Source organism: Enhydra lutris, unplaced genomic scaffold, assembly GCF_002288905.1.
Source record: "Enhydra lutris kenyoni isolate GAN:26980312 unplaced genomic scaffold, ASM228890v2 scaffoldscaffold15, whole genome shotgun sequence".
Classification (NCBI taxonomy): domain Eukaryota; kingdom Metazoa; phylum Chordata; class Mammalia; order Carnivora; family Mustelidae; genus Enhydra; species Enhydra lutris.
The window spans coordinates 12,003,973-12,076,061 of record NW_019154099.1 but is presented as its reverse complement, the minus strand read 5'-3'; positions in this window follow the sequence as shown (position 1 = coordinate 12,076,061).

Here is a 72,089-nt window from a genome sequence, read left to right as displayed (position 1 = left end):
AGAAGAAATGGAAATATATCATGGAAACCAAAGGCAAAAGCACTTCAGGAAATAGAGTTGGCTCAATGACACCAAATACTTCCAAATGTTTGAGTAAGATAAGGACATTCCAGTGCTCAATGAATTTTGTAACCAAGAGATACTGTCATCTTCCATGTACAGTTTAATACTAGTGACAGGAAAAGAATCTAGACTACAGTGGGTTGTAGAGGAAATAGAAGGTAAGCAAATGGAGAAATCAATTGAAACAAATGTCTTCAATAAAATTTGCTTGAGAGGAAGCAGCTGGAAGCTGTATGAGAATGCATGTTCAAGGAAGGGGTTTGAGGCTTTTCAAGAATAGGAGGCTCAAACCGAATAACTGTTTTATAAATGCAAAATAAAAACTAAATGCAAAAGATTGCAACACAAGGGAGGGAGGATAAGATGAGCAATACGGGGGAACTAGAAGTCCCCAAGAAAATGGGAGGAAAAGAAAAACAGATCTCACTGGAGAATTGACCAAAGGAATTTCACCTGTTCCTCCATTACCTTTGCTCTTTCTTTCCTTTCCTATAGATCCCAAAGACTGGGATATAGAGACAAATAGTCATAAAAGTATAAAGCTATCCTGATATTTTTTCATGAGGTAGAAGTCATCTTGGGAGCATTTTGAATGATTGTTTTTAAAGCATTTTTTGTAGCTTATTGTAGTTTCTTATTTTTCCTAAATGTATTTCTTTCATTCACTAAGATCTTTTCACAAATCCATGTCTACAAATGACCTCATCACACTAAATTTCATGTTGGCAACCTTGCTACTACTTTTGTCAGTTTCTCTCTGTCCCAGTACCATGTGGAGCCCCCAGATTCTATAATCAAACTTAGGTAGCTCATGCCCTCAAAATCTCTCTTTTCATATTTAGTTTACTTAGTCATAGTTTCAAAATAATTCATTTAGAAATATTTAGAAAATATAATGCTTTAATTAGTCTTTTAGAAAATGAATGATATGAAAAGTAGCCATTATGCTTTTTAGTTACTAATCGTGATAACAAATCAATTCATGATAACAAAAGATCTCTATTGGGTTTGTTGAAGTTTTTTTCTTTTACTCCAAAAAATTCTTAATCATTTTAGTTTTCACTTATATGTATGTCAAAAGAACAACAACAAAATAATAATTATGTGTTACAACTAGTAGAGTTGAATTGAAGTAAATGACCTCTAGTGTTATTCTGCTAATTCATGATTTTGAAGTATATCTGTCAGTCTAACTAGGAAAACAAAAATCATTTTGTTTACAACATAGAGAATTCAACTGAAGAATTAATATCACAGGTGAAAGAGTATCTGTGAGTCAAACAGGATAGAGTAACAACAGCAGGAAACCACTACTATCTTAGGCTCAAGGGCAATAAAAGGGGGCCAAGTTTCCAAAGTCACCCAAGGTAAGCTAATTGCATGAAAAGTACATAGAGGGGGCTACAACCAAGAGGAGACACAGGGGCAGGATCTGCTGAAGAAACCATCTAGGTCCAAGAGGGAGAAAGGATTTCCCTAGTTTCTTTCCCCTCCCACATAAATTCCCACCAGTGGTTCCCATTGGCTGAACTAAGCCAAAGGAACATGACATGAGTATACAAGGGCATCAGCCCTCCTGTAATATAGTCAGAATGTAGAAGAGGGTTTGAGGAGACAAGATTGACTCAGATATAACATACTTTTTTTTTTTTAAGAAATTAGAGAATTACAAAATCCCTGAAAGTTGAATACGCAGCTCATTATCATTATTATTATATTATTCTTGAAACAATTGTCAACTTATGTACTTCATTTCCCTATTTATTCTGCACCAAACTGTGTTGTCTACAAATGTCTTTCCAGTCACTCAGTTAATGGGTAATGCTTTGGAGTTATAGTGGAGTCTTCAGCTTGTTAGACTTTGGCTCATTCAGTTCCTTCTGAGAAACAAGAAATCAAATCTTCTCTTTTTGTTTTGGTGTTTAATGGAAGGCAAATAACTAAGCTCCATTCCGAAAATATTAGGATATCTTTTATAGCATCTACAGAGAGAGATTTCTAGTTTTCAAACATAATCTCACCCTCTAAATTTAGACTATGCAATGACTTTAAAATTAATGCCTCCACCATTCTATGTTTCATAACATAATGTACCTGTAATTTATTTTATTGACCATTTTCCTCTCTTTCTGTTGTTCTTTCTTTTTTTCCTGGTGCTTTAAGATTATCTCATCATTTTATCATTTCCTTTCTGTGGAAATAACAAACTTTTTTATAGGGTAGGTATACTAATAATAATTTCTTTTTCTCTTCTGAAAATTTTTTATTTTCATCTTTATTTCATCCTTATTTCTCATAATGCCAGAATATATTTCCCAAATATAGAATTGCGCAAATATAACATTCCCAAATATAGAATTAACTGTTCATAGTTCTTTAAGCACTTGAAAATTATTATGACACAAACTTATGGTCTCCATGTTTTTTGTTTGTTTTGTTTTCTCTTAATTCCATTATAATTAATATACAGTGTTCTATTAGTTTTGGGTGTACAATATAGTGATTCAACAGTTCTATATATTACTCAGAGGTCATCATGATAAATGACTTTATTTCCTTAACTTGTTTCACTCATGCCCCCACCCATCTTTCCTCTGGTAACCACAGTTCTCTATAATATTTAAGAATCTGTTTTTTAATTCTTCTCTGTTTGTTTTGTTTCTTAAATTCCACATATGAATGAAATCATATGCTATTTGTCTTTCTCTGACTTATTTCACTTAGCATTATACCCTCTAGATCCACTCCTGTGATTGAAAAATGGCAGTATTTCATTATCTTCTTTATCCCTTCATCTACAGATGGACACCTGAATTGCTTCCATTCTAGTTATTCTAGTTATTGTAAATAATGCTATAATAAACACAGGGGTGTATATATCCTTTCCAATTAGTGTTTTCGTGTTCCAGCAACCCTCAGTTTGTTTTGTGAGATTAAGAGTCTCTTATGATTTGTCTCCCTCCCTTCCTACTCCCAAAACCCCCCACGTTGCATCTCCACTTCCTCATATCAGGGAGATCATATGATAGTTGTCTTTCTTCAATTGACTTATTTTGCTAAGCATAATACTGGTATTGCATTTTTTTAAGATTTTATTTATTTATTCATTTGACACAGAGAGAGAGCTGCAGAGAGAGGGAAAAGCAGGCTCCCCACTGAGAAAGGATCCCAATGCAGGGCTTGATGTGGGCTCAATCCCAGGACCCTGGGATCATGATCTAACTGACTGAGCCACCTAGGTGCCCCTGTATTTTTAATTTTTTGAGGAAATTCCATACTGTCTTCCACAGTGGCTACACCAGTTTGCATCCCCAACAACAGTGCTCATGGGCTCTTCTTTCTCCACGTTCTCTCCAACATTTGTTGTTTTTTTGTGTTTTTTACTTTAGCCATTCTGACAGGTGTGAGGTGACCTCTTATTGTGGTTTCGATTTACATTTCCCTGATGATGATGTGACGTATCTCTTCATGTGTCTGTTGACCATCTGTATGTCTTCTTTGGAGAAATGTCTCTTCATGTCTTCTTCCCATTTTTAATTGGATTATTTTGGGGAGTTTGGGTATTGAATGGAGTATATTCTTTATATGTTTTGGATACTAACTACTAACTATACAATTTGCAAATTTCAAATATCATCATCCATTCAGTAGCTTGTCTTTTTGTTTTTCTGATTGTTTCCTTTGCTGTTCAGAAGCATTCTATTTGAATGTGGTCCCAGCAGTTTATATTTGCTTTTATTTCCCTCGCCTCGGGAGACCTATCCAGAAAAATTTTGCTTTGGCTTATGTCAGAGAAATTCATGGCAGTGCTCTCCGAGGATTTTCATGAGTTCAGATCTCACATTTACATCTTGAACCTATTTTGAGTATATTTTTGTGTGTGGTCTAAGAAAGTGGTCCAGTTTCATTATTTTGCATGTAACTATCCAGTTTATCCAACACCACTTATTGAAGATATTTTTTTCCTATTGTATATTTTTGCCTCCTTCATCGTAGATTACTTGACTATATACTTGAGGATTTATTTCTGGTTCAATATTCTGTTCCATTGATCTATGTGTCTATTTTTGTGCCAGTACCATACTGTTTTGATTACTATAGTTCTGTAACATGTCCTGAAATCTGGAAATGTGATGCCTTCTGTTTTTGTCTTTTTCAAGACTGCTTTGGTTGTTCAGGGTCTTTGGTGGTTCCATACAAATTTTAGGATTATTTTCCTTGGGTTGATTTTGTTGAGGGCTCCCTGTGCCGCCTCTATCTGGACTTCTGTTTCCCTCCCCAGACTTGGGAAGTTTTCTGCTACTATTTCTTCAAATAGACTTTTCTTGCCCCCTTTTTTTTTTCTCTTCTCCTCCTGGGATGTCTATGATGATAATGTTATTATGCTTGATAGTCACTAGTTCCCTGAATGTATCCTCATTTTTTATTATTCTTTTTTTTCCTCTATATATATATTCTGTTCAGCTTGATTGCTTTCCATTACTCTGCCTTACAGGTCACTAATCCATTTTTTCTGTTTCTTCTAGCTTACTATGTATTCCTTCTAGTGTATATTTAATTACAGTTATTGAGTTCTTTATTTCTGATTGGTTCTTTTATATATTTTCTCCCTCTTTGTTGAGAGTCTCACTGAGATCTTCCACTTCTTTTCCCAAGTCCACTGCTTATCTTTATGACCATTATTTTTAAATTCTCTATCAGGCATATTATTTATCTCCATTTCATTTACCTATCTTTCATGATTTTTTTCTTATTCTTTCATATGCAGCATATCCCTCCATCTCCTCATTTTTGTCTAACTCTCTGTTTCTGTGTGTCTCCTGCTCTTGGAAGTAGCGGTCTTAAGAAGAAGTGGTTCTGTGGTGTCCTGCAGTGCAATGTCCCCTGTTCATCTGCACTTGGCACTTCAGGGGTATCTTGTGTGTATGTTATATGTGCCCTACTGTTGTGGCTGAGCTGCATTTGCTTTAGTCCATTTGTTCACAATAGCTCTCATTGCCAATTGTGGACAGGGTTTGGTCCATGTATTGTTAATGAGGTCGTCTAGGTCCACACTGGATCTGAGTTGGGTCAGACCACGCTTTTTCCAGAGCTGTAGTAGCACTGAACTGCATGTCACTCTCTGTGTGTTATCCCCTGAGATGCTTTTGTTGTCAGCTAGGACCTGCAGTCAGACCAGATGTCTACCCTCAGCCAGCTGCTATAGTCATAGTCAAACTGGTAAGGGTAATTATCTTCCCCTCTTCCTGGAACAAGATACACTGTGAAGCAGTACTGGTCCTGTTGGGGCTGCTTACACAATGCCATGCTTGTAGCACTACTTTGAATGGGCTCTGACTGAAGCCAAACTGGATAGGGCGGGTCCACAGGACAGCTTGGAGGCAGGGTATGTGGTGTTAGTAAGCTAGGTGGAGAGTGTCTATGTATCTATTCTGGGGGGTGGAGGGGGACAGGATAGAGAAAGCCTGGCTGCCAACTTTTTGTTCTTTGAATAGTTTCCTAAAGATCCCTGCTCCTCCAGCACACATTCTGAAATTAGTAAACAAATCTCCTTCTTGCATCCTCCAAGTGTTTCTCAAACTGCTGCCTCTATGCTGTATCTCAGTGGACTGGGACTGAGTTACCACTGGGACTCAGTGGTTTCCTTTCTGTCTGTTTAAGGGTGGGCATTCAGTTTGCCAGAGCTAAGCCTGAAGATTCTTAAAGTTACAGGTGTTAAGCCTTACTAATTATAAGAACGTGCAAAGTTAATCCCTCTGGTTTTTAAAGCCAAATGTTATAGGAATTCATCTTTCCAGTATGTTCTCCTATGCCTGGAGTATCTAGTGTGCCTTGTATGTGATCTGCCCTTCTCCCCTCTCTAAGCTTGTGTTGGGCCCTCTTCCCATGAACAGTCTTGAGGGGCTGTTTGGTTCCCAATGGCATTTCTGCCTTTCCTACCCCCTTTGATGTGGATTCTTCCCTATGGTTAGCTATGGGGATCCTGCTCTGCAGGACTTTGGGTCATTTTCTGGTTTATTTACACTGATGTAGATATTATCTAAGTGTATCTATAGGATGAGTTAAGCTTAAGATCCTCCTATTCTGCCCCCTTCCCCAGAAGTCTAGTCTGTTTTTATTTTGTTTTGTTTTGTTTTTGAGGTTTATATATTTATTTGAGAGAGAAGAGAGTGCCAGGGGAGGGCAGAGGGAGAAGATCTCAAGCAGACTCCATGCTGAACACAGAGTCTGATTTAGGGCTCTATTTCAGGACCTTGAGATCATGATCTGAGCCAAAATCAAGAGTCAGATACTTAACCAATTGAGCCACCCAGCACCATGGTCTTTTTGGTGTTCAATGAGAAGTATTTTATTATTTTAATACAATTCCATATAAGTAATGTATTATTTTATCTGGCTTCTTTCAAGATTTTATTGTTGTTGTCTTTAGCTTTTCCAAGTTTAATTATGATGTATCTTGGTGTAGATTTCTTTGACCTTACCCTGTTGGAGTTTGCTCAGTTTCTTGAATATATGGATTTATGTCTTTCAACAAATCTAGGAAGTTTCAGCCATAATTTATTTGAATACTTTTTCAGCTTCATACTTTTTCTCCTCTTATTCTGGACTCCCAGTGATACTCATGTTGCATCTTTTTTGTTTTGTTTTGTTTTGTTTTTTGTTTTTTTAAGATTTATTTATTTTGAATTATTTTTTAAGATGGAGAGGGACAGAGAAGGACAGAGAGTTCACACAGGGGGGAGGGGCAGAGGGAGACGGAGATGGAGAGGGAGAGAGACTCCTAAGCAGTCTCCACACTGAGCATGGAACCCTATATGGGCCTCAATCTCACAACCCTAAGATCAGGACCTGAGCCAAAACCAAAAGTCAGACACTTAATCAACTACATGACCCAGGCACCCCTCATGTTGCATCTTTTGATATTCTTCCACTGATGCTTGAGGCTCTATTTTGTTTGCTTGTTTGTTTGTTTTTAGAGTTTTTTCAGTCTATTTTTCTCTCTGTTTTTAAGATTGGGCAAATTTCATTCCTCTGCCCTTAAATTCACAGATTATATTTGCTATCCTCTCCATTCTAATAATGAGCAAGGACGTTGTTAGGAACCAGCCAGTGGTGTCCTGCTGTCCCCTTGCCATGTAGTGTCACTAAGTAAGTGGGATGAGGGGAGCCTCAAGCCTAATACAGATGAGGCTGTTTCCCTGCTGTCTTATTTTCAGTATGGCAAATGAAGGAATCAGTGATCCTCCTTGCCAGTTATATAGGAATAGCCTTGTGTTGATGGTCTGACCCTCACTGGATCCTGTCAAGAATGAGTTTACATTACCTATCTTCAGTTCTTTGGTCAGGGGGTGAAAAGCATGGACTTGGATTGTTTTCTTCTGTTGGATGAAATTTTATGTGTCATATTGCTATGTTGTTCCTCCAGTCCTGGGATCCCTAAACAGTTTCCCTTCCTTTTATTAGATTTCCTACTTCTCCTCCAGTCACCTGTTCTTTTTTAAAAAGTTTATAGTTGTACTTAGAGGGCAGAAGCAGGCAGAGACAATTCTGCACCATCTTATACAGCAGACTACAAGTCCTTTGTCTCTAACTGAAACCAGTAGTTCTTAAGCAAATTTCCCCAGGTGACATTTTGAAATGTCTAGAGACATTCTTCATTGTCAAATGAGAGTAAGTACTACTAGTATTTAGTGAGAAGGTTCCGGGGATGCTGCTAAACATCTTCCAGAGCACAGGACCATTTCCCACAACAAACTGTCCAGTCCAAATGTCAATAGTGACATAGTTGAGATATTTTGATTTACACATTCTCCTTTATTAAGAAGAATAACATTGACTACTTTTCAAATCTGTTTTAGGATTAGACATTGTTATCACTTCTTTCCTTCTTCATCATAACAATTAGTCCTGATGTAGAATTGCACCTCTCTAATATACAAAGAGCCTTTCCAAATATATACTTGAGGATTTGTAATTTTTAATTTTGAAAAATGTCATTAAAAAATTGGACCCATAAATGAGAGAGGCCATTTATCACATGGCCTCAAAACTGTCTACATTACATTCTGTCAAGGAAATTTTTAAAAAGCTAACATTTGTCCCTCCCATTAGATTTCACACATTTATATGCACAAAAGTGGTCTGGGACTCTGGGCTTTATTAATATTTATCTTTCCTTTTGTATGCTAAATATAATTTGGCATACTCTTTAACATTTGTTAATCTAGTATCATTTGATGTTCTAATTTACTCTCTATGTCAGCATCTAATTTCCTACTAATCTTTTCAAGAGTTGAATTAAGATCCTGGAAACCTTGCTTCTTTAAACACTGCTACCGATTTGGGAACTCCCAGAATCAAAGGAGTTGGTATGGCAGCTCATTACCGAACTGTAAGCTCTAGATCTATTGAGTTACTGCCAGAAAACATTTGCACTCTATAGTCATAGACTTTATCCTTTTGTCAGTGAGATCTAAAGTAGACTACCTGAATATGGTTAGTGCTTCCTGATGATCTTTCTTGGAACTAAGGAATCCTTGTCAATCTCACCACAGCTCTACCCTTTAAAAGTGGTGTGCTGGGGCCAATAAAGCAGGCAGGTATTGCTCCTGAATAAACAGCTCATCAAAAGTCTGAGAACAGAAGGTTTCAAATGTATCAAAGCAATTGGCACAGTTGTTCACTAGTTAATTAGGAACACAAAGTCACTTTCCTCAAGCTGCCCAGACCAGGGGGCCATCTGCATGACAGCATTGCCACTCTGATGATATGTACAAATAGAGCTTAGCTGGTGCTCTCAAGGGAAGTCTCATTGACCTTCCTGCTTTAAAATATATATAAAGCATATGGAAGAGATGAAAAATTCAATATAATCATAGAATGAGCCCCGGTTTTAGTGTTTACTCTTCTGAAGAATTTCCTAGGGACTTATGTCCTATTTATCTTAGTTTTGATAATTGCTTTATTTTACTGCTACATATTTTAGTAATATTGTAATTATTCCCAGTCTGTGGAGGTCAGGGCACTTCTAATGCAATAATACATAATGTATTATAATTGCTTTTTAAGTTTTCTGTTTCCTCCATTATGTGTGATTTTGTGAAGATAGGAACCATATCTATTTTGTTTAATTTTATGTTCTCTCTACCTAGAATATTTTAGAGTATGGTAAAATAATGTGATGATATTGAAAAGTTTTATTTTTTTTAATGTTTTTTGTTTACTCTGACTTTCTGGAAACCACATCCCCATACTAGGTTTCGTAAACAAGTATATTAGTATCTGGATTTGCTTTGTGTAATAATATTTTTGTTCCTTATGACTCTTAAACCAGCATGAAGGGAGAAAGTTGTTGAAATGTATACTGATATATACGTTTGAGCATTACTTATATTTGTTAATTCCATCATCTTATTAACTAAGTTGCCATTATTATAAACACCATAAATTTATACCAGAAAGATGCTGTAGGAGACCGCTGCATTTGGTATGATTTCTTTGTTAACAGGTCAGTCATTGATAATGAATGGGTCTAATTCCTAGGATTCCTAGTGGCTCACCCATACATTATCAAGAGACAAATAGAACCAATGTGCATGCATTATCACCTGTTTTTCTAGTAACTTCCTTTCTGATTTCTTGGTAGAAGTAGACGCTGCTTCTTTGTGTCACTGAAGTTCCCAATATTTCAGTTATAGACCTATGTATCTGTATGTCTATTTGCCCAAACAGTGAATCTTTTTTTTTTTTAAGATTTTATTTATTTGACAGACATTACAAGTAGAGAGAGAGAGGAGGAAGCAGGCTCCCCGCTGAGCAGAGAGCCCGATGTGGGGCTTGATCCCAGGACCCTGGGACCACGACCCGAGCTGAAGGCAGAGGCTTTAACCCACTGAGCCACCCAGGTGCCCCCAAACAGTGAATCTTGAAAACAAAAGTCATACCTTATTTTTCCCTCCATGCTTCAACTGAGTGAACTAATTTGAGCACACTTAATGACATGACAAAATAACAACCTAAGTGATACTTAGTGAATACTTGGTGAATGGATTGTTCTAATTCATTAGCTAGAGACTAAACATGAGATGACAAAGATACATATATTTGTAGCTGGTATTTTTGGAAACTAAGTAGACTTTTATTCTGTTCCTAGTAAGAACAGAGCAAGCTTTCTAGAAATAAAGGCTGATATTCAAAAAAACTCTAAATCAATCTCTTTAATCATGACTATTATTATTTTTGTCTTTTAGAAATCATTTGTTCCTTTCTAAATTACTTTGGTCCATGGCTCACACCTGTTCTTGTCATAAGCCTTTTGCAAAGACCTATTAGAACTATGGACCACATAGATTTTAAATTTTTCCTTGCTTTAAAAATGCTTTAAGGACATAAATAAATAAATAAATAACTTTTCTTTTTTCAAAGTTTTTATTTAAATTCCAGTTGGTTAACATACAGTATAAAAATTTTTAGGTGTACAATATAGTCATTCCACCCTTCTATAAAATATCTGGCGTTGCTCACTACAAGTGCACTCCTTACTCCCCATCACCTATTTCACCAATCCCCCTGCCCATCTCTCCTCTGGTAACAAGCAATTTGCTCTCTATAGTTGAGTCTTTTCTTCTTAATTCTCTAACGTCTTCTTTTAAAACCATTTACTTCTTTTCTTCATTCTATCTTTTCACCTTTTTTCACCTTTTTATTGAAAAGTTGAACCACAATCTTGATGGTATCTATGAAGAACAGAAAATACTCAGAAAAAGTCATTATATTCATGCTTACAGTTTGTTACTGTACAGGATATAAATCAAAGTCCCCAAAGGGAAAAAAACACATGGTCAAATTCCAGGAGAAACAGGTACAAGCTTCTAGGTGTCTGCTCCCACCAGTAGAACCATGTAGAGATGCACTTTGCACTTTATTGTCCCAGCAACAACGTCTGACAACACTGGCAAGGTGTTGACAACCAGGGAAGCTTAACCATGTCTTGCTATCCAGGGACTTTTGGGGGGTTTAGTCATATAGGCATGGAGCACCTATATGACAGACCTCAGTCCTCAGGTTCTAACAATCCCATTCTTCAACCCTGGAACAAAAACACACATCCACCATAAATCACATTGTTAGGTAAACTTCTTTGGTCAAAATGGTGCAGCATGACCCGAAGTTTCAAGCATACACAAACAAACATTCATTTTAAATACTACCAGCTGAAAGGTTTTAGGGATACAAAACTCTCATGTCAGGCAGAATATTCAAGAGCTCAGAAGTTATCTTCCAAGAGTGGGCTGAGGGTCAAGCCTGAAAATATATAGGACTTTCTTTGGAATATGCAGGTTTTGAGCAACCCAGACATGCTGAATATAACCTTTTCTGTCCAACAGAGAGCAAAGCACATGAAATGCACTCATTTTAATGTAAGAGATCATTAAAGTTTTACTTATGGCAAGCTATGCCTCCAGATAAGCATAGAGTTTATATTTCTTTAAACTATCTACATTCTTACAGTTCAAGTATGTTTCTTATGGGTTTTGTTTAGTTATTTTTTAAACCACTCTAGTAATCTTGCTTTTTTTAGTTGGTGTGAACATATGATTTAGTTGTTTTTTAAGTCTATGACCTTTCCATTTTTTTTTCTATTTGTCCTAACCATAAAATTCTTACTTTAAACTTATGACTTTTGTGTACCCACGTTTGTCCCCTATGTCACAATTCTTCATAAACTAGCCAATAATTTTTCTTTCCTTGTTTCTGGGTATAAGGAATCCAGTTAGAGGTTATAGTTCCCAATTGGCCAGTATGGTTATGAGATCAATGTCAAACTTGTAGGAAATTAGAGTGATGTGTGAAATGTTTTGACTATCTCTAGCTTAAGTACATTCATACATAAAATAACTTTCCCTAGACTTAGTACCATTTTTCTCTCTAACTCTAAAATATAAATGGATTAGTAACCTAGATTTTTCTAACCTAAGGCAGTTCTCTAGAGAATGGCAAAGCAAGAAGTTAGAATGAACCCAAATCCTGAGTGACTGTTCCCTAGTGGTGTGTTTAAGTTCCAAATGATAATTGTGGATTTGTCTATTTCTCTTTTTACCTTCAGCATTTTCACTTCATGTATTTTGAGGCTCTGATGTTTGGCTGGTACACCTTTAGCGTTGTATATAATTATGCAATGATTTTACCTTTTAATCATTATGCAATGTCCATCATTGTATCCAATAATTCACTTTGTATTCTTCATTTAATATAGCCATTCACTTCTGCTTGTTTGCTTAACATTTGTATGGTACAGATTTTTCCATCCTTTTACTTAAACCTACTTTTGTCCTCTAATTTGAAGTGAGCTTCTTGTAAGACACATAGATCATGCTTTTTGTCCACTCTGCTAATCCTTTTCTTTTGATTGGTATATTTAGACCACTTAGATTTAAGATAATTATTGTTATGTTAGCACTTAAGTCTGATATTTTATTAATTGTTAGCTTTCTATTCTGTTTTTGTACCTTTTTCTTACATTTCTGTATTTTTATACATTTTTGTACATTTGTACATTTTAAATAAGGTATCTGTTTTGTCCCTTTTTACAAAAATAAATTTTATAAATTTATTTTATATCATCTTCCTGTAAGCTACTAAAACATGTTTTAGGATTCCATTATGACTTATTTATAGTGTGTTTGAGTGTATGTCTTTATAAAGTTATTGATAGTGGTTGCTCTTGGTATTATACTAAACAAAAATGTACAAAATTTGGGATAAAGATAAATAATATGTGTTAATAGTAAAACAAAAGTATTAAGTAGATGCTAGTGATTATTATGGCCCTCGATTTTTCATCTAGAAATCACTGTAGTTTGACTTAAACCAACTTTCACACTGTTTTTCTTATAAAAACAAAACAGAGTTTAGTTGCTTCTATTCTACATTAACTTTGGGAATGTCAGGGATTCCTAGTCAAAAATCTGCATTCCATTCTTCTAAGCCAAAGATCTAGTGGATTACCAGCGGTTCTACTGCCCTTAGAGTAGTGATGTAGTTAACTACATAATATGTAGTCAGGGATTGCATTTACCAGCTCCTACTTTTGCATGTAGGTGAAGTCCTATGACTTGCTCTGGTTGATAGAATGTGGCTAAAGTGGTGTGTCACTTACATGGCAAAAATGCTTTTAGTAAATGCTTTTTCTTCTTTTCTTCTCCCTTACAGGCTGCAAGATGGATGACAGAAGTATAAACTTGAAAATGGGAACAGCCTGAAGACCAAAGTCACTGCTTGGTTGAGAGATACCCAAAAAGCCAGCAGATCAGAACATTCATACTTGATTCTGAGTGAGTGAGAAAAACTTTTTTTTTTTCTTTTTAAGTCATTGATATTTTGAGATAATATGTTGGAGAAATTAGCCTATTTTTCATATACATTTTCTTTACGAGCACCCTTCACTCCTGATATTTTTCCCTCTCCCCTTCCTTTTACTGCTTATTCCATATTGCATTATTGTTATGACAGGCTTTTGGTGTATTGGATTATTCTCAGTTCTCCATTCACTGCTGCCATGTGATGTTGTAGTGTAACAGAGGGTGTGAGGTATATTTACCTCCTCCATTGATACTAGGCTTGCAATATACTCCCCCCCCACACACACCCTTTTGACTAATTATTTTGAGCAAAAGTGAAGATGTGCTAATCTAGAGTCAAGGCCTTAAGAAACAGCATGCATTTCTATTTATCATATTGAATCTCCATGATTTCTCAACAAGGAGAACTGACCCCAATATCTGTGTTATTCACTGGTCTAAGATAAATGAAAGACACACATAAGGTCAAATAGACCCCAGCCTAAAACTTTGAGCTAAGCCCAGTTTATCATCAGTTGAGAAAGAATAATGATTATTTTGGGGAGTTACAGCTTTTGGAATCGGAAATTTTATTTAAAGCATCACTGTTTTGGCAATAACTGATAATTAGTTACATATTTAAATTGAAGGAAATTGTCTTTAAAGTTGTCAATAATTGACAGAAGGAAAGAAAACAGCAACAACAAAACTAACCTGCTAAAAGGGGAATTAAGAAAGTCTTCTATTCCTGGTTTGCTTAGAGCTTTTATCATGAAAGGTGTTTCATTTGTTCAAATGCTCTTTTGCGTTTATTGATATCATCATATAACTTTTTTTTCCCCTTCATGCTATTAATGTGATGTGTTACATTAACTGATTTTCTTATTTTGAACTATCCTTATATTCCTGGGGTAAATCCCATTTGTCATAGAGTCTAGTCCTTTTAATGTGCTATTGAATTTGGTTTGCCAGTATTTTGTGGAGGGTTTTTATGTTCCTATTCATAAGAGATATTGGTCTGTAGTTTTCTTGTGGTATCTTTGTCTGGCTTCGGTTCAGGGTAATGCTGGCATCCTAGAATGTGTTAGGAAATGTGTCTCCTCTTCTATTTTTTGGAAGAGTTTAAGTAGGATTGGTGTTAATTTTTTAAATGTTTGGTAGAACTCAGCAGCGAAGCCATCTGGTCCTGCACTATTCTTCATTGAGAGGTTTTTGATTACTGATTCAATTTCTTTACTTGTTATAGGTCTCTTGAGATTTTCTATTTCTTCTTGAGCCAGTTTTGAAGATTTGAGTATTTCTAGGAGTTTTTCCATTTCATCTAGTTTATCTAATTTGGTAAACAGTTGTTTGAATTATTATCATACAATCCTTTTTATTCCTTTACTTTCAGTAATAATTTCATTTTTTATTTTAGTTACTTGTGTCTTTTTTTTCCTTTTTCCTACTCTGTCTGACTTAAGGCTTGTAAAATTTGTTGTTCTTTTCAAAGAAACAGGTTTTGTTTTGTTGATTCTATTTTTTTCCATTCTCTATTTATCTCCACTCTAATCTTTATTATTTTTATCCTTCTGCTGCCTTTGTGGTTAGTTTGCACATCTTTTTCTACTTTCTTAAGTACAAAGTTAGGCTGTTGATCTGAAAGTTCTTTTTTGATTTATAGCCACAAAGTTGTAAAATGATAAGGGTTAGTTATTCATATCAATATTTTATATGTATTGACTGTCGGTAAGGATCTGGATAAATATGAACCCTCATACACTGGTGGTAGGAATGCAAAATGGTGCAGCCATTGTGGAAAACATTTTTGTGGTTCCTCGAGAGGTTAGATACAGCATTACCATATGACCCAGTAATTTACTCCCAACTGTATACCCATGAGAAATTATATGTCCACAAGGAAACTTACACATTAATATTTATAGTCACATTATGCATAATAGCCAAAAGGTAGAAACAATCCAATGTCTGTCAGTAGATGAATGATAAAGAAATTGTGGTGCATTTTTTTAAATTTTTTTATTTATCTTTTTTAAGATTTTATTTATTTATTTGACAGACAGAGATCACAAGTAGGCAGAGAGGCAGGCAGAGAGAGAGGGGGAAGCAGGCTCCCCACTGAGCAGAGAGCCTGATGCGGGGCTCGATCCCAGGACCCTGAGATCATGACCCGAGCCAAAGGCAGAGGCTTTAACCCACTGAGCCACCCAGGCGCCCCTGTGGTGCATTTTTACACACACACACACACACACACACACACACACACACACAAAATGGAATACTATTGAGCTATAAAAAGAACAAAGTACTAATACATTCTACAACCTGGATCAGCCTTGAAAACATTATGCTAAGTGGAAGAAGCTGAAAACAAAAGATGTATAGTATGATTTCTAAAAATATAAACATAATATATTCAGTAAAAGCAAATCCGTGGAGATAGAAAGTAGATTAAGAGTTACCAGGGAATAGGGGTTGGGGCGTAATTAGTTAATGGGTACTGGGCATTTGAATGGGGATGTGAAATAGTTTTAAAGCTAGAGAGATCTGGTGCTGAACCACATTATGAATATTACTGAATATCACTGAAATGTGCACTTTGAAACAGTTAATTGTATTTCATGTGAATTTTACCTTAATAAAAAATATTTAAAAACAGTTAAGAAATAATAACTTGGTTAAAAGCTCCTTGAGCAAAAATACTTTCATATCTTTCGTAGAAGATCTCAACAAAGTGCTAGAAACTGAGCAGCTGAACATAAGTCCTTATTGCCTGTAAAAAGCCATAGTAAGCAATGTCATTGGGACAAGGGCAACTTAAAATTGCAACCTGCAAAACAAATTCATGGTAGCCATTCTTTCAAGTTGCCTATGTCTGTGAACTACAATTTGAATATTCAAAAGTCAATAGGGATTCTCAAAAGAATGCTGGCAACTTTTACTGTCTGTACTGGAGCTGCCCTCCAGATCCCTGTCAGTGGCTGTGGCTGTTCACCTGCAGTGACAGGCATTTGAGAGGAGCACTAACTAGAAATAGTTGCTGCCACCTGGCACTGAATTCCCCGTAGGCTTTTCATGGTTTAGAAATTTTCTGTAGGTCAGCAGATGTAGCAGTGTTCCTAACTCCCAAGAAAGCAGTACCCCATTTTCAGAATGTCATTATTATGGCAGAAAAATCATAAATTAGGATACACAAGTATTTATCCTGCTACCTAATGCAAAGCAAAATTGCTCCCTACAGCATATATTCAAATGCTTTGGTACTGTCTAATTTTAAATGATTCAGCTTTGACATATATATATATATAGTTTTTTTTTTCTTTTTTAGTGCCTGATATGGCACCCAGAGATATAGAGTCTATAGCTCTGCTGTTTGGAGTGTTTACTAGAGGACATGGTTTGTCATAATCGGAATAAAACAAATGCTCTCATTTACATAGGAATAGGTTTCCAAAGAGGTGTGGGCACTCCAGTTTTGCCCAAGCTTTTTAAAAAGAAGAAGTATATATTGTAATAGAAAAAAAAAAAAAAAGAAGGAAATAAATATTATAAAGTGGCTCTAATTGGGACTAGGTTTTTGTCCTCCTGACAGTACCATGTTTCAAACTGTCTGGGAACTGTGTGCGCATTTGAGGCATCATCTCTTCCTCCCTGCTGCTATTTCATTTAAAGAGTTATCCGAGGACTCAACTATACCATTCTCTCCAGATGATCCTCAGTGTCTTTGGGCATGGCTTAGTTTTCCAAATCCATTTTACTTATCGATATATTTCTCACTTGCTTAGGGAAATGTTGGAAACACACCAGTCAATACTTATTTGTGGCTATTTGATATCAATAATATAAGAATCAGGAAGATTATATAAATGAAAGTCTGTTCCACGTCATTCAAGTGTGAGTGTAACTGCTTTCTACCTAGAGCACGAGGTTCTAGGATACAAAACGTACAACACAGGCTCTCTATCCTTATACTGCTTCTGGAACACTCACCAGGAAAATGAAAAGTGCCACCTGGAATACAAAGGGATTATAGAACAATTGAATAGAAAGCTCTTGTGATAGAAAATTCTGGCTATACTCCTGTACTGAACTAAGATCAGGAGATTCCAAACCAAAGGAGAACTCAGGGAATAAGTAACTGTGTTAATGCCAGGGGAAGGGTTTTGCTGCTGTGGCTATTCCTTCAAAGGGGTGGCAACTGGTAGATATGCAAATTAGCATTTATAAGAGCATGCTTCACTGGACCATATTTCTTTAAGAGATGCTGATTTTTTTACTGGTATTATCTATCTTTTCTATATGTGGTACATTACCCTTTAATTCGAGGTCCACATATCATCAAGATCCTGGATGATTTTGTTTTATTTGTTAATTAAGAATGTTTTTAGAGTGAAGAATCACATGCTTAGAAAGAACTCTTTTTTTTTTTGAGAAGAATTTTTTTTTAAATTTTCTTTATTTATTTGAGAGAGAGAACATGAGAGGGGAAAAGGTCAAAGGGAGAAGCAGCCTCTCCATGGAGCTGGGAGCCCTATGTGGGACTCGATCCCAGGACTCTGGGATCATGACCTGAGCTGAAGACAGTCGCTTAACCAACTGAGCCACCCAGGCATCCTAGAAAGAACTCTTATCACAAAGTTACAGACATAATTTATTTTTATTTAAAAAGAGGCTTAACAAAAGTTTAGTAGGCATATTTTGTGGGATGATGACAATGCAATAAAGTCACGGGATTTTGAAGGGCCTCTGCCATCAAACTTGAAGGCTGGTGGGGGAGCATTTCCTGTCTCCAGGGTCCTTGATCAGCCCTCTCTGCCAATAGTTTGGATTCTGTTGTCTCTCTTGGGTGCAATTAATTGCTTTTGCCCAGCACACTTCTTTAATATCTTCTCTCTCTAGTCTCTTTTGTATTACAATACTATATGACCTTTGGTTAGTGTTTGCTTACAAACCCTGTGAGTTTCTCATAAAAAAATCCAAGTTGATAATTTCCAAATACTGATTGCTATTGATTTTTAAGTACATGAAAACTTATAGATTTTTATTCAATGTTTAGAGTAGTTACCATAATCTGGTTAGTGTTAACATGTTTAATTTGCTGACAATCTCTAACAATGGAGACTACAGAACAAGTATTATGTTTTATCTGTTATATATACCTAAAGATCATAGAAATATATTTTGTTTTATGTAATTAAAATATAATTCTTGAACTAAAATACTAGCAGTCATAAAACAATATAATGAACCACCCAAACCAAAATTAAGTTGATCAGACACATGGACAACTTAATATACTTAGGGATGCACATCAGACTACATGGATAAAGGTGGTGGAAAATTGGTAAAAGTAAAACAGAGTTGGGGGCCAGCATGCTGACAGTGACTTGTACTTTCACTAAAAATGCCGATAGAAACTAGGAAACTTGAAATGCAGAGAACAGAGTTAATTATTTCATTTGCAGTGAATTATTTCTTTTGTAATGGTCACGAAAATTTATTCTATTTGGATTGGTGCCCTGTAAGGGAGTTGAAAGCTGAGGATGGTTCAGATAGGAGACACAAGTAAGATAGAAATTATGGGCATGTCAAAGACTCTGAGAAAGTACAGGAGCCCTTGGTTTGTCAAACAACTGATCAATCAATATCATAATGCAATACAAAGGATTAGTTTCTCTAAAAATAACAGGCAGTTTAGCCTGTGAAAGAGAGGGCTAAATGATTATTTACTAGATATTTGCAAGTATATGATTATGGATGTGAAGATACTGCTGCAAAAGAAATGAAGAATAAGAAGAACATATAAGAAATGTGTGTTGATCACATCCTCCAGGGAAAATACACAAAGCAAAATTACAGAGTAAGGGATTATGATGAAATAAGATCATTACAGCTGAAATCCAAGAAGCAATTTCCATTTTCAGCTCTTAAGATATTATTCCCTATCCTTTTGATGGCTTCCATGGTGGATTTGTGTGAATGGGGCTTAAGCAGATGATTGCTTGGAGTGGATTCCAGCTCTGATGATTTTTCCAGCCCTTGAGTGAGTTTATAGGGATTTAAATTTTAGAGTTGCTAGGTCATCAGAAAACCAGGTTTTGTGAGTCAACTAAGACAAACAGATGTACACCCAGATGCACTTATGAGAATGGTTCACAGATGTGTGACTTCTTACAAAATAATTTCATTCTGGATATAAGATTTGTAATATGATTGGCTTCCCTTTCAACTGCAGACTTGCCACAGATATTTTGGAATTGCTTTTTCTACAGGTACCTAAAGGCAGTAGCAAATGGTAGCCTTTTTCTAGCTACTTTAGTAAGTGCCTGAAACACAGCAAATCAGATCATCAGTAGTTTTGCCTTTAGCTCTGAGCCTCATTATTTGTGTTCTTGACCTCTTCAGTATTTTTGACTCTTCACAAACCAAGTGAAAATAAGGTACACAGGAATTCCAAAGAGCTAGAACAAAGAGAAAGGGAAATTAGCCTCACATAGTGCATATGGAAACTGAGGAGTGGCCAGTGGGGCCAGAGTAATGGTAGGGGTGTTAACACCACACTTCATAGTTAACTGCCAAGGAAAAGAAAGGAAAGAGGCAATGAATAGCAGAATGGAAGGGTGGAGTCCAGAAAAGCGAAGCAGGATATGTTTGCCTGGTGTGAGGTGAGCAGTCTACACAAATCATGTGCTAGCTTGTGTTAGACACCGATACTTTGTGTACATATTGTAGATGCACATTTTAGGGTTATATGTGGCAACTCTAATTGGATCCTTTCCAGTAGTGGGTCTTATAATTTTTATTATTAGGGTTGTTACTGTTTCAGTAGCAAAATGTTTCTGTCAAATAAAAGACTATGTAGACTACCAGTATGGAAGGGAATAAAAATTAGACCATTTGGGTTGAAGCAAAATAGTTTATTTACTTTCTTACCCAGGTTATCCACCTCTGCTTTGGAGAAACCTCTATTCTGTAATACTACCATTTTACATTTTCAGAGATGAATTCATTGATTCCATTCAAGAATTAGTCACATCCTTCACAAACTGCATTTTAGGCAAGTCTCCCTGATTGAAAATAGCACTAATCCTTCATATTAACTTGTTTCTGAGATTGTAGTACTTCATTCTTTTCTTCTTTTCCTAATACACACTGTTTCATAATATCCCCCAAATTTCTGTGGTCACAATCAACAAACTTAGGTATATTTTGAATAGGAAGCATCTTCCCAAGACTATTAGTTCTGGCTGAAGAAGCTGCTTCGTTTGAAGTTGCCTGCCTCCTGCCACTTCAAATAATAATCAACTATCAAAAGACGCCCTCCAGGAATGTCACAGAGATGAACAGCTAGATGTAAAGAAAGCTTTCAGTACCCTTGGAATAACTGATAGACTCGAATTTTCCTCATAGACTGACGACTCATTAGCATTACAGATGTGAATAAATCATGAATTCTACTTCTCTAGATGAAGGCTGTTCCTACGCCTGCAGAGTCCATAATCAAGGTAGTTTTCCAGATAATATAGGAAAGAGAAAAAAAATACTACTTTTGCTTCAATTAGCAAGATATTTAAAGTGTATGGTTGGAGAATCTTTTTTCCTTAAAATATCAACATAATAGCCTCTATCCTCCTTTATGCTTAGTGTGTAGAAAGAGAAACAATTTGCAAAAAAGGTATTGTTTTTCCTCAGTGGACTTGCAAAAGAGACATCGGAGTAGCTTCTGGGTATGTTACAGAAATGCATAGGAACTATAAAAAATAATTGAAACTTGCATAGTGATTTTCAGAGTTTTATTCACTGCTGAATTTTGCAACCTTGGTCTTTGCTCTACATGAACTTACAGAACTAAATAATTTTCCCAGAATTTTTCAAGGTCACCTTTGTTTCCAAAAATCATTTGAATCATAATCTAAGGAAAAATAATGACCTCTTAATGGTTTGTTTAGTCCAGTGGTTCTCAACCTAGATGCACATTAGAATCACCAGGGGAGTCTTAAGAAAGAGTGCTGCTGAAGACCTACCTGCAGAGAATCTGATTTATGAAGGTCCAGGTGTCAGTATTTTTTTTTTTTTTTAAGATTCTGGAAGTTCTAATACACAGTTAGGATTAAGAACCATTGAGCTTGTCAATATCCTAAGTCAAATATTCAGTCCCTGATCATGTAATTCAACCTAGTGTACTTGTTGTCAAATTGGGACTAAACTTATATCCAAATACATCTTAATTCAAAGCCTCAGAAAATAAACTTTGTAAAGATTGATGGATTTTTCTTTTTGTCAGTCACTATCTCCCCTAACCCTTCTATCTGAAGTGTACTTGTGGACTTGTTACAAAAAATTATGATCTGGATAGGAAACATACAGCCATCAGGTCTCACTATATTAGTGTCATTGACGTAGACTTGATATGTTGCCTCAAAAACTTAATATTCCCTTACCTGTATTATAATATGATAGTTCCCCTACTTAGTGCTCTAATGCTCTTCCCTACATCTAAGTCTCATTGCTGAGTTTTGGTCACCCCAAGTATCTCCTTCCTCTTTTCACAATAGTTTCTTGGTAGTGCCTTATTAGTGAGCAAATTACCTGAAACTGATTTCACAGAGTCATATGCCTAGGTATTGCCTGAGGACTAATTCCTGCTATCATGGTTCCTACCTGGTCTCCACCCGCTTGAAGGACACCTTAGCTAACCAAGCTTTAGGGACATTTAACTTGAATGTTTCCAATGTCTCTTAGCAAAGTAATACTTTCTCCCCCAGCCTATAATTCATTGTCTTGGCTTTCTTACTTTCTACACTGTTTTGTTTTGCAAAGATCCCATCTTGCCTTATACTTTCCTTTATCATGAATCTGAGGCTCTCTAATGTTATTTTTCAGGACTAGTAGTTACCCTTTCTTTTACTTTTATCTTATTTTCACTAATATTTATAAACCCATGTATTTTTTTACCTACTGTTTACATGCTGTAGATTACAAGATGCACCATATGTGTTGACAACCTGTAATTTTAGAATCTTAAGAAAAATGAAAGTTTCCAAACAAAAGAAAAACTCTACCAAAGGTAATACTCTAGAGATCAGACAGGGTTTGTTCATTATGTCTGAGCCTGGGGCATTCCAAATGCCTTCTAGCAATTTGTTTTTTCATGTTTAAAAGTAATTGAACTTGCAAAAAGTTTTGCTTCCAAATTATACACTGGAACCAATTATTTAAAATTTATATCATTGGCTCCAAAATGAAATATAAGGAGGCAAAGAAAACACATGAATTTTAGTATTTGGCCCTACTTTTTATTTTGGGAAATACTTTGTTTTTATACATCATAAAAATGAATTTTATTTCATTTATTCTCATAACAATGTTTAAAAAGGAAGTTAAAGATTCCATGGATTATTATAATTATTTACTGTTCTTTTTCTAATAATACAACAACATTTCTTCTGGTATAAAACATGTTAAATTAGAAAAAACGAAATTATCAAGATAAGTCAATAGATTTCAGTAAGGATGATGCAGATACTTAGATTGTAATGATGGCATACTAAAAACTTGGTGCATTTTATTTGGTAATTCTATCAGAATTTTATCTTATGATGACCAATCCTCTCTTTTTCCCTGGAGTTCAATATTCCACTCTTCTTTCAAAATAAATACTTTAAACATATCCAATCAAAAGACAGATTTTTTTGCATAAAGGTCTTTTAGCTATATCTCAACTGTAAATCCTTCATACCATGCATAATACTACAGAATACTACATTGTCAGAATGACTCAGTATAAGGCAAACGATGTTGCAAAAACTATGAATAGGGAGATCTAAGGAACTGTGTGTTTTCATTAATTACTATGCATACTGAAATCTAGTTTCAAGCGATGTATTGAACACATACCTTGACCTTCACTGTCTGCTGTAAACTCACTGAAATGATAATAAAGTGTTTGAAAATGGATAAGGCCAGAGAATAGCAGAGGAAATGACAGCAAATGAGAAATGTCAACCAAATTTTGGAAGATGGAAAGCAGATTTTACAGTGTAACTCTGCAGATGTGGGAAAGCTGAAAGCTAAGTGACTTCAGGCTGGTGGGTGTCAAGAAGCTGGCATGGAAGACTTCGGAGTACAGGATTGACGAATAACACAACTCGTTCACAGTCCATATCCGTTTTGTGTGGAGAACTGACTGCCTGTCCCTAGCTCTAAGCACACTTGCAGGTTTGCTTTCTGCAGAGACTGCGTGAGAAAGTCCCTGAATTTAAGTGCACCAGGCACAGATGAAGGAACTCTGCATCCTAATCACTTTGACCCCCTTCACTTTCCCACATTTGACTCCTTCAGAAAGCTGGCAGACAGGCTTATATACAAAAGGAAGGAGAATAAAAAACATATATTTCACTCAAATAGCAAAGAACTACAACTACTAAAAACTGTTTACCAACAGAACAGCTGGGGCTCTGCTTGATTCCCTCTGGTAGATAGAATAATGGGCTCCAAAGATCTCTAGATTCTAATCCCTGAATGATGTCAATATGTTACCTTGCAAGACAAAAGGGACATGCAGCTGTGATTAAGGAGAATAAGTTAAAGATAAGGAAATCATCCTATGTTACCCACATAGCCTCAGTTTGATCATGTGGAGCCTTAAATGCAGATCCCTTCTCCTTGCAGTAGTCAGTAGGAGGTATGAGTATGGAAGAATGGTTCAAATGATAGGTTGTGGAAAGAATTGGAGCCATTCACCATTGCTTGACTTGAAGAGGGAGAAAGAGGTCTAGGAGCCAGGGAATGTGGGTGGCTTCTTTCTAGAAGGTAGAAAAAGGAAGTCAATGGATTCTCCTTTAGAACTTCCAGAAGGCAACATGGCCCTGCCAACACCTTGATTTTAGTCCGGTGGAATTTGTGTTGGATTTCTAACCAACAGAACTGTAGAACGATAAATTCGTATTGCTCAGGCCACAGAGTTGGAGCTAATTTGTTAATGGCAGCAGCTGGAGTTGAGAACATCCCACTTTACAACACATCACTCGGCAAGCCCTGCCCCTGTCCCATTCTTCCAGTCTGCGTTTAGTTCCTCACCTGAAAAAATGAGTGGAAGTCCTGGGAGACCAGGCGTTTTAGGAAAGCCTCTAATATGGAAGACCGAACAAAGTGGAAAGAAAGAGGAAAGCCACACTGAGGAAACAGGACGAAAATGGGAAGAGAGGCAAAACAAGGCAAAAGCTTCACTGAGGTGGGAGAAAATTTTGCACCTGTGTTACAACAAGAGAACGCTTGAACAACATAAATAGTTAAATTCAGAAAATAACAAAGTTTTAAGGGTTCTTTTTATATGTCTCTATTTTTTTGAGGAACTCTCTCAGCAGGCAGAAAAGACCAAGAAATGGAAAACAGAAAAGAAAATTAGAAGGTTGATCAAGGAACTCCGTCTTTCACCCTTCCCTTATCTTGCTCTGTGAGGGGGGCACCAGACATAGAATCAGAGAAAATAAGAGAAAGAAACTACCAAAGAAATACCAGAGAAAAAAGAATGTGACTTTATAGACTGAAAAGGCTTATCACTTGCCAGGAAAGTGAGTGAGAAATGACTCAAAATTTATCATCAGGACATTTCTAAATAATTGAGAATAAAAAGGAGATTTTGAAGACAAAACAAAGAAAAAACAAATGTCACACGGTCTGACTCAAACATATGGAATTAGGCTTCTCAACAGTAAAAAGCTAGATGATAAAGGAATACCTTCAAAATTTGGAGGTAATATGATTCTCAAACAAGCTTTTAATGCCTAGTTAAACTTTCAGTCATGTATGAGGTGAAGATTAAAAAAAAAACCTTAGGTGTACACATTTTCAAAAATTTTCCCATTCACACCATGATGTTAAGTTTTCTAAAATAATTATAACAATATAGTAATATAACATAGCATAATAACATGCTAATTGTAGGCTAGAACAAAGGCCCTCCCAGGGTCACAGCATGCAGCAGACCTAGAAAGCAGCTGGTCCAGATATGAGAAGGATATAAAAGTCTCTAGAAAAAATATAGCCATGAAAACAATATATCTATCTAATAGATTATGTGATTTTTAAAATATATTGGACAGAGATTTATACTTTCCTTGTAGGATTTTCGGCTGAATACTGATAGTGACAAAGTGAATCAAGTGATAAGCAAGGCAATTTTTACCTCTAGAGTCAACAGAAACGTGTTTGAAAAAATATAATCATCGTGAACTGCATGACTTAATGCTGAATAATATTTACATTGTGTTAATAATGTAAACACAAAATTTTCCTAAAACATTAATAAAATTATATAAAAAGTATAGGAGGTGAAGTACATATAGATGCTTACATATGTTTGTGTAATGCATGCACACATGTTCAGAGTGATAGTAGAAGGTGGGTTCTAGAATAAGACCTATAACTGTCACAGAAAGAAATCCTAGGTAACACATTTAAAAAAATTAGAACACATCAGAATATACTATATACAAATATGCAAGTAAACTTTAAGAAATGTAGACAAGAAAGTTTAGTCATTAATTCCCATTGAGGTGTTTGGGAAGCAGGGATAAGGAGGGGTAATCAGGACACTGATTCCCCCCCCCCAAAACCTTTTTAAATATTTGGATTTTATTATTCCATAAACAAACTAAATATAAGATGTGTTTTCCATGAAAAGATGTGGTAAAGATAACAGTGGATGGTTATGCTATGATTTTCCATTGAAAAGTATACTTTGGTATCAGGTAATTACAACTGAAATAAGAATTTAGCAACCAGAAACTGCTTTAGAACCCGTGCAAAGGTTAGGAAATAATCAAATAGATAATATTAAACCATTTTTTCTCACCTGCCAATGTAATTCACTAAAAGTCTTCTGATAATAAATTAACATTGACTTTCAGATTTAATGAGTTCATTACAATAGTCATTAATGTAATATTGAAATTCAGAGTGAAATATAAACTCAATTTAAGTAAGATATCTAAATTGTCCTGTTAACCAGTTATTGCTTCAGAAAGTACCCTCATACAGAGAGCGTCTATTGTCATTCTCTCTGTGACAATAAATAGTTCACATCTCCGGTTTAATATATTTCACCGTGCTTTATTGGTGTGACAGATATGGGGCCTTAATTGGACTTTATAAGCAGCATCATGAGGATTTTATTTGCATATTAGTTAAGGTATCCCACTACTGTATATCTCACAACTTTTCTATGTATGTAATGTCCTAATCTTGCATAAGTAAATAGAGGTGATGCTTCAAGCCTGTATTTCACCAGAAACTACATTCGCAGGTAGCTTTCTAAATAAGAACTTGCTGACTACAAGTCGTTTGTCAACATAAACTGTGAGAACTAACAAACAGGCAGAGAAAAGCTTAACAGTCACTGACATCCTGCATTCTGTCACTGGATTGCTGTGTGTGCATCCGGGAGGATCTTGCAACTCAAGTTTCAGCTTCTTTAGAGAAGTCTAAAGCCATTACCTCAGGGGGAGTCAAAAGATACTTATTTCTTGATCAGTCATAACATTTATACACATACAGCCCATGAACATTGATACATGTTCTAAATCTACCTTTCTGGTTCACAGATTGCTTGATTTATTTCCAATGATAGATATCTACCTTACTAAATCTAGAGGGAGTTCAGTAAAATGAGTCTTAGATAAATTATTATATTTTTACAGTGAGTTGCACTTGAGGGGGCCAGGTTAACCATGTGCAGTGGCCACAAAGATCTCCTTGGTATTTTCCAATTCTAGGGTAGATGCTGCCAAAGTCAGCAGAAGTTTCACTTGCTTAAAATGAAAACAGTTACTCAGAAGGCTCTCCTTTCATAGGTGTATTTTATATTTCAAACATGTAAATATTTTCAGACTATTGGAAAGCCATTTTGATTCCCTAGAGGATTTTGTACTCAATGAAATTATGGATTACATTATATTCAGAAAGAACGTTATTTAGTAACTTCATTTGTGTATCCCAGAAAACTTCACACTCTCCTTCAAGGTGTCAGAGGCAAAATTTGAATCCAGGTCAACATAACACCAAAGCCTTTAAAGTAATTTATACCTCAAACACAGTCGGGAATGCTGCTGGCTTCAGTGAGGGAGCTTCCTGCACCTAAGCCAGACCAGTTTTTTTTTTTTTTCCTTCCTTGGGGAAGAAATAGGATAAATAAGCTGTCTCTACTATGAATGTTCCAGCCCAAGAGAGATTTAATCCATGTTGTTTAACAGGAAAAAGAGTAATGGAAGTCTTTTCTTCTACCTAAGAAATATTTATTTTAGAGACTACAGAAGTCCTTGCTTTGAGTGTTTCAAAAAAGGGAGGGGGGGTATAGTAATTGGATGTCATTACTGTTGAAAATTTCTGTCTCTGAAAAGATTACAGAGGAGAGGACAGGAAATATCCTCTTTTGAAGTAGTTGCCACATACTGGCCATTAAACTTGACTTTGGCAAACCTCTTTGTCAACGCTGTTTGTTTTGGAAAGATTCCAAAAAGGCATTTGAAAAAAAAAAATCTTTCAAATTATTTCTACTCCATAATGTTCTGAAATTTCATCTCAGAGCTTTGAAAAAAGTAAGCAATTAATTAACAGGAAGATTTGTAAAAAGGAAAGCACTCTCCCTGATTTTGGCAAGGGCCCAAAACAACATAGACTAGTTATGTTAAGAATTACAGCAGGGGTCTAAGCAAATTAACTTAGGTTAAGCCATTACAAGTTATTATAGCATAAGTCATGTGGCCCAGTGCAGGCTTCTCATTAAGGGTGACACACAGAGAGAGCTCTGCCAGTTGTGCCTTGCACAAAGATGGCTGGCTGAGAGCCTGCAGGTGGAGGCAAAATTCTTCCCTCACTAAGCCCACTCAGCTTTGCACTCTGTGAAATAGTCTGCATTCTCTGGGAAGGGTTAGGGGACTCATTCCTTTTTCTGTTTGGTCTGCCGAGATGGGATGCCTTTTGGCAAGGCACATAAGAATTCTGTATGTGCTGTCAGGAGGTTCTGCTTCATATTCAGAGGAATATGACAATAAATAAGAATCAGGGAACAGAGGAGGACTAGCCATTCAGACTACAAATATACCTATGTAATTTGTCTCCAATTTACTTTGTGAGAATGTACCACCCATAAAAATTAGTGGTAGTGGCTGAGTAAGTCTTGAGAAAGAGTGTCTAGGGTGCAGTGTCTATATACAGTTGGGCTACACAAAAAAAGGGCTCATGACAGAGCTAGACAACCTGTAGGAGTAGGCACATTGCTCTCAACCCATAGGTCTGTGCTGGGTCTACTGCCCTCTGCCCTCTTGATTGGTTGCTCTTCATGCCTGGATACATAGCCATTTCTCCTTTGTTGGCCTCTATACTTGATCTAAACAGTAATTCCCATGACTTATGATTACTAGGCTATTTGATAGCCAAAATAAAATGTGTAATTTATTCAATTATGCATTATGCAGATATATTTATGCATGTATATGTATGCTCATCTATGTACATCATATAAACACAGGACATATATGTGAATACATGTGTGTATGTGTACATATGTCCATGTATGCTTGTGTATATCCTTCTCCTTTTAGCCCAAGCAGCAAGACTGAATTTAGAGGAAACCATGCTGTAGTAGTGTCCTTTGAGTATATCAGTAATAGTTGTCCCTGGGTCTAAATTAACCAAACAGTGGTTTATGATAAATAAAACTATAGGGAAAGACCCCCAATATGTGGCTATGGATGTATATGTAAACAAAATATTTTAATTAAAATATATTTCTGGACTAGCAGATAACTCCCTCAATCATACAGAGGAAATTTACCAAAACATTATAGGTCCTAATAAGATTCTACTTTAATTTCCTGTGGGAACTAACCACAGGTAACTTCAATTACAATAGAACCACCCCCCCCCAAAAAAAAAAAAAACCTCAGCTAACTCTTGAGTCAACACTAAACTGGTAGGCACGTTTATACAGAGCTGTAATGTACAGTCGAATCTGATCTTTTAAGGCTAATTCTATAGCGGGTGAAATATTACAAGAACAAGCAGTCCAACAGATATAAAGGTGTCAGGCTGAAGTATAATCCAGTTTTATCAAAAGACATTGCTCAAGTTATTTCATTCAAATTCTCTGAATGTATTTCATATAAGATTTTGTGACATATCTATTGTAATGATTTACTAGTTTGTTTTAATTGACAGGAAAGCATATATTTGTATTTATAACCTGAGGGAAAATATTTTAAATATCTTAGTCGAACATATCCTATAAAAATAAACATGATGGTTTTAACATATCAATCTATGAATATAAATAATTTGGGAAATTTTATTGGTAAACCAAACACATGTCTAAATATAGAAAATCCTACCCAATCATGCATAAGTGAAATCTGCTACAATCATTCGTGAATGTTAAATGTCAGCAGTGATGGATATTTATACAGAAAAAGAAGAAAAGGTGGAACAGTGGCATTATGGATCAAAGTTTTTCAAAATAACATTGATATGTTTTGACAGAAGGGAGAAATAGTAAAATACTTTAAGAAAGATTAAAAAGTAAAAAATAGAAGGAATTTGTACTATATTTTATGGGCAACAGCCTGGAGGTCAGCACAGTTATTTATTCATGAGTGAGAATCATTTGTCAATTATGTAGAGCACTGCTTTCCAACTAGGGTGCCAAGGGACCCATGGGTGGCCCTGGAGGGACCACCATTTCCAAGAAGTCACCAGTCAGTTGTTTTAGTTAATCATGTAAAACAGAAATGACTAATTTTTGACAATTCAGTGGACACAGTTTCTATTCACAGTTATCCCTTGGGTTGAATTTTATTTGAAGGTGGATGTAACTTTACTCCTTTTAATGAATCAAAAACATTAATAAATTTATAAATTGTGAAATCATAAGTAAATTAGTTGTAGATTGTCTAAAGTTTTGGGAGTGAAGTACAATTATAAAACTCATGACCTCAGCATTCTAGGCATGATTCTTTGAGGACAAAGATAATATTATCCTGAAGGAAACTGAACCCAGATCATCAAAAATAAATACCAAGGGGTGAAGTTAAATATGTAAAGTGCACTTGACTTTTTGTTCCTAGTTCTGGATAGAATTCTGACAAGGAAGAGTATTTAGTGAATCTAGGTAGTTACCCTTACTTAGTAAATGTAGCTTACATGTGTATGAATATTATATTTTTATCCATAGTTCATAATAAATATTGAGTAATTAAACTAGCTACTGTTCAAAGAACTGTTCTAAAATCAAACTATCCTCACAAAAGCCCTACTGGTTTAATATATGACCTAGTATAATACTGCGTTTACATATTTGGTAAAATGAAAAAATTCAAATTTAACAAGTTTCAGTTGTCCAAAATTTGCCAGCAAGCAAGGAGCAGATGTGGTATTTAAACTCTGATCTCATTTAACCCCAAATCCATGATCTTACATACCATGATCTACTACAGAAATAGTGCCACTACCATGAATTTATATTTTGTAAGCAACTTTTTCATCACATACCATTTTTTTTCTTTTAAGTATAATTAACATGTAGTGTTGTACTAGATTCAGGTATACACAATATAGTGATTCAAAAACTCTGTACATCACTCAGTGCTATCATGATTAGTGTATTCTTAATCCCCCTTATTTATTTCACCCATTCTCCCATCTACCTCCCCTCTGGGAATCACCATAACTAAAAAAAAAAAAAGAAAAAAAAGAAAAAAAAATTATTTGAGGAGAAGGGCAGCAGGTATATATAGGAAATTTGTCTATATCTACTCAAAAAGGGAATGTATACACCATAGGACATGATAACTAAATTAGATCAACCAATTAAAGAGAATTAGAAAGGTATGATGCCTACAAATACCATTAGGATACATTTTGGTCTCGGAAGGAACTACGAGTATTTGGGGAAAAATTTACATTGACAAATACAACAACACAAAATGCGGAGGGACAGTTTTCTTATTTGGGTTAGGAGACTTTACTTCAGTGTTGTCTTGTGTGTGCCATTAATGCCCTATCCAAGTAACTTTAGATCTTTTGATGAACAGTACAGTGTCCTGTAAGATTAAATAGTAAAGTCGTCCCATGAGGCACAATTCCCATATAGATGCCTGTGTATATGTTCAAGCAGAGACAGTAGTTCACATCACGTGGCCCTTCTGAGCGTCAAAGCGGCTATTATTCCTCTGCAGCTCACAGCTCGACATATCTCTCACTGTTAAGATACACCAAAAACTTATAATTAATTTCTAAATGACTCAGATAAGTCTATCAACTCATTCCATTGCCATTTTGCTCTATGAATAACCCCTTTGAGTCACATTTCCAGAGCCATCAAGGAAAATGCAAACTCATTTTCCATGGTTATACAAGCCAGTGAGAATATGTTGGTGTGGGAGGCAGGCAGGCTGAGAACATGAATTGCTTAAGATCATTTCCACCAAGGCGGTCTCAGAAGGAAGGCAGCGTCCTGTTGCTATGATAACAATGATAGAATCTTATCTGATTATGCAAATGTCACAGTCACCTCCTGAAACAAGTCCGTTTTCCAGTGTTTTTCTTTTTATTATACGTTCTGACAGAGGTAGATACTGACGAGATCTCTAAGCAGCAGACTCATCAAGGATGCTATCAGTTTTCATGGATCTCTTAGAAGCCTTACAGTCTTTCATGACCCTGGCAAAAGAAAGTGTTTCATTACATACAATATTTGGACCCATCAGGGTAACTGACTACAGCTGTGACCAGGAACCCTGAGAATGTAGATGCTTAAATCTCACAGAGATTGCTACATAATCCGTCAAAATCAAAGCGAAGATCATCTAAGTACTATTTAGGGCAAGTACTGTTTCTCTTTTGGCCTAACATGCTGTAGTTCCTAAGACATACCAGGGAGTTTCACATCATAGGAATCTAGAAATTAAAGCAGAACTCCATATCCCTGACAATAAAATCCCCCAGGAAACAAATCAATGGGAAAAAAGAGCCTCAGTTTGTGAATGGAATACTTCTTACCTGCACCCATGACAGAGAAAAGAAATAACTGTTTAGCTTCAACATATTGCCCTTAAATGTGTAAGTATTTTCTCTTAAAACATGTACTCACTCTCAAGTCCACTTCAGGACCAGCCACGGTGGCTACCACTAAATGACATACACATCATTCACTGAAACTGTAGTATAGGTTCTCTGGTGAAAACTCAATTCCCAGGTTTGCAATATCCAAAACCATGCAGCTTTCTAGAAGAGAATGGACTTCATTATATGATGATAATCCTTACACTATACAGATTCTGAAAGAGATGCATGGCAAAGGAACATAGTATTGATTTACCAGTAATAAATTCTGGCTGTTATGGTTCTAGCTGAGTTGCTGGATTCAAGAGAGATAACACTATTGATCATAAACAGTAAGCATCTTATCTGTAAATACGTTATGCTGTTCCTTTTTGCTTGTATTTATCAATGAGTGGAAAAGCAATAAAACAGGAGCAAAGAAGCAGATATCACTGTGGCAGTCTGTGACTGGGAACAAATAAGGGAATGTGAACAGGAAAGTTGAGATTCTGGATGCCCCCCCCCAGAAAAAATGTAATGTATAAATCACATGGCTATATTTTTTAAATTGATATGACATTTTGAATACACTAACAAATTATTGTGATAAAATGAGTACTCTAAGGCTATGAGATAGTTCTTTGTGAGGGGGGATGAATTTTCTCAGTTCACAGTTCTCAGCTGCATAAATTCATCTTATTCCAAGAAGAGGATCATATGCTGATTGCCTGGAGTTCTGAATATAATTATCCATAACTGGATCCTTGTGTCCTCCATAATATGTGCCTATTCACATATTACTTGTCATTTATGGCTAACTTTGCTTCATCTCCTGGAAGAATTCCTTGCTCCCTTTTCTCCACCACACTGATGCTCCTTCCCTCATTTCATGACCCGTAATGTCTGCATCACAGAATTGAGCTTCTAATTATTTATCACAATGTATAATACCTTGTATTTGTCATTTCTGTCTTTCCAGATTAACTAGCATCTCAATAGCAGAGGCTAATACAGTTTTATGAACACAGATGTTCATAAATACTTGTTTGTGGAATGAGTTGATATTACTATATTGTTTTAGGATTTTGATGTCTTTATGCTCTTCATTTTACACAAGAATAGTCTTTCTAATGAAAGTCCTCTGAACTGGCCTCTTTTTCAATCCTAGAGAGGTACTTACTAGCCTCAGGGTGTAAGTCAATTGGGCCTTCTAAGTTAGAAGAGATTTTACTGCCTATTAAATCTCCCTAAAAGAAAAATCTGATTCACCAGAGCACAAGAATATGTGCCATCCTTCTCCTGTGTATCCCCTCCCATCCCCAACCCCTGCCTGACAACTTTTCTGGATTAGCACAGAGTGACCTCTGATGGACATGCTTATTTTTCTATTTTAAGCACTAGTACAGTGTGGGTGTAGGAATTGGAAACTGAGTTAATTCACCACCTGTTACACACAAAACAAGGGACAAAGGTTAGAAGGTTGGGGAGAAAAAGTTAGAGAAGACAGGCTTTATTTATTCTTTTGGATTTTAGAGGGTTTTTTGCATAAACCCTCCCTTGTACCATTGGTTCTAGTCTCATGCCTTCAAACTCAGACTGGAACTAAGCCATCAGCTCTTCTGTGTCTCTAATTTGATGACTCGTCCTGTTGATGAATTACCTCATAATCTCATGAGCTAATTCCTTATAATAAGGATAGTGGACATAAATATATAATAAGTTTATAGATATATAGAGATAAATAGATATAGACCCTTCAGGTTCTATTTCTCAGGAGTACCCTGACTATACATATAAAATGATCTCCTATGAAAATCAAATAAATAAAACAAGACATGCAGAAGGTCCAGTTTTATTTTTTGGTATTACTCCAACAGATGTGAAACTACTCTGTCACATGTCTATAAGAGGATGTAAGTGCTTTCTCTTAATTTTTGTTTTTACTTTACTGGGAACCGTTAAAGAATAGCTCATGGATGCACAAAAGTCTATAGCTTAAATTTGAATAGTACTATTCTGATATATTTTAATAGGTCACTAGTGAATATAGATGTAAACTTTTCTTTTGAAGTGAGGAAAGTTTGTAGAAAAGTGATGAAATTGGCACAGATCATTTATAGTATTGAACTCATTCTGAATATATATTCAGCATTGATTTTTCAATATTTTGTTACACTAAACACAAAAATGATACAAAATTGGTAACACAAAAACATTTCCTTAGTGAAAAGAAATAATCCTGCTTTCAATGAGGAGTGGATGATAGGAAATATTTAAGTAAAAATACATATAAGCAAAAATATAGTACATATGAAGTTGCCAAGATGTGTGACATTTTATGTAGAAAAATTGGAAATTAGTATTGTTTGAAAGACTGTCCCTTTTGCTTAAACTCTACATTTTTTTTTTAATGTTCTGTGCATAGATTTTCCTACTGGTCTTTTTTTTTTTTTTTTTAACTGCAGGACTTCTATTTATTTATTTACTTATTTATTGAGAGAAAGTGAGCACAAGTTGTGGGGGGGTGGTAAAGGGAGAGAGAGAAGCAAGCTCCCTGGGGAGCCTGATGTGGGACTCGATCCCAGGACCCTGAGACTATGACCTAAGCTGAAGGCAGATGCTCAACCAACTGAGCCACCCAGGTGCCCCTAAACTCTACAGTTCTTATGGAAGTTGTGGAATAAAATGGAATTTGTAGAATCTGTAAGGATTAAACAAGGGGGGGGGGCAAGAAATAGCATTCCATGAAGAAATAAGAGATGATTAATAACACAGCAACAGGCATGAGCATGTGTCCATGGAAAAATAAGGAGATGTATAGCTAAAATGTGAGAGAGAAATATTCTGGGAAATATTAATTGAGGCCAGGTAATAGACAATTGTGAAAAAGCAAGATGAGAAAATTGATCTATTGATGGAAACAATAAGTCTCAGGGGTTTTGAATAGGACAGTAGCATACTAAATTCTGTATATTGGTATTGAGGGGACCCAGTAGCTCCCAGCTATTGACCCTATTCTGTGAAAATAAAGATAAGATTATAAGATTCTAAAAGTCAAATAATCTGAATCTATTTCTAATTGGTTTACGGTGCACATATTCTGATAGGACTGAGTAAAATGGTGGTCACCTGGTGAGAATCAACTTGTCATGATTACTCCCAGAGACCTGGCAAACTTCAAAACGTTTTTCCTCACTGTATGTGAGAGAACAAAGAGGCATTTCATATTTTGAATTAGACATGCTGTTGTCCCAGTGATATATAATCTTATCAACAGGAATGAGAATGAGAGAAGGTGGCTGTCCTCTATGCCTGGCTGGTTTAACGTTGGACAGAGTTGGTGTTTTATCACCACTTTAAGAAGGTGTCATCATCTAGGTATATAAGAATTACTCAGGTAAACTTCAGTCCGGTTAAGGCCAGGAGGCTTGTGCATTCCATAAATCAATGAATGAGTCCTTACCATTTCTTTAGTTTCTGCAATATGCTCCTTGGTAAGTTAAAAAAAAAAAATTAAAAGCAATATAGCTAGGTGAAATGAAAGGAGGCAGTTGACTGATGATAGTGGCTCCAGTTCTCACCAATAAATTTTATCTTGAGTTTTTTCATAAAGCTTTTTCTCACCATGTGTATTTATTGACAGTTGCATACAGTCTGGCACTGGTTATCATCAAAGCATTGAATATATTAAGGAACATATCTCAGACCGACAGAGTTTCTAAAGGTTGAAAGAAGTCTATTTAAGAAAAAAACATCATTTTGAACTTAAACTTCTGCTGTCAGAGCATTGATAACAGTGGAAATATGCTTCACTTTTATTTGCATAAGGATAGTAGTCACTGTTATCCCAATAAAGAACCATTTATTAAATGGGAAATAGAGAATCAAGAGAACTAAGAAATAGAAGTTGCTCTTCAATTTACGTTTGGTTAAAGAATAAACGATTTATTTGAGTAGGGTGGACCAGAGCTTGTTTAAAATTGTTATTTAAGGGAAATTAAACTAAAAGCTATTTTTTTTTATGTAGAGATGCATTGTTTTTCTGCTCCATTATGTAAACCAAACATTCACATTTCTTCTTACAACAGCATAGCTAAGTAAACAATGAACAATGGTTAATAGAACATAGAAGTTAGTACTACAAATGAGCTAACAACCCACAACCCCATCTGTCAAACACCAGTTGATATTTAGTATCTATCACTTACTAGCTATAAATCTTTACAAGGGATATTATTTTCATCATTTATCTGGAGTAATTGTCTTATAATTCCAATGGTAATTAGTGGCAGAAATATTTTCTGGAAATGCCATCTGAAGTTTCACTTCCATGTTAATTTACTTGGATTATTTTGCTTGGGCCGCCATAACAAAGTACCACAGACTGGGTGGCTTAAACAACAGAAATTTATTTTCTCAGTTCTGAAGCCTGGAAGCTTAAGATCAAGGTGGCAGCAGGTTTGGTTTCTCCAGAAGCCTCTCCCTGGCTTATAGATGTCCACTTCTCATTTTATCCTCACATGGTCTTCTTTGTGCAAGGGCATCCCTGTTTCTCTCTGCACATCCAAATCTCTCCACTTCTTGAGCAGACACCAGCCAGATTGAATTAAGCTCACCCCAATAGTCTCACTTTAACTTAATTACTTTTTTAAAGGCCCCATCTCCAAATATAGGAGAATATAGCCTCATAAATAGCCTCCAAAAAATACCCTCATATTAGGCTTTCAACATACGAATGGGGGTGGGAGGCCACAATTCAATCCATAACACCACTATTTAACAACTTTTATGTGATTTGATCCTGGTGGATACCCCCTTCTTTGTATTATTTCCTATCAGAGAACTACAAATCCTTATTTTTTGTTGTTGTTCAAGATGAATTTTTATCCATTCTTCTTAACTTCACTTTACCCTGTTTTAAAGGACATGTAAAATGATTTCCATGAGATTGTATGGATACAGCTGTTTCAAAGTAAAACTTAGAAAAATTAAAATGTGAGTAGTGAATTTTTTAATTAATTTGAGATAATGTAGTGGCCCTTGTTACCTTGGAATGGGGAAGAATTTCTAAAAACAAAAGCATCAAAGTCAAAAAAATATTAAAATTTTGAAAATTTGATCAAAACAAAATTAAGCATTTGTGTTCAGCAAAAATGCATTAGGTCCCAAATAACAGATTATAGATTGAAAAGTTATTTTTGCAAGGCCTGAAAATAATGGAGAGGACTTATATGGGAAATAAACAATGGATTTCTGTATACCAACTCCTGTGTATCAATTTATTAGAAAAATGGAATGTGCACTTCACAGAAGAAACACAGAAAGTTAGCAAACATATTGTAGACATGCTCAAATTTGTTTATTAATTTAAAAATTAAAGAATTAGGGGTGCCTGGGTGGCTCAGTGGTTAAAGCCTCTGCCTTCAGCTCAGGTCATGATCTCAGGGTCCTGGGATCAAGTCCCGCATCGGGCTCTCTGCTCAGCAGGGAGCCTGCCTCCTCCTCCTGTCTCTCTCTGCCTGCCTCTCTGCCTACTTGTGATCTGTCTGTCAAATAAAAAAAAAAAAAATCTTTAAAAATTAAAGAATTAAAGATGAATACAGATGATACAATTAGATATCACTTTCCATCCTCTACAAAGCTTGGTTATTCTAAGTGTTGGTGAGGATATAGAAATATAGGAATGTCCATACACTGCGTGTGAGACAGAAGGCTTGTGTATCCATTCTGGAGATCACACTGTTTATAATTTGTGTGAGGAAGTACAGCCTATAACCCAACAATGCCACTCCTGGGAGATTCTCAGAGATTTCTAATGGAAACAAACAAGAGTATTCATGACAGCATTCTTGTGAGTGTGGGGAATTAGAGTTAATCATGGTGTCCATCACTGTCGGAATTGATAAATAAAGTGTAATTAATATACTCCATAGTATTTAAGAAGAAGTCAGAAGCAATGGAATATATCTACACATAAAAACATGGAGAGAATTTAAAAGTTTAATGCTTATGGCAGGTGTTATTTTCCTCCCTCACCCTCCAGGATACACACAGGGCCATGTGTCAGAAGCAAGGCTGCTAGCACTGTGCCATGCCCATGAGTTCTGAGGACCCACCCACTCTAAACCTGCTAGCCTCAGCCCTGGCTCAGGGCAAGTTTTGTTAAAGCCGTGTACACTGTGTCCAGCTGCTGTGTACACACCCATTACAGACACTGTGTATCCTCAACCAACCCCATGTAGTCCCCAGTTGCCACAGTGTTTCAGGGGATCCAGCATTGGACTAGTGGCCCAGTGCAAATTTTGCTAAACCACTATCCTGCTTCCAAGTTTCCCAGTGGGCATGCCCCATCAGAACTGGCCTGCCCCATCAGAACCACAGAGAGCAAGCACAGATCATATCAGATAGAGTCAGTGTACATGACTGCACTGAAAGGAAAAGTGACTCAAACAAAAGAGCAAGGGATAAGCAACATACATAGGCTACTCTCCTGAAGTGCCAGGTTCTGGTGAACATGGGACACTGCACTGCAGGGCACCTCTACTTCATAAAGTCACTATTTTTAAGAGCAGAAGACCTAGCTGACATATTAACAACAGAAACACACAGAGAATGGCAGACAAAATGAGAAAACGGGGAAATTTATCCCAAACGAATGAATAGGACAAAGCCATGGCAAGAGATCTAAGGAAAACAAATAAAAGTAACATGCCTGGGAAGAATTTAAAATAGTTATCATAAGGATACTCACTGGGCTTGAGAAAAGAGTGGAAGACATGAGTGAGACCCTTAAACCAGAGATAAGTAATAAGATAGCAGAGATAAAAGGCTAAATAAATGAAATGAGAAACATGTTTTATGGATTGAACAGTAGAATGGAAGAAGAGGAAAGAATTGGTGCCCTAGAAGACAGAGTAATGGAAAGTATTCAAGCTGAACAAAAGAGAGAAAAAAGAATTGTGCAAACTAAGAAAAGACTTGGGAATTAGGGAGAACAGAATTAGAGAGTTTGCATTATAGGCATCCTAGAAGAAGAAGAGAGGGAAAAGGGGGGACAGAAAATTTATTTTATGAAATAATGGCTGAAAACTTTCCTAATCTAGGGAAGGAAACAGACGTCTAGATCCAGGAAACATGGAGAACTCACATTAAAATCAACAAAAGCAGACCACACCAAGACATATTGTAACTACATTTGCAAGATATAGTGATAAAGAAAAAGAAATAAAAGAAGGACAAAAGAGGACAGTAGCTTACTACAGAATATCCACAAGGCTAATAGGAGGTTTTTTAATAGAAACTTTGCAAATCAGAAGAGAGAGCATAAAATATTTAAAGTCCTGAATGGGAAAGTTCTGCACTCAGTAATACTCTACCCAACAAGGCTATTCAGAATAGAAGAAGAGATAAAGCCTTTCCCAGACAAAGGCTAAAAGACTTTATTACCATTAAACCATCCCTCCACAATATTAAAAGGGACTCTTTGAATGGAAAGGTGAAACCAAAAGTGACAGTATGAAGATAGGAAACATAAAAGTAGTAAAAACGAATATTTCTGTTAAAAAAAATCAGACAAGGAACTCACAAAATAAAAGGATATATATTAACATATATTTAAAATGTGGGGTGGAGAGGAGAAAGGAACTGGCTCAAATGTAAAAGACCACTAGGGTTCCTGTCTGGCTCAGTCAAAAGAGCGTGTGATTCTTGATCTCAGGGTAGTAGTGAGTTCAAGCCCCACATTTGGTGTAGAGATTATTTAAGTAAAACAAAATTTTAAAAACTTTAAAAAACAGTAACCATCAACTTAATATAGGCTGCTATATGCAGAAGAAGTTATGTACAAACTTACTCATAACCATATATATCAAAAAAACTAAGAACTATGTAAAAATAAAGAGAAAGAAACCCAAATATATAACTAAAAAAAATCAGCAAAACACAAGAAAGAAAAAGGATCAAAGAAAATCTTCAGAAACAACCACAAAACAAATAACAAAAGAATAATAAGTACATATCTATCGATAATTACTTTGAATAGTCAAAGTATCAAGTACCAATAGCTACTGTGAAAAGCTTTTGAACTAAATGCTCCAATCCAAGATATAAGGGTGAAAGAATGGATTAAAAAAAAAAAAAGGACCCATTTATATGCTGCCAACAAAAGATTCATTTTAGACCTACAGATATATGGAAGTACATCTATCATGCAAATAGATAGCAAAAGAAAGCCAGAGTTGCAATACTTACATTGGACAAACTGAATTTTATTTTATTTTATTTTTTTTTTTTTAAAGATTTTATTTATTTATTTGACAGAGAGAGATCACAAGTAGACAGAGAGGCAGGCAGAGAGAGAGAGAGAGGGAAGCAGGCTCCCTGCTGAGCAGAGAGCCCGATGCAGGACTCGATCCCAGGACCCTGAGATCATGACCTGAGCCGAAGGCAGCAGCTTAACCCACTGAGCCACCCAGGCGCCCCCAAACTGAATTTTAAAACAAAGACTATAACAGGAGACAAAGGACACTATGTAACAATACAGGAGACAATTCAACAAGATATAACAATTATTATAACAATTATAAATATTTATGCCCCCAACATGGGAGCACCAAAATCCATAAAACAGTAACAAACATAAATTTATCAATCAATAACAATACAATAATAATAGGGACATTAACATCCCACTTGATGCACAGATGATCCAAACAGAAAATCACCAAGGAAATAGTGGCTTTGAATAACACACTGGACCAGATGGCTCTAACACCTATACATTCCAAATACTCCATCCTAAAACAGCAGAATACACATTCTTTTTAAGTGCACAAGGAACATTCTCCAGAATAGGCCATAAAACAAGTCTCAACAAATTCAAAGGATTGAAGACAGACCATGCCATGCATCTTTTCTGACCACATCCAGTGAAACTAGAAGTCAACCACAAGAAAAAATCTGGAAAGAGCACAGATATTTGGAGGGTAAATAACATGCTACCAAACAATGAGTGAGCTAACCAGGAAATAAAAATAGAAATAAAGAAGTACATGGAAACAAATGAGAATGAAAAGACAATGATCCAAAATCTTTAGGATGCAGCAAAAGCAGTTCTGAGAGGGATATTTATAGTAATACAGGGTAAACTCAAGAAGAAAGAAAGATCTCACATAAACAACCTAAACTTATACCTAAAGGAGCTAAAAAAAAGAACAAAATCTAAAACCAAAAGAAGGAAGGAAATAATAAAGATTAGGGAAGAAATAAATAATATAGAAATTTTAAAAAAGAAAAGAATAGATCAGTGAAACCAGGAGCTTGTTCTTTGAAATATTAATAAAATTGATAAACTTCTAGCCATGCTTATCAAGAACAAAAGTGAAAGGATTCAAGTGAAATCACAAATAAGAGAAGAGAAATAACAACATTACAGAAATACAAGCAAATGTCAGAGAATATTATGAAAAACCATATACCAACAGATTGGACAACCTAGAAGAAATGACTAAATTCCTCAAAAAATCTAAACTACCAAAATTGAAACAGGAAGAAATAGAAAGTTTGAACAGACTGATAACCAGCAAAGAACTGGAGTCCGTAATCAAAAAACTCCCAACAAACAAAAGTCCAGGACCAGATGGTTTCACAGGTGACTTCTACCAAACATTTAAAGAAGAGTTAAGAATCAACTGGGTGGTTCCGTTGGTTAAGCATCCAACTCTTGATTTTAGGTCAGGTCATGATCTCAGGGTTGTGAGATCAAGCCCTGTATCAGGCTCTGAGCTCTCAGCTCAGCACACAGTTTGCTTGAGATTCTCTCCCTCCCTCTCTGCCCCCTCATTGGCTGTGTTCTCTTTCCCTCAAATAAATAAAATCTTTAAAAAATATATAAAGTGTTAATACCTATTATCAAACTATTTTAAAAAACAGAAGAGGAAGGAAAACTTACAGATTCATTCTATGAAGCCAACATTACCTCGTTATTGAAATTGGATAAAGGCATCTCTAAAAAAGAAAACTACAGGCCAATAACCCTGATAAACATAGATATAAAAATTCTCAATAAAATACTGGCAAACTGAATCCAAAAATCCATTAAAGCAATCATTCACCCCAATCAAGTGGGATTTAGTCCTAGGTTGCAAGGGTGGTTCAATATTTGAAAATCAATCCATGTGATATACCACATCAATAAGAGAAAGGAAAAGAACCATGTGATCATTTCAGTAGAGAAAAAGCATTTAGCAAAGTACAACATTCATTCATGATAAAAACCCTCAACAAATTGGATTTAGAGAAAACATACCTCAACATAATAAGGGCTATGTAGGAAAAACACACAGCTAACATACACAATGGTAAAACGCTGAGAGCTTCTCCCCAGGAATGGGAACAAGACAAGAATGCCCATTCTCACCACTGTTATTCAATATAGTACTGGAAGTCCTGGCAACAGCAATCAGACAACAAAAAAGAAATAAAAAGCATCAAAATTGGTATAGAAGAAATAAAACTTTCACTCTTTGTAGATAACATGATAATATATTTAGAAAACCCTAAAGACTCCACCCCAAAACCCTGCCAGAACTAATAAAGGAATTCAGTAAAGTTGCAGGATACAAAATCAATGGACAGAAATCTGTTGCATTTCTGTACACCAATAGTGGAGCAGCAGAAAGAGGAAATAAGAAAATAATCCCATTTACAACTGCACCAAAAATAAGATACCTAGGAATAAACTTAACCAAAGAAATTAAAGACCTGTACTCTGAAAACAATAAAATATTGATGGAAGAAATTGAAGATGACACAAATGGAGAAATTACATGCTAATGGATTGGAAAAACAAATATTGTTGAATTCTCCATATTACCCAAAGCTATTTACATGTTTAATGCAATCCCTACCAAAATACCAACAAATTTTTTACAGAACTAGAACAAACATTCCTAACATTCTTAAGAATCAAAAAAGACCCCAAATAGCCAAAGTAATTTCAAAAAAGGAAAGCAAATTGCTGGAGGCATCACAATTCCAGACTTCAAACTATATTACAAAGATGTAGTAATCAAAACAGTATGGTATTGGCACAAAAATAGACACATACAACAATAGAACAGAATAGAAAACCCAGAAATAAACCCATAACTATACAGCCAATTAATCTTCAACAAAGCAGGAAAGAATATCAAAAGAAAAATGATAGTCTCTTCAACAAATGGTGTTGGGAAAACTGGACAGCCACAAGCAAGAGAAAGAAACTGGACCGCTTTCTTAGACCATACACTAAAATAAACTCAAAATGGATTAGATACCTAAAATGAGACCTGAAACCATAAAAATCTTAGGCTGGAGCAACACTTTTCTAGCTCTGTCCTATGAGGCAAGGGAAACAAAAGCAAAAATAAACTATTGGGACTACATTTTAAAAAAAAGAAGAAGAAAAAGAAAGAAAGAAGAAAAAGAAAAGAAGCTTCTACACAGCAGAGGAAATAATCAACAAAACTAAAAGGCAACTTATGGAATGGGAGAAAATATTTGCAAATGGCATACCTGATAAAGGGTTAGTATCAAAGGGTTATCAAAAGGTTAGTATCAAAGGGTTATCAAAGGGTTATAAAGGGTTAGTATCAAAAATGTATAAAGAACTTATAAAACTCAAGATCCAAAAAACATAATGTAATTTAAATATGGGAAGAAGACATGAACAGATATTTCTCCAAAAAAGATATCCAGATGGCCAAAAGACACATGAAGAGATGTTCATCATCACTTACCATCAGGGAAATGCAAATCAAAAGTACAATGAGATATCACCTTACACCTGTCACAATGGCTAAAATCAACAGCATAAGAAACAACAGGTGTTGGTGAGGATGTGGAGAAAAAGGAACCCCCTTGTACTGTTTGTGGGAATGCAAACTGGTGTAGCCACTGTGGAAAACAATATGGAGTTTCTTCAAAAAGTTAAAAATAGAACTTCCCTATGATCCAGCAATTGTACTACTGGGTATTTATTCCAAGAATACAAGAACATTAATTCAAGGGGATACATGCACCCCTATGTTTAGAGCAGCATTATTTACAGCAGTCAAGATATGGAAGCCCTCCCTCACCCATCAATAGATGAATGGATAAAAAACAGGTGGTATATAAATACAATAGAATATTACTCGGCCATAAAAAAGAATGAAATCTCAGGGCACCTGGGTGACTCAATCAGTTAAACATCTACCTTTGGCTTAGGTCATGATCCCAGGGTCATGGGATCAAGTCCCGAGTATGGCTCCCTGCTCAGTAGGAAGCCTGCTTCTCCCTCTGCCATTCCCCCTAGTTGTGCTCTCTCTCTGACAAATAAATAAATAAAACCTCTTAAAAAAAGAGAATGAAAAATTAACAAAACAGGAAACAACAAATGTTGGTGAGGATGTAGAGAAAGAGGAACACTCTTACACTGTTGGTAGTGTCTATGAACTAGTGACTACCATGACCTTGTGGCAAAGAAATAGTTTTGATAGATCAGTCTTTACCTTCTTCGAATTCATATTACTAAAATTCTGTCCAGTTACACATACTTAGTGCTATCAACCTCATGTTTTGCTTCTTTTGTGACAATGGGTTTTGAGTTTTATCTTTTCTTCTATTTCCTTATCTAGTAATAGACTTTTTCATTTAATTTAGTTTTCGTTTTATCTTTCTGTGTTTAAGTCACTCAGAATCAACTCAGTTATTGTGAGGTTTATTTATTTATTTATTATGTCAAGTTGGAGACGTGAAGAAGACTCAGCAAAGGGAATTTGTTACTTAATCAACTGGATTAGTTCTTTATGCACCCTTTTCTTCTAACAATTTCCTACAAATCAACATAAAGAAATCGATTCCAACTGCACCCTCCTTTTCAAACAAAACAAAACAAAACAAAAAACTAACCCATTAGGAAAAATTATTCTAGTGAAACTCTATTTAGTCCACATATTTGTAACTTTTCTTTTTTTTTTTTTTTTTTTCAGATCTATCTTACATGTATCAATGGAGTATTTATCCTTAAACAGAAATGTGAGTCTTCACACATTCATGAACCTTTGAAGCCTCTTCACTGCTCAGGGGCCAAAGAGCACGTCTTTTGATGTTCATTGATATAACTCATCTAATCTTTGTCTCTAGTCTCAACCCCAGAACAGATCTCAAATTAAGAATTATTAGAAAAGGAAAAATTATCACATATTCCCTAATGATATTTATCCTATTTTAACTTTCCTGCTTCTCTAATAATTGAATGCCTACAGATGTTGGAAACTCTGCATGTTTCTACCACTTCTTAGAATCTTTTTCTTACTGGAAGTTCATAATTTCTTATTCTGTGTGAATATCAGCATTTTATTTATAATGCTTTCCTGAACTAAGGTACGTTTGCCTTGTTTCTGGTGTTATGCATATGAATATATTTGTCTTCACTTCTGGATGACAATTACTTTAAAAAGGCAGGAATTACGTTTTTATAATTTCTGAATAACCCCTCTCCCCATCCCTAGCTCTTAATCTGCTTTCTTGCGTACCACAAATGTTCAATAAGCAGACTTTGATTTTAAATGATAAAAGTTTAAATAATTTTATAATATTCTGAGAGTAATTAGATTCTAAATTCTTATCAGTCATAGTCATTGAGTCATATATTGTAATTGAGTCAACCAAAGCTGCTTTTGACTAGGTGAGGAGAAGATAGCTAAGAACTTCTAGTAAATTAAGAAGATATTTAGCCTGGTAATGGGTATTAAGGAGGGCACGGATGGCATGGAGCACTGGATGTTATACACAAACAATGAATCATGGGACACTACATCAAAAACTAATGATATACTGTATGGTCACTAACATGACACAATTAAAAAAAAAAAAAAAACTGAAAACAAAATAGCCATGATTGGGGCAAGGAAGACACTGTGTATGCTTGTGTATTGTCTTCACCAGAGGAAATCGCTTCAACCATAGAAATGTTAGTACATCAGAACCAACCACCCCTCAGCTGGCATCAGTCATTTCTTTTAATGGATGGCAGAATATTAACCACATCCCTCTTTCCTTACTGAACATACCTATTATATGAAGTAGCTTACAGTAACAGTAAAGTTACATATGCATTGTACCTGGGTATGATTCTTATTCCACAAATTTCATTGTGCAGGAAATATCAAATTTATTTTTTACTTTATTTATGTTTTTTAGCTATTCTATTATTTATTTGAAGCCACAAAAGATCCTGAAATTCAAGCAAATTGAGAAAAAATATCAAAGCAGGATGCATCACTCTTCTTGATTACAAACTGTATTACAAGGCTATAGTACAAAAACAATGAATACTGTTATGCTGAAAATAAATGAAAAAAAATGATTAAAAAATTTTTTCAGAAGTTAGTAATATATTTTGAATACTATTTTTTACTTTAAATCCAATCTAGGGGCATCTGGGTGGCCCAGTGTGTTAAGCCTCTGCCTTTGGCTCAGGTTGTGGTCTCAAGGTCCTGGGATTGAGCCCTGCATCAGGCTCTCTGCTTAGCAGAGAGCCTGCTTTCCCTTCTCTCTCTGCCTGCCTCTCTGCCTACTTGTGACCTCTCTCTCTCTCTCTCTCTCTCTCTGTCAAATAAATAAATAAATAAATAAAATCTTTAAAAAAATAAAAAATAAATCCAGTCTATTTGACTCCAAGCTTTAAGATTCCATAATTCCAGGGGAAGGGAAGCTTGGAGTCAAGTTGATTTCCCAATCCATTACCCATGCAGGCAGTCCTTAATCCTCCTCTTCAACTGTCTTTATTCTTTTTCACCTCTTTGTCCAAGTATTGGGCCAAAGGGCACTTTTCCCTCCTTCTACTGTTTTTAGAATGCTTAATATATTTCTATCTGAAATTTGACCAGAGATGATAGATTTGTGGCTTGCTGGCCAGGTTAGTTTATTACTAGTATTTCAAAGTGATGAAAAACTTTAAATTAATTGCCCAGGTAAAAATGGATACTCCTAGAAAACTGACAGATCTGGCAAACCAGGGTATGCAGTTCCTCCTGATAACACTAGCTGGAGTGGAACACACTACTCCCTTCAGATGAGCCCTGCAGGTCAGGACAACTAGCATCTCTCAGGACATTAACCTGATGGTCCTTGACACCTCACTGTATTTGCACTGTTGTTTCCTCGTATAAGAGAAATATTTCCCTACAGCTATGTCACTGTTGACCAAGAAGGCTTTAACATTCCCCTCAGATTGATTAAATTTCATACAGGCTTCTTCCTGGCTATAGGTCTCTGGCCTCATTTTTTTTTTTTTTTTTTTTTTGAGCCTATTTAGAAAACTTACAATTATGAATTCTTTCTCTGCTCCTTTGGGATGTTTGAGATGTAAATCTTCTTCTCTTAAGTTCTTGTCCATTTTTATAATCCAAAAAGTCTTTATTAAGGATCTGGGGGCCATCCCTTTGAAATGTAATCATCAAAGGAATTAACACCCTTATATCACAATCTCTGTGGGATGGCAGGAGCCTCAATTCGATAGCTGACAACACACAAATGGCTGAACCACATAGACCAGCCCTTTTTTTTTTTTTTTTTTTTTTGCATTAGCTTGTCCCTGCATTTAAAAATCGTGCATCCTTATGTTTCAGCAAAGTTGACTTTAATTTTTTTCCTGTGGCAAGGGTCTTGACCCCTATAGTTACAACCTTGAAGTTTTCCTTGCCTTTTGACTCTGGAGCAATTTTTCATTGACACTATCAAAAGAAGAGAAGAAAAATGAACCAAAATTCTAAGTATGTTTTTAGAAAATGGAAGAAATATATTCCTTAGTGAAAGTAAAAACTATATATCTGCATAGATAAATATTGAACCAAATTGAGCCTATGTGGACAAAATTAAACCAGTCTGCTTTGTTCATTTAGGTGCCTGCCTGGCTCTGTTGGTGTCAGGGAATGCGTGACCCTTGGTTTGGACTTTCACAAAAAGCAGAAAGAGAGGTTATTTTCAAGCACCTTCTGCTTTAGGCCCTGCAAAGCCTCTGAGGCAAAGAAATACTAAGGCCTAGTCAGAACTGATAGAAAAATGTAGAGCACAAAACACAGTGAACTCTCATTCTTTCTAATTTTTCCTTAGCAGAGAAAGTAAAACATAAATGAATTTTCTAGTAAATTATCCTGCCACACAGTATTAGTGAAGCACAGTGTTTTCTGCACATCTTCCTTGAATTGTGTCTGTTTGTGAATAATTTACCAAGAGGGATTCATTAGTAGTTTTCTTTCTGTTTTGTAGTTTTTAATAAAGATAGGGCACTTTGATTTTTATTTTGATCTGTTGGATTTAAATTACAATATGGATGCTTTAGCACGTGAAAATCAATTTGAAATACATTTAAATGTAGTGAGATTCTTGGATGAAAGGGACTAGATAAATACTGATTCTTTCCAAGACCAATAGGCACTTGAATATCTTCTGTGATTTTTAAAATGCCTCCTGTCTCCTTATTAATCTCTCTGGAATTCTGCATGCTCTTCTCCACTAATCTGTTTTGTAGTATCATCTTAATTTACATTTGCTATTGCTAAAGGTGTTCTCTAGGAAGGAGTGATAAATCACACATATATTCTTTAATTTATCATCCTCATTATTCAACACGAGTTTACTCACTCGATTTCCGACAGATGGAATTTGTTCTAATGCTTCTAATTCAAAACTGGCCAAATAGGCCACAGCATAATAACTGCATTGTTTCTGTGAAACCCACATCAGGCATATGTCTGATCCTTGTTTCTCCAAAGGGAAGAGTCTTTTATGGTATGTGTCATCCTTATTTATAGAAGAGCTTCTTGGGAGGTCATGACACCATGGATAATCTCTTCTTCATCACTGAGGGATGTTTTGAAACCTAAGCCATCCTTCCACACACTGTGATTCTTAAAGATGCATGCTTAAAAGGCAGTGCATCATGATTCTGGGAGACCTGCAAAGATCAGGCAACCCATCTTGTCTAACTTCAACCTTTCATTATTAATAGGTGCTTGAGCATTCTAACTCTTTCATTAGGCTTATAAGCTGGAATTCAGGTAAATATATAATGTGCTGCATAGAAGAACTTGGCTTTAAGTTGAGATCCCTTTGCTTTGTATTGTACAGAATTTAACTCCAAGAAGTAAATTCAACTCAGTAAAACCACATTGTCTGAAAAGTCTGTATCTCCTCTAATCAACTGAAGATAAATGCATTTGCCAATGTAAATGTTGGTATATGTTTCTTTTTCTTTAATGTTTAATCTTGAGCAGCAAACTAGATATAATTTTGTATAGTTGCATAAGATGTATTATGGGGAGTTCATCATATTTCAGTTTTCTTTATCATTTATGTTAAACTCTAATTAGAGACAACAAATAAAATTGTTTTCAGCACTTTTAGCCTTTAGGTACAGTGGATAATAAAAATGTTCTTTTTCTAAATTCCTTTAATTTAAGCATCCAATACTATATATGGGTATGACTATTTAAATATATAAAGCATTTAAAAAATTGTTCTATTTAAATTCTAAAACTATTTCAAGAAGGACTATTCATAGATACTCCATCTACAAATACTACAAAAAGTACATAAAATATTTTAAAAGGGCATGAATGTAAGTATCTGATAAACTTATCTATTTTGATGCTCTTTGGAACAGACTTATTTGTGTCAAAATTCAAATGGTAACAAGGGAGAATTCTTAGTCTTCCAGAATTCAAGGCTTCCCAAATAAGAGCTACAAGAAATAGGAGATGTAAAGACTGAGAAGATAGGAGGAGAGGATTTTTGCTGATAACTTTAAATTCAGTGCTCTCCAACTATCAGAAGAACATGTTACCAAATCCCAAGTTCAGCTGCCTGTCACTCAAAAGGCCAATATTCAAGAGACAACTGTTGATCAGAAAGGAAGATGAGCTTTATTCAGAAGGCAAGGCACTCTTTGTCCGAAGCCAGCTCTGAGGTTCTGCCTAGCTAAGAGGGTTTTAAAGGAACCGTTGTGGGGGCGGGGGTCATCGATCAGTGAGGAGGTGCAGTGACCTGAAACATTTCCAGATTCTGTGTAGATTTAATGGTGCCTATTTACAGCCTTCAGTCCTTGAAAGGATTGTGCAAGAGATCTAATTCCTCTTCTGTGATGTGTGAGGCTCTCTATTCTCTTAAAAAGGAATGTAAGGTTTATAGATACACAAGAAAGGTAAGGAAATCAATCACATGAACTTAAGAGCACCTATTAAAGGTCACCATGATTGTTATGAAGATCAAGGGGGCCTTAACTCCCCACTGTCAATTTTACCATTCTGTATCTATTAAGGATGAAGGTCCATCTTCTGTAGCTTCTTTGTGATGATATAGGGCATAGTCAGTACGTTGGGATGGAATATGTTAATGTGGATGTGAAGCATTCTTTATGCACAGCCAATGGGGGTTGCTTGCAGTTTTTTTAAACATTGTAATGGGTTTAATTCCTATGTATACACATAGCATCACTAGCGTAAGGGTGTCCTAATTTTAGAATGCCTTGTAATGTGGACCTGAGTCCTGAGAGTATCTGGAAGAAGAGGTTTGTGAACAAAGCCTATCCTCCCTGGAATAGGGGGTGTGTGTGGCCATTGAGGGTTTGCTACAGCCATGTGCATTGCTGTCTGATTTTATCAACATTGGTTTCCACCTCTGATGAGGTACTGATGATAGACGTGCCCCAAGGCAAATTAACAACAACACAAACACCCCTTTGCTTGCTAGGATATAGTCTCAGGCCATATGGTTATCCAGGATGACTTTAACACGGGAATCTAATTATTTTTCTAAGGTAGCCAAATATTTGGCAGTTTCATTAGCCCCAATGGTTAGAGTTTGAGAAAAACTGAAAAACACATATTGGTGGGCAGCACGGCCCACGATGGAAAAGAAACATCCATTCCCATCAAGGACATTGCCTAGGAGGTCACAGGTCAGTCTGGGAAATAATTTTAGGGAGGCCAGTCCAATGTTTGGTTGTGTTAGTAGGATGGAGGGAGAAGGAGATCACTAGGATGACCAGAAGACACTGTTTCGGGGTAAAAGATTTTATTATAAGTCTGTGGCCCAGATAATTTACAAATAAAGACAAACCCAGTTTAACCACTAAGACAAAAGGTAGAGTCCTCCTTGGATCTTCATGAGAATCAGTTCATCAACAGGGCAGTTCATTCCATCCAATCTCTCTGCCCATCTGATCCTGGCTATGGATATTGTCCATAGCTGGAAGGAAAGAGACTGCCATTTACACATAGGGAGTTGCTCCCTTTTGAGAGGTGGTTTCATGTGATATCTAATTGGGGAATACATGCCTGTTTTCCCTCCTTTGAAGAAAACCTCTTTTAGTACAGTAATTGGAGGAACTGTGATACATCAGGATGCCTCATGATCATTTTGAGAAAATCTAGCTATTCTAACCAGATGGATTATTATCTGGCCTTTACTGATTAGAAACTGATTGCCTTTAGGGATTTCTGAGGTGTTAAAAACGGGGTGGACCATGCACCTATTGGATGACCAATCAGGCAATCAGCAAGCCCATGAAATTGTAGTCAAATTCTGAATTACCTGTACTAGCACATTGTCTTTCCAACCTAGGGAGAAGACATGGTTAATATAGACCACAAAATGAACATAGCTGTCATGGATTTCATTTCCTAAAGAGGTGTTTTAAATCCTGAATAAGATAGCTTTCCCAGTGTGTATGTGAGAGCGTGGGGTTGGGAATTCAGTGGCTTCTTTGTCATCAGTAAATGGAGCCCTCTTCTCTCTGGTGTAGTGTATCCATACTTTATGCCTACAAGTTTTAAAGAGATATGAGGGGTTAGTAAGGCGTCATAAGGCCTCACCCATTTTTTAGCCACCTCTTGATTAGGTCTTTGATTTTTCTAGGGCTTTAATAGGACTCTATCTCCAGGCTAAAATGTTGTTGTGATTCATCTGAAGAATACGTAGATGTGGGGAGGGCAAATTTGTGCAAAACCGTTAATATTTGATTCAAATGTTGTAAGAACTGTTTAATCCTATTTTCATTTTCTAAGTCTAAAAGTGCTAAGGCCTGAAAGCATCTTGCAAGGCCTGCAAGGGTCTTGCATATATAATCTGAAAAGGGCTTAATTTTAGCCCACTTTTGTAGGCAACCCAAATGCAGAGCAGGGAGATAGGTACAACCTTATCCCATTTCAGATTAGTTTCTTGACAGATTTTGACCAAAGTCTTTTTCATCATATGACTCATGTTTTCCCATTTTCCTGTTGATTGAGGTCTCCATGAAGCATGTAATTTCCATTTGATCTGTAAAGCAGCACTTACTTTCTGTACCACATCACATAGAAAGGCAGATCCATTATCACTCTGAATAGTGTTGGCTAAACCAAACCTAGGAATAACTTCCTTTAGCAAGAATCTTAACATAGCTGAAGCTTTTTCTGCTTGGGTGGGGAAAACTTCAACCCCTCCAAAAAGGATACCTACAAATACTAGTAAATACTTAAAACTCCCAGTAGTCCTAGGCATTTGGGTAAAGTTTATCTGCCAGTCCTCAATAAGACATTCCAATTTATAATGTATCCTTTGGCCTAGTGGGTATCTTTCATTGTTTGGATTATTATTTGCACATATAGGGCATCTCTGGGTGACTGTATGGCCATTTTCTGTAGACAGGGCCCCATAAAATGAGGCCTAATAAAATCCAATAAAACATTCCTCCAGGAGTGTTATCCTTCATGCAGATGCTTTAGGACTAGATACACTATTCAGGTAATAGGTAATACTACCTATTAGGTAGTATTAGGTAATAGCATCAGCCCATAAGAATTCATCTTTAATGAAGTAGTGGGATCTGCTGGAGTTAAGCCCCATTTTCTTATGCTCACTCTTCATCTCATTTCCTATACTGGAGTTTAAAGGCAAAGAGATCCACTTGAGGAGCCAGGGCTGTTATGAAATGTGAATGTTTGGCAACTTTTCTGGCTGTTTCATTTGCCAACTGGTTACCTCTTACTGTTTGAGAATTCCCCTCTGGTGCCCTGGGCAATGCATAATTGCTACTTCAGCAGGCAGATAGCTTCTAATAATTGCAGGATTTCTTGCAAATTTTTAATATTATTGTTGTGAGAGGTCAGTAATCCTCTTTCCAAATTGCCCCATGTGCATGAGTTATCAAAAAGCAGATTTGAGTCTGCATATATATTCACCTTTTCCCCTTGTGAGAACTCAGGGGCCTGTGTGAGAACAATCATTTCTGCCTTTTGCGAGGAGGAGCCTGGAGGACGAGCATGTGCTTTTATTGCCTGAACCAATGTGACCAACACGTATCTGGATCGCTGCTTGCCATTGTCCATGAAGATACTACCATCCATAAATAATCCACACTCTGGTGCAGATTGTGGTTGGTTGAGGAGGTCTGGCTGGCTAGAATATACTGCATCAATTATCTTAACATATTCATGCCACTTGAAGTGTTGTTTAAGTTATCAGGCAGCAGAGTTGTCAGATTCAATGCTGCTGTTGTCTGTAAAGTCACAGCTCATTCTTCCTGCCATTAGCCAATATCCCACTCTCTGTTCTAAAAGGGTTAATACTTGATGAGGCACATACACCATCATGTCTTGCCCAAGTGTTAACTCTTCTGCTTTTAATAGTATGTCACAGGCAATTGCAACAGCCATCAAACAGGGGAGCTATCCTTTGGCTATGGGTTCTAATTTCCGAGAGAAATAGGCCAACCAGTTGTGGAGTATCCTCAAACATTTGTATTAGGATGACCTTGCTTTTCATATGTAGAGCTTAAAGGGCTTTCTAGGGTTTGGTAATCCTAGAACTAGGGCAGTTGCTAATTTGTCCCGCATGGTCTCAAATGCCAATTAATATTCCATAGTCTAATTCAAAGGCTGTGAATCCAATTCTCTTAAGGCTTCATATAAAGGGTTGAATATCAAACTATAATTTGGAATCCAGATCTAACAGAAACCAGCCTTTCTCTAAATCTTAGGGTTGTCATTGTTTTCTGAGGGTTTTTAGAGATGTAACTGCTTATTTTCTATCAATGAGGATGCATTATCCCTAACATGGCCAAAAGCCAAGATAAACAATCTCTTATTGACAAATTTGGCCCATATGAGGTGATATTTTATACCCACAGTCTGCCAAATTACTTAAAGCCACAATAGTATTATCTAGACAAAGTTCATAAGTGGGGCTAGCAATGAAAAAATCATCTACATATCAGAACAAAACCCCATCAGTTAATTCTACCATTCTCAAATCCTTTGCCAAGAGTTCACCCAAACTCATGGGGGATTTTTAAATCCTTGTCGTAACACCACCCAATAGTTTTGGGAGGTGATTCTGGTTTCTGGGTCCTACCATTCAAAGACAAACAACAATTGGGTCTTTGATACTATGGGAATGCAGAAAAAGACATCCTTTTAGATCTAACACAGTGAACCATTCATAATCACCAGTTAGCAGCAGGTATATGTCTTATACAATCTCATTAATGGCCCACAAATCTTGTATAAAATGGTACTCATGAGTATGTTTTTGTTTTTGTTTTGTTTTGTTATTGGCGGAATTGTAGTATCGTGGCCAGCAACAAGGTCAAATAAGGCCATCTTTAAAGAACTTCTACAAGACTGGCTTTATACTTTCTAGGGCTTTCTTTAAAGGATACTGCCTGTTGCTAGGGATGACAACCTCTTCTTTCAGTTCTATTCATGTAGGTGTCACATGTTTTGCCCTCCATGGCACTCCACTGCCCAAACCACTTTATTCACTTGCTTATTTATTTCAGGAGGGCATGGCTCTCCTTCTGGTATCTTAACCTGAGTAAGAACAGCTTATAACTGAAGCATCTTACCTGGATGGACCTGCCTTTGTAGGTGCGCTTCTTTGAAGAGAAAGTTATCCAAGTATTTAGTTTACAAAGCAAGCCTTGTCCAAGCAGTGGGCTAGGGCATTCTGGCATAGAAGGAAAACAACGACTCAAAGAAAAATCACCATTCCACTGGCTGTAGGAAAGGTCATTGTTTTGCTTGACCTGAGACCCCCAACTACAGAGACTGTCTTCTGGGCATTTTGTGTCAATTTAGTATTCAAGACACTATGTGTGGCCCTTGTCTCCACTAAGAAGTCCATCAACTGATTCCCCTGGCATTTGTAGCTGGAGCTCTTAGAGGGAAATGGTCATTGGATCAGCAAGATGGTAAGGAGCTTCTTCACTTACCATCTTCCTCTCTTTCTGTCATTTCTTTATGCCTTGTCTTTCCTTCCTATATTTGTTTTCCTTTCATATTTGGGCAGTTCCCTTTCTAATTCCCTCCTTTTTTTGCAGTGGTGGTACTGGTTCTTACCAATAGCTCCTTTCTTATTTCCTAGATCTCAGTTACTTTTCTTTTTCCCGTCCCTGCCTTACACAGTTTCCACAAAGACTATGGCCTGTTGAGACTTTCTCCTTCATGTGCAATAAATACTTCATAGCCTATATTAACAAGCTATTATGGTTTCATTCCTACCACCCCTCTCTCCTTTTGGAGCTTTCTCCTTATATCAGGTACACTCTGCCCTATGAATGTCATGTTTACCATGTGGACATTTTCTGGAGCCTCTGGGTCTGAATCTGCACATTTCCAATAAGCTCATAAATCCTTTCTAATCAGGCTGGATTTTTAGTTGCATCTTATCTCAATTCTTGACTCTTATTCAAACTGCAGTGCTTGGGCACCCTTTACTTAAACCTGGCATTGGGCTTTCGCATTTGCTTTAGCCAATACTAGCCATCTTTCACCTGTGGTTAACATGATATTCAATAAAGACTGTAAATCCACCCAGGCAGACCCAGTGGATTGTGAAAATGTTGAGAAGAGTTCCACCATCATTTGGGAGTCTCTCAGGTAGGTTGGCATTTTTCTAATTCATTAAGTCTGAAGTTGAAAAAGGAATATATATCCAATAATATCTGGGACCTTGAGCATTAATGCCCTCTACTGGGTTTTGCCTTAAAGATATTGCCTAGCCCTCACAGTGGGTGCTACCTGTCCAGACTGGGTGTCCTGTCAGGTCTTAGGGAGAGACCTAATCCTATGTTCTAGGAGTCCTTCATTCCATCCCATAGAAAACCCCAAAAGGAGGACGAAGTAGAGCTAAGAGCTCTGGCAGAGGGGATGATAAACATATATTTGGCATACATTCTTTCTCCTTCTTTCATTTGCATCATCAGGAAAATTTTGGAGGTTTTCTCCTTGTCTCTGCACCATTAACTTACATTGTGTTCCTATACAGGATCTTCATTATGTAAAGATATGAAGGCCTGAACATAGGGTATCTCATCATCCTTTCCTGCCCTTTGACAAAACAACTCTAATTGTAAAATGGTGTTTAAAGATCCATTTAGGGGCCACCTCTCATCTGATTCTAAATAGTACATCAGTCAGGGAGTATTACAATAGAATATCACCTTTTCCTTAGTCATGGATTCCTGACTATATTCTTTCCATTAATTCAGAATCCAACTCAGTACGCTGGTCAACAGGATAAAGAGAACCTCCCATTACACCAAAGATGAAAAACATAGACACACACACACACACACACTAAAGACAGATCTGCCCCAAATCCCAAAGGAATTGACCGTTATTTAAGTTCTTAGTTTCTTCCAAATGTTGAGCCTCTTCCAAAATGGAAAACACAGACAACAAAAACAAAACTACCTACACTCACAAAAGAGAAACTATGTTGGTATGCACTTTCAACAAACTTACCCAGGCTGGAAGCTTGTCTGCTTGCCCCAAATGCTCTTTTCCTTTCCATTCAACTCAAAAAGCAAGTATTGGTCATCAACAGGGAATTTCCTCAAGAAAAAAGGAGCCTGGGCAGCTGCAGGGACAGATTCCTCAGATACCCTCCCAATCCAACTAGTCCTGAGCAGCTAACATCCTGTGGTCATCCAAGTTACTAACCCAGGAAATGAAAAAGTAAGCCCAGGAGTCCTGTCCCAGATAACTGCTTTGGCTTCCCAGGGGAATTGGATGCTACAGGCGCATGGGCTCCTGGCTGACTTGTCAAATAATCTGTTACCAAATCCCAAATTTGGCTGCCCATTGCTCAAAAAGCCAATACTCAAGAGATGACTGTTGACTGGAAAGGAATATGAACTTTATTCAGGAGGTTGGCCACCTGCAGAGAATGCAGACTCTAGTCCAAAAAGCCAGTTCTGTGGTTTCTGCCTAGCCAAAGGACTTTAAAAGAATGGGGGTGGTTGATCAGTGAGGGGGCGTGGTGGCCTGAAACATCTCCTGATTCCATGTAGATTCAGTGGTGCCTATTTACAGCTCTACATGCTTGAAAGGGATGTGCAACAGCTCTGATTCCTGTTCTGTGATGGGCCAGGGCTTTCTGTTCTCCTTCTAGAAAGGAATGTGAAATTTTCAGAAACACAAGGAGAGTTAGGAAATCAATCACATGAACTTAAGAACACTTATTAAAAATCACCATGCTAGTCAAGAAGATCAAAGCACCCTCAGGCAATGCAAAACATTTATTAAAAACCTGATGCTCATTTTTTTGCCATATGTTCTTATAATTAAATATATCAGATATAATTTAGTAATGTAATTTTATATTATTTAAGCTAAACAAATGAATTTTGATATACAAAGATATTTGATAACTATGTATTATTCATACTATATTTTCCCCTTTTGTTTTCCTCTTCTTTCTCAATTTTCCCCCAAAAAGAGGGACTAAACTATGTGGAAGGAGTACAATTGACAACAACAACAAATACACTACCACACTTTTTTTAAAAAAGATTTTTATTTATTTATTTGACAGAGATCACAAGTAGGCAGAGAAGCGGTCAGAGAGAGGGAGCAGGAAGCAGGCTCCCTGCCGAGCAGAGAGCCTGATACGGAACTCGATTCCAGGACCCTGAGAACATGACCTAAGCCCAAGGCAGAGGCTTAACCCACTGAGCCACCCAGGCGCCCCACACTATCATACTTTTATTTTCACGATTTCAAATAATCACAGATGGCAAGTTATCAAAAAGCAAATCTAATCAAATAAAACCTTCGACCCACTAAGGCCAAAATAACACATGAGTAAAAGATAACCGGAAATATATGTGTTTTACAAGATACAATGGTTTTTGCATGTTAAAATGAACAAATAAAATTATGTGGGCAAGCAGAAATACAGCCAAGTAGAAAACATGTGATTGAAGGAAGATGACTAGTTATATTAAAGCTCTCATGATCTTTTTTTTTAAATATCCCATGCTGAAAACAAATTATGATTTTGCATAGTCATAAGAATAAGGCTACATCTTTGTTTACAATTAATGTAAGTATCCTCTACCTCCTCTTCCTGCTTCACACATTAACCCATATTCAAAGTGTTCTGAAAGCTTGGGAGTTCTTAATTCTTTTTTTGCATTGATTTTTAGTTTGAGTTTAATCAAAGAGATAATCCTTCTTTAAGAGGAAATATGAAGTCTTCTGAGGTAAAGAAATGCTCATTCTCACATCTTTTGAATATTGATGCATACTAGCTTTTTTAATGCGGTAGTCAAAGCACCAGATACATTGTGAAGAAATATTTGGATATAAGATGTTAAACCACGAAAAATTTTGTTTAACATTTTGATCTTAAGACTAATCTATTCATAGTGTAATTTTTTTTCAAATACTCTCAGATATACAAAAATCTAATGAGAATTACTTGAATGTATGGTATTTTTAAATAAGTATGTTTCAAAATATTTGGTTATGTTAACTGTAATAATGAAATCTCCTGAATTAAACTTAACAGGTAAGTTTCAAACTCTGTGCACAGAGATGATAATTTGTCACAATTTTCTATTGGTAAGAGTGAGTCAATTATAATTAGTCATATGTTAATTAAGTTAAATCAGTACATAGTCACCCTCAGCAACAATCACATGTTAGTAATTAGTAAAATCTTTTCAAAATTGTATTTCTCATCCCTACCCAATTCTTCCTGCTAAACAGTTTGAGAATTTTTGGTGTTCCTTTCATTTTTATTCCTGTTTAAAAAGTACAAAGATTTAATTTATATAACTTTTCACTATGTATTAAGATATACTAAACTTATGTCTTAGGAAAATAAATTAGTTTTTAGATATTTTGAAGCAATTATGTCAGAGCAAGTTATAAGAAACAAATTATAGTTGGCACAACAAAGAAATAATTATTTAAAAATATCATCAGAGACCATGTTCTGCCTCCATGATAAGACCTAGATAATTGGGTTCAATTTATTGTCCTCACCCTTGGTATTTAAATCCATAAGATGCTCATTCTTGAAAAACCAAAGTTCAAATGATTTAAAAAGGTTCACATTTGAAGGAATTTCAAGATTATTAAACTGATATCTCTGATGTCTGTGTGCATTCAATGTCAAAACCACTGCCAACATTCTAAGTGAAAAGCAACAACACAACTTCAGGATTTTATGTTACCAATTATGTCACCAGTGGCCTGTGAAACAATGCATTTTACCTCCAAAGATGTCTTCAAATCTTATTGCTTAAAACACTAGTATATGTTGTTAATTTTTGGCTTGTTTTTGTTAACTTTAGTAAGTTCTGGTATAAACAACTACTCTGCTCTCTTGTTAGGAACTGTTTTTATACCTGACTTGGAGAAAGTCATTTGTCCCAGGTACTTTGACATTCTGATTCCTGGGGCAAACTTTAATAGACATTTCAAGCAAGGCTTGATTATAAAACAATCTACAACCCATTAGTTGTAGCTATATTAAACCTGTAGCAATCAATCCCAATGCCTGGGTCAACCAAATGAAGTAGAAGGAGTGAATTGCCTGAAACTGTGGGTTATTGGAAATCTCACTGATAGGAAACATCAAGAAAATGAATGCCCATCTTCTTAACATTTACTAGGAGGAGAATCTCTCATCCTAATTTATTTTCCCCTGGCTTTATAAAGGTGAATCGGCTGATATTCTCTGATATGTATTAAACTGCTTGAGAAAAGTGACTGAAAAAATGTTAGCTGGTGTGTAGTTTTTAAAAGGTTACTTAAATTATTTGATGTGGTTTGTAGCAATCTTAGTTAAAAACATATTTTGATCCTATTCTATTTTGTATCTTTTGCCAAAATTTTTTAATTCATTAAGCCCATTTCTTACTATCTTCTATTTTCTACTCTTGCAATGGAATTGATTTTGTTTGCTGCTATTTATCCCAGCAAGTATGAAACCAGTCCCTATAGTGAGTCTGCCACTGGAGTCAGAGGCATGGATCAGGGCAAGATGAGCTGTTCACAGCTGTAATCACTCTGGCCTGCCTCCCCAGAGCTGAAGACAGAAGGTTCCTTCCCACAAATCCCCATCCTACCCACTCTGGTTGACATATATAACATATTTGTCAAGATTCTCATTATGGAAAAGATAAAACCCATTTTTGTCTTATTTTTACATTTTAAATTAGAGAATTTGATAGTTACATGTGCAATTTTCAACAATATCCAACCAAATATACATATATAATTAGTAAACTTGTTCATTTTTCAGTAGATATGAACATTTTTTAGTCCTTTAATGATGTTTGACACTTTAAATGACTAATCACAAGAAGGATGGTTCTGCATTTCCATGTGTCACTTGACAGCTCTCACAATCTCAAGGCAGTTACTATGAATCTCCTTCATAGGAGCAGTTGCCATGGCATTCAGTGAGAACACTCTTTAGTAATTATGATAATGATAATAATAAGAATGATTCCATCAGCATTCCGGTTGGAGATAGATGGCATATCAAAAAGGGATGTTTGGGGCACTTGGGTGGCTCAGTTGGTTAAGAGTACAACTTTTGATTTTGGCTCAGGTCATGATCTTGGGATTGTGAGACTGAGCTCCATGTCAGTCTCTGCACTGGGCATAGAGCCTGCTTGAGATTCTATTCCTCTCCTTCTGAACCTCCCTCCCCCGAAAACAGGGTGGCAGTGTTTGAAGAAAGTAAATAAGGGTATTATTTACAAAGATGTGAAATGGTTTGAAGGAAGTCAACAAGTAATGATGCACTCTGGAGAAAACCATAGCAGGAAAATCACTATTACACTAAATTAAATGAGTTAGGGGTAGGAGGGTTTATCAGAACCCAGCAGAAGTAGAAATAGTGGGGTGGAAAAGGGGCATCTGCTGGGACACCAGGGTCCTTTTTCATCAGGGAAAGATGGTCTCCAACAACCTTATAGGAAGGGACGTGGGGGAAGAAATACCTACATCAATTTCTTCTCTCACTTTCCTTTCTCCTGTGGATAACTTTTATTGTCTGAATCCAAAATATACCAGAAGGGAGGCTAATTCAATAGCATTAATAAAGTGCAAGGTAGAGAAGCAAGGTTGGATCTACAGGGAACAAGAAGAGAATATTCAGTATATATTTAGGAAGTTTTATTTCATTTAAATATTACAACTTTTCATCCTTTCACTAGCTGAAACTTTGTACCTCAGCTTTCTGAGAACATGTGGTTAATCAGTGTAAAGCTGGGGTTAAGGCTCCTGATCATCTAATTCAAACTTTTGCTGCTTTTATTCTGCTATGCCCTTTATAAGCAATCATGTGCCTTACAAAATCCCAAATACCTCCTTTACAAACAAGTATATTTATAGCCTGAGACCTCAGCAATGACGATTTCACATTAAGAACACACTGGAACTTTCAACCATTATCCATAGCATTCCCTTTACACAGCCCATATATATATATATTTTTTTAATTAAAAGTCAATTTACCAGAAAAAGAATCTCAGCTCCCCTCACCCTAAATGCTACATACATTTCAAGATTTGAGTTTGTTTTGCTTGTCCTGCTTCATTGCTTAAAAAAGGAAAAGAAAAAAAGAAAGAAAAAGAAAAAGAAAATTCTGTAGTATTATTTGCATTTATTCTGTTTTCTTAGCCTTTGGATCTTCATTTTCAGTCACTCCCTATTCCTACATCCTCTGGGCATTTAACAAGGTACAGTTCAGCCCATTAGACTGAGGACTGTGTCTTCAACTTTGAGACCAAAGTAAGAAAATCCTTTTTAACTGCTTACATTACTGTATTAGGACAGGGGCAAAGGAAAAGAAATTAAAATACGAATAAAGGACAAGCCATGACACTAGCACGATTAAATGAGAGAATTAGCATTCCAGTATCAACTACTTATTTGTTTCACAGAAAGAATACTGAACCAAAGTCAAGAAAACTATTCTCAAACTGAATATGCTGCTAATTACTACTTCTTTTCTCCTTCATGTTTCTCATTGCCTTTGATCAGGTCTGTCCAAAGTGATTCAACATTTATGGAATAAACAAATTTGAGTTTATGCAGCAGGCTTCTTTTTTTTCTGTAATGGGTTTCTTTTCTGCAGGCTTCTCAGTGGCTGGTTTCTTCTTAGCTGCAGCCTTTTTTCTCATCAGAGGTTTCTGGTTCCTATGGCCAACAGCCTTCTTTCTTCCTTGCCACAGGAATTACTACTTCCTGTATGAACTGGCCAATCACTTGACCTCGGGGGACTTTGATTTCCACTGGGGTTGAACTGAAAGGAATATTATGGATCCTCAGTGTTTTACTAGTATAAAAGAAGATAAGAGATGTAAAAAATCAATAAAATTATAAGGAAGAGTTTTTAAGAATTATTAATTATATTCATTATTGCCCATTTTCCTTTTGGGCTATTTATTTTTCTGTTTTCATGATACTTGTTTTACTTTTTTCAAAAGCTTTTGGTTTCTGTGGAGTATTGTGTGTAAAAAAAAGAGAGAGAGAGAAAAATAGAGAGAGAGAGATGAGAGAGAGAAATTGGGGGTAGGGTGAAGGAAAGAGGGGAGGAAGAGGAGAGAGAGATATTTCTAGGTTCCAGCACATAACACAAATTTATGACCTAATTTATTTATTATTGAAAATGTATTATTGAATGAGCAGAGCACGTACATGCTATTGCTGGAGGCAACCATAAGTCACATTCTGACAGGTTACATGTATTTAATGCAACTATTTATTTTTTATACATGAGAAATGAATAATTTCTTTAGTAATTGCCAAATTATACACTTCCTAAAATGCATGGAATCTTCTTAGACATTTACCAAAATGTCATGTGAATTTATGCATATTTCAAGGCAGATTCAGAGAAAATATGTAGAACAGCTTCCTAACTTCCTTTCCAAAGTGTGAAATTAAAGGATAGCTTCCATTTTATTGTATTATTTTTTGTATGTTTTTAAATTGTTTAAATAAAATATACTCAAATATAAAACAGAGGCTAAATATATAGTCATGCAGCTATTATACAGTAATAAGGTAAAAAGTTTTGTTTTCTTTTCCCACTATTTTGGGGGTGGAGTAGGATAAATCTATTCATTTGGTTTCACAATCACCTACAGATATTTGATAAAGACAAGAGATCTTTGTAGCATTTTAACTGTGCCCCTATGGGACTCATCAACTGACACTTGACCAGAAAAATTAGCATAACCCTTTTACCAAAAGTCAGTAATCTGAAACCAAAATTGAAAAATTAATTTGCTTTCTGGAATGCCAGTGCTTCTAGGGGTGTAAAGTAATTTATAGCTAAATTTGACGACCCATGTTTTTCTGTGTCATAATATGAATTAGGGGGATAGGGTAGTGTATAATACACCAAACCTTGAGAAAAAAAAATTCTAATAAAGTAACTCTATTTTATCTCTCATAATTTTAGTCCCTAATACAAACCCTCAACATCTACTACCTCAGGGAATAAATTACTATTTAGTCTTTGGCATTTAGGCAAGAGAGGAGACTATTCTTCACGGTAATATATTAGCCATAAGATTGAAATATTCTAAGAAATGTATTTTTCCCAAATTTATGTTTTCAAAGAAGTATTAAAAGTTCTGGGCTATTTTTTTTGGAAAAAAAGTCATTTGGAATAGTTGGTTGAGCTTCGCTGAACCTCAGTCTCTCACTCATTATAATGCCTATCCACAGACTGAACATATCTCACACAGTGACTCTGACAATGTATTTAAATGCATTTAAATACATAGCATGTCCTTCCTATCTCATGTTCCATCCTTGTCATAAAATCTTATAGTCCATTGTTAATTTTTTTTATTTTTATGGACTTTTAGGCATTAGAACTCCTTAACTATCTCTAAAACTTCTAGAAAGAATAATTAAAACAAATGCACAAGAGCTTACTTAGGTGGAATGTCAATGAGTCACAAAGAAATGATTGAATTTCTCTCCCTATTTTGTGTGTTTACCTGGTAACTGTGTAAAAAGGAAAATCTAAAAAATATCCATTGGTGTTTTGTAAATATAAGATAGTTATATTTCAGGACTCAGAGTGGCTCTATATCCAAGTCAGAGCAAATTTTTCTAGCAAGGTCATTTTACAGAGGCAAAAAGGACTCTGTCTTTAATCCTGCCAGAGCTGACTTTCTTGATTATGTATTAATTTATTAATTTTGATAACTGTAATTGAGCATCTAGTATATACCCCTAAGTGCTGGGGAAGGAAAAAGAATCTAGTTTTGGACACATTATATATAAAAGAGAAATTACACTTCCATAAATATGAGAAAAACAAGGTGTATTTGACTGCTATGAGAGAGAAATTATAAATGCATTGTGGATAGTCATAGGTTGAAAACATTTCATCTAGACAGGCAAACAAGAAGAAGGGGTAGGATATACGGGGAATAAAGGCAAAAGTTATAAAGTGAGGAAAGGCACAAAAAGTAAAAAGTGTATGTAAAGAAAAAGTGAAGGAAAATAGGGATATGGCTTTAAATTTTATGATTTAGCTGGACTATTAGTAGCTCTGAATATGATGTTAAGCAAGATATGGCTTGAATCTAGCCACCTGTGAAAAGCTATTTTCCTTCCCTCACAACTCTGAATGGCATGTTACTTTGTTTTGCATCACCAGAGGAGAAAATCAAGCACAATTTAATTTAACAAGTCTTTATTAGGAATTTACAATGGACAGCACTCTATTAAGGTTACAGAACACATAAGCAGAAGGAGTAAGACTAACTCAGGACATACCAGCAGGCTGAGTGAAAAAGAATCCACTCGGGATGCATACCCTAATTATGGCTGATGGAGTTTTCACCCTCATAGTCTAAATCATTGGTAGTTAACATCAGGAAAAAAAAAAAAGTATCAATGTATTATTTGAGTATTGTGCAAGGTTATATATTATTTGTATAGCAAACACAATTACTGTTACATTTTATCTCAGCTACTATGTTTGATGCTTTCCTAAAGCTAGGAATTAAAAGAAACTTAAGTATAACTAAAGAGAAGTAACTTCACCAGGTTGGCTTGGTCAGCATTAGCTGTTCAAGTGTAGGTACTCAGAAAGATTGCCCAGACCAGTGCTCCTTATTCTCATGTATTTCAAACTTTGGTGTGTAATGGATTCATGCAAGATGCTTGCTGAAAACAGCTCCTCTGCTCCCCGCCTTGGATGTCTTAGCAGAGGAATGCAGAGATTTTGGTGGAGGTGGTCTGCAGACCATAATCTAAGAAACACAGCCTTAGGGTAAATACCCAGTAGTGTGATTTTTGCTGAGTCATAGGGTAGTTCTATTTTCAACTTTTTGAGGAGGCTCCATACTGTTTTCCAGAGTGGCTGCACCCGCTTGCGTTCCCACCAACAGTGTAGGAGCATTTGCAACGATGTGGATGGAACTAGAGGGTATTATGCTGAGTGAAATAAGTCAATCAGAGAAAGACAATGATCATATGATCCCTCTGATATGAGGAATTTGAAAGGCAGGGCAGGGGGGTTGTGGAGGGTAGAGGTTAGGGAGGGAAAAAATGAAATAAGATGGGATGGGGGGAGACAAACCATAAGAGACTCTTAATCTCATAAAACAATCTGAGAGTTTCTGGGGGTAGTGGGGGTAGGGAGAGGGTGGCTGGGTTATGGACATTGTGGAGGGTATGCACTATGGTGTGCTGTGAAATGTGTAAGCCTGATGAATCACAGACCTGTACCCCTGAAGCAAATAATACATTATATGTTAATAAAAAAATAAAAAATAAAAAAAAGGAAACACAGCCTTATAAATTCTGTGTGTGTAGACAATATCCCACCACTGCGCAAGCAATAAACTACCTATCCAGAAACAAAATAGTAAAAATTTTTATCTACATGCTGGAAAGTAAAAATGATGACATTAGTGACTTCTATCTATAACTCTTCAACTTTTTTTTTTTCTTTTAATTTATTTGACAGAGAGATCACAAGTAGGCAGAGAGGCAGGCAGAGAGAGACAGGAGGAGGAGGCAGGCTCCCTGCTGAGCAGAGAGCCCGATGCGGGACTCGATCCCAGGACCCTGAGATCATGACCTGAGCTGAAGGCAGAGGCTTTAACCACTGAACCACCCAGGCGCCCCTAACTCTTCAACTTTTATGTATTATTTCTAACATAGCAGATTGGTTTCATTTCCTCTGCTGGTAGTGGTGGATAAGGAGTTCCTGGAGTTCTGGCTTGTGAATGACTCTGGGGCTAATCAGGTTTTTCTGGAAGAAAAACACATTATAGTCAATTAGCCTTGTATGCAATGGATGGCAGAAGTTACCAAGTGGGGTGAAATGCCTGTGTCTTCACTTTTCTAAGAAGTGTTTTGTGTTCCATTGTGTTTAGTCAACTTTTTTCTTGTCTTCTGAGACTTGGTGGTGATGTTTTTTTCTTCTTTTTTTCAGAGTCAATCTTCTTTTCCTCTTGACTTGTTCTTTACTCTTTGCCTAGAAACATGTTTGTTCTTAATACAGTAACATAACCACCTCTCAGTCTGACTGGCTTCTTCCTGATGGGGGCACTGAATAAGTATGGAGAGTGTCTCCCACCTTGTCCAATACCTGTCCCCCAACCCCCTACTCACAGCAGAGCTCTCTTCTCCCCGTCCCTTCTCTTTTTTGAACATCCGCCCCCAGTCTTGGAGGCTCTTTCTCTTTATCTCTCCTCTCCCTGGAATAATTTTGTCTCAAGGCCCAGATCAAGTAGTAGTTACTAACTCGTTTCCTTTCAGCTGAGTGGTAAAATTGTTTAAGTTCGAAACAACATAATGATGCACGTTTTTACATCTACTGTGCCAGTACAGTGGTAAATAAGCTGTATATAATTAGAAAACAAAGTCAAGTAAACAACTTTCTTTGTGATAATAGACTAAAATATGTAGATGCATTATGGCCACCTAGTTGAAAATAGGTCACATCACTGCTGGAATACAATTAGTTAAGCATCCAAAACTCAGCTTATAAACAATTCTAAATCTGAAACAGTATTTTGTGCAGACCATGATATACAATGACATATTACATGTGTTCATCTGTAGATATGTGCATTATAAACACACACACACACACACACACACACACACACACACACAAACACACATTACAAAAGGGCATACTGGATGGGAATTTAATTTTAATAAATAGCAACAATTTCTTCACTACTCTTGCTAAGTGTTATTATATCTTTCAAGAGGGAAAGAAAGAAACAATGAAAGAAAAAGAGGAAAAAAGAAGAAAGAACAATATCTTGAAAGTTTAGCTTAGGCCTAGACTTCCATGATTAGGTAACTCCTTCACTTAGACATTTAGCTTGATATCTATAAAAATCTGTTTTCTCTTTATCCCTTTCTAGCACTTGCTAATAAATAACAAAAATAAAGGGCTTACAAATATATGCACTGAAAACAATTATAGCACAGAGATACAAAGCAAGTCCTTTTTCCTCTGCCTACCCCTAACTTCAAGGATCCATTTAGTAAGGATTCACTAAAAAAAAAAAAAAAAGAAAAAAGAAAAAAGAAAAAAAAAGGACTTGCCTGTAAAATATGATCACCTTCCTTTTACCCAAGATTCACTTTGGAACTTCTGATTCATTATGACATTTTTTACAGAGTTTTTTCTTTTAATTGTGTGTGTTCACACTTGGGTTTTAGGTATCTCTGAACTTATCACTTAAAAGACCTTTGTAATAGTCTTTCAAAATTAATGAATCAAATGCTGTGAGCACATGGATTTCTGAAGAACATTTTAAAAAGGCCAGGCTTTAAAAGTCAAGGATGATAAGAAAGAGGATCAACTAAGTGCTATAGCCAATAATCCAACTCACTCCTTAATGCTTCTGAATTTAAAATTAGAAGTGTTTCACTACACCTGAATTACTTGAATTACTTTGGTTCAGATAAGTAATTCCAATAGATCAACCTTAGAGATAATCTTCTAACTTTAAATTTAGACTCCCTGAAATGTCTGCTCTCCTCAAAATATCATTTTATAGGTTGAAGATGCTGTTCTAAGAAGATCTAAGGAGCTTTAAGATGAGAAAACAGATGAGACATGTTACATCGCATGCATAGTATGTTTGACTCACTTCTCAAAGTTTCACATTTTGATATAGTTATACAGTTAAAATATAAATCACAGGACTCTTCATTATACTTTTATCACTCTAAAGAGAAATGGTAGGAATAATAGTTATTGTGTTATGATAGTGAAGAAAACTAATTAGCTTAGGTCAGAAGATAAAAGGCATAATGGAAGCAGTTACTAAACATTAAAAGAAAGGAAGAGATAGATTTCATGAAACAATAGATCAAAGTAATAAAACCCAGACTGAAGTTAAGTTCATTGCTAACACAATTCCTCTTAATGCAGTAAAGTAAATGAAAAATCAATTAACTAGAAAGGATTTCACTTTATATCCAACATACCGTTTCCACTCTCCAATGACTTATCAAATTTGCATAAGTAAAAGTCATAATTAATGTAGACATAGAGTATACAACCATAGTTTTCCTTAGGGATCATGCAATGTCAAAAACTGTTAGAGATGTTAGTTAATATTTCAAGACACCCCTGTAATACCCACGGGTAAAATGCAAAAGGTGTAAAGCAATATACATAAACATATGGAAGCAAATCAGACAAAGATGGGTAAAATGGATATGTAGAACATTCTCCTACAATATTTGATGACCACTCTACTTAGAAGGCCAGGTGTATAATCTTTAAAGATTATATCTTAGAAACAAAATCCTATTGCCAAAATGGTAAAAAGCAGGAAATTATTACATATTCTTATTTATACAGTTTAAAAAATAATAATTAATTTCAGACACCGTATTAGGACACATATGTTAAAGAAGTTAAGTCATATTATTTTCAAAGGACATTTCAGGCGAGAACAAAAACAGAACAGCGTGAAACAGAAGGCATACAAATATCCTTCCTCAAACTCTGAAAGGTAAAATGTGTTCAGGGGCATACATCTGGGAAAATCCATAAAATCCAAGAACTTTTGGGGTGATGATAAAATCTGGTAATAGGTTTACAGAAGACCTTGATTTACATAGATGTGAAGTAATTTCCAAGGAAGCCACTTCTGTAAATAACCATTCCATCCCTATAATTCACAAATCCTTAACTAAAATAATCTCAACTTTGAAAAATTTATGTTTAGGGTGCCTAGTTCGCTCAGTTGGTTAAGCATCTGCTTTCGGCTCACAGCATGATCTCAGGGTCTGGGTTCCAGTCCCGCATCGGGCTCCCTGTTCAACAGGGAGTCTGCTTCTCCCTCTCCCTCTGCAGCTTCCCCCTGATTGCACTCTCTCTCTCTCTCTCTCTCTCTCTCTCACTTGCTCTTTCTGTCAAATAAATAAATAAATCTTTTTAAAAATTTATGTTTGCATATGTGGGATTCAGGACAGTCAACACCTACTAATGCATGTGTTCAGAAATGAGAAACTTGAATATGAAGATATTTAAAATTATGTATTTATGTATTTATTAAATTCCAGCAAAATTAACAAATAGCACTGTATGAATTCCACATATACAATATAGTGATTGAATAAATATATAAATTATTCAGTGCTCATCAAGATAAGTGTACTTTTTTTTTTTTTAGATTTTATTTATTTATTTGTCAGAGTGAGCACAGGCAGAGTGGCAGGCAGAGGCAGATGGAGAAGCAGGCTCCCGCTGAGCAAGGAGCCCGATGTGGGACTCGATCCCAGGACGCTGGAATCATGACCTGAGCCAAAGGCAGCGGCTTAACCAACTGAGCCACCCAGGAGTCCCAAGTGTACTTTCTTTTTAATAGATATACTCTTTAATCCCCATCACCTATTTCACCCATCCCACCCACTCACTTTCCCTCTGGTAGAACCATCAGTTTGTTCTCTATAGTTAAGAGTCTGTTTCTTCTTTTGTCTCTCTTTCTCTCTCTTTTATCCATCGCTCATTTTTTTTTAATTCCATATATGAGTGAGATCATATGGCATTTGTCTTTTTCTAACATATTTCACTTAAATTATACTGTCTAGATCCATTTGTACTGTTCTGAATAGGAAGATTTTATTCTGTTTTATGGCTGAATAATATTCTTTATTATTTATAGAATAATATTCATATATATATATATATATATATATATATATATATATATATAAAATTACTTCTTTATCCATTCATCTATCAATGGACACTTGGACTATTTCCAGAGTTTGGCTATTGTAAATAATACTGCAGTAAAAATAGTAGTGCATGTATCCCTTTGAATTAGTGGTTTCTGTATCTTTTAGGTAAATAAACTCCATAGTGCAATGATGGGATCATAGAGTAGTTCTATTTTTAATATTTAAAAGAAACTTCACAGTGTTTTCCCCATGGCTGCACCAGTTTGCATTCCCACCAACAGTGTAAGAGGGTTGTTTTTTTCTCCACATCCTCTCCAACATTTGCTGTTTCTTGTGTTTTTGATTTTAGCCATTCTGACAGGTATGAGGTAATATCACAATGTGCTTTTAATTTGCATTTCCCTGATGATGAGTGATGTTGAGCATCTTTTCACAAGTATGTTAGCCATCTGTATGTCTTCTTTGGAGAAATGTCTGTTCATGTCTTCGGACAATTTTTTCATTTGAGTTTTTGTTTTTTGGTGTTAAGTTCTGTAAGTACTTTATATATTTTAGACACTAACCGTTTATCAGATATGTCATTTGCAAATATCTTCTCCTACTCATAAGGGTGCCTTTTAGTTTTGTTGGTTGTTTCCTTCACAGCTCAGAAACTTTTTATTTTGATGTAATCCCAATAGTTTATTTTTACATGTATTTCCCTTGTCTCAGGAGACATATCTAGAGAAATGTTATGATGGTCCATGTCAGAGAGATTACTGCCTTTGCTCTCCTCTAGGATTTTCATGGTTTCAGGCCCCATTGGAGGTCTTTAATCCATTTTGAGTTTATTTTTGTGTATGGCCTAAGAAAGTGTCCAGTTTCATTTTTTTATGTGTGGCTGTCTAATTTTCCCAACACCATTTGTTGAAGAGACTGTCTTTTCCACATTGTATACTCATTCCTCCTTTGTGAAGTATTAATTAACCATATAATTGTGGGTTTATTTCTGGGTTTTCTGTTCTATTCCTTTGATCTATGTGTCTATTTTTGTGCCATAGTACCAACATAGTACCAACAGTACCATACTGTTTTGACCACT